This window comes from Oryza brachyantha, chromosome 11 (assembly GCF_000231095.2).
Source record: "Oryza brachyantha chromosome 11, ObraRS2, whole genome shotgun sequence".
In the NCBI taxonomy this organism is placed as follows: domain Eukaryota; kingdom Viridiplantae; phylum Streptophyta; class Magnoliopsida; order Poales; family Poaceae; genus Oryza; species Oryza brachyantha.
Genome location: NC_023173.2, coordinates 9,474,287 through 9,546,375, shown reverse-complemented (window position 1 = coordinate 9,546,375; position 72,089 = coordinate 9,474,287). Strand labels below are relative to the sequence as shown.

Here is a 72,089-nt window from a genome sequence, read left to right as displayed (position 1 = left end):
AGGTACCCAGAAGTCGAAAGGATATGCCTATGCCTATACTTCTCATGCACTAAGTTGAGGCATTACCTGCTGGCGGCCGAATGCAAAGTAGTGTGCAAAGCCGATGTAATCAAGTACATGCTATCAGCGCCAGTTCTGAAGGAAAGAATGGGTAAATGGATTCTGGCGCTCACGGAATATGACCTGAAATCTGAATCGACCAAAGTAGTAAAAGGACAAGTTATGGCCAATTTCATAGTTGAACACCACAAAGAGGCCGATTACGTCAAGATCGTGGCATGGACTGTCTTCTTTGACGAAACCATCTACAGGCACAGGTGCGGCATCGGCCTAATGATAATCTCGCCTCGGGGGACATGTTTTCAGTTCGCATACACAATCAAGCCGTATCGGACCAAAAACCAGGCCGAGTACGAAGCACTGATCAAGGGGCTAGAGCTGCTAAGAGAAATAGGTGCCGAGTTAATCGAAGACATGGGGGACTCCCAGTTTGTAATCAAGCAACTCTCTGGAGAGTACTAGTGCAGAGATGATGTCCTCGGGACCTACTACGAAGCAGCCAAGGAGTTAACAGAAGATTTCAAGCAGGTCACACTGACCCACTATCACGCCCAGAAATTTCTCACACGAATTTCTAAACTTAATTGTGTATTAAAATCCCTGTCCACGACCAGCCAGGGTACATAAAAAAGACAATGTTGATTACATAACCATCGTTCTTAGAAACAACTGAAAATAACATATATTCTAACGAAAAAGCAGCGAAAGATAACGTAGACTAGCTCCAGCGGATACGGCTCCAGTCCACAGGCAATGCTTCGACGGCAGACCAGCTCACTCCTGAGAGTCATCTCCATCGGACTCAACTACTAACTCTGGAGGGGGAATTGAGCAAGGCTGAATATAAACCACCGTACTCGACAAGCAGCACAGAAAAGAGGGTAATAAATGATGCATAAGGATTACCAAGGACAGGCTAGGGTTAGTTGCAATAAAGCAGTATTTAAATTAATAAAAGAGATTAAATTAAATAAAAGTAATTAAACAAATAAAAGATTGAATAAATAACACTTGTAAAATACCACAACACTGTCCAACGTTACACCACGTTGTGACAGACCCAACCACTACTCAACGTAACACCATGTTGCAGTAGTCACAAGTGAAAGCCAGTTTACCCAAGTCATTAAAGGTTCACTAATCACGGTGAAGCTTGGAGTCCGCCCGTAACCGTGGGCACGGTAATTCAAATAGATTATACTCTGATCAGAGGTGTACTACTGTACCCACAAGACATTGCCCCACTACACTTGAACATGCGCCAACATACCACCACGGCATATCGAAAAGGGAACTATGATAGGACCTATCGCATAACCCTCCCTATTCAATCGCACCACACTTCAGGTTTCGCCCCCTCCTTTAAACCAAGTCGGGCAGCCCCCTCTTGTGCCTAGGTGTATCCGGAAGCAGCATAGGCCATCGTTACACCATGACTCCCATCCATACTCCATCATGCTCACCCTTGCCTGGGTACGTCGAATAGTTCACAATTACACTCCAAATCCCACCGTTGCCCACTCTGGCTTGTGGTTAGTACGGAAATAACTTCCAAGGTTTCCTGCAAACCGGTCCTTAATTGCCATGGGTGCGAATCTCAAAACCAAGCACCCATAACCCACCATAAGCAATATTTTAGTTGGCATTAACCCGAACCGGGTAATGAATCATTATTAACAAATATTCAGAACTAATCATGATTTAATGAGTGATCCCATGAGCTACTTGATCTAAGCACGGCTAAGCATTAACCCAGGCCTAACTCTAACCAAGTTACCCCTGGTCTAGCATGAATAAAGTTGGATAAACAACGGCATAATAATAATAGGTCACCCCTAAAACAAATACAATAAATACTTTAATGAAAACTTGCGTATTTGAATAAATAAAACGGGGAATTTGCAATAATAGGTTCAATATGACCAAAGATGAGTGCCACTAGCCTTGCTCTGGTTCTTGGGGAACTTCAGCGACGATCTCGAAATAAACCGGCGCTTTGGTGAGGTCCGAATCTAAGCGACAAAGCACAAAAATAAATAAAACAGGCACAAACTCTACTGAAAAAGTGAAAGAAACTATTTTTAATTGATTCTTGAAAATTTTATGAATTTAATGAAATTTAAATGGACTAAAACAGAGACTAGATGAATTAGTTATGAATTTAGAAGTTTTCTGGGTTTTTAACTAAACAGAAAAGTCCTAAATCAATTATTGCACAATTAATAGGGCTTGCTGACATCAGTGCAGGGGTGAGGTGGCACCACCTGTTGATGGGTGAGAGGGGAGGCGGCGGCTGACAGATGGGCCCGGAGAGAGAGGAGGGGGGAGGTGGCCGTCGGGCGCCTGACAGGACGGGCCCACCCGGCGGTGAGAGAGGGGAGAGAGAGGAGACCCGGCCGGTGGGGACCACCGGTCGATGACCCGGGGCAGAGTGGGGAGGGGGAAGATGGCGTCGGCCGAGTAGGGGAGGGTGGCGGCGTCCGGCGCGAAGGACGGCGGGGAGGCGGCGCAGGCCGGCGGGTGACGCAGACGGCGGCGAGAGCGGGGCAAGAGATGGGTGGCGAGGAGCGGGGTCCGAGGCGGCTCCGGCTCGGGGAGACGGCGGCGTGGCGCGACGACGACGCATGCACAGCGGTGGAGGCTGCGACCGGTGCGGAGGCAGCGGCGGCACGGCGCCCGCGTGGCGATAGCGGCGATGGGCGGAGGCGTGGTGATAGCGGCGATGGGCGGAGGCGCGGCGGGAGGGGAAAAAGAGGAGGGGTGAGAGATGTGGGCGCTCACCGGCGACGTCGAGGGCGGGAGCGTGCCGGCGACGGGAAGGGACGTACGGTGACGGCCGGTGGCGAGGATGGCGAGGCGCGGACGACGAGATATGGTCGGTGGCAGCGGAGGGAAAACGGGCGTGGCGACGCGCGGCGGTGGGGGCATTATAGTGTGGGGATGGCGTGGTTAGGGCGGGAAGGTAGTTCGGGACCGAGTCGGCCCCGCAGGCTGATCCGGCGGCTACCGTTGCCGGCGCGGTGGTTGCGGCGGCGGTGGTGTCCAGCTCGGACACAGCGGGGAGGCGGCGTGGACTTGTGTCGGGCAGGCGCGCTGGGCCGGCTAGCTGGGCCGACCGGCCAGCGGCCCAGGCGGGAGGAAAGGACGCGCGCGGGAGGGGTGGCTAGCTCGGCTGGGTCGGCCTGGAGGAGAAGAGCTGGGCTGGCTCGGCTGGACCGGCCCGGGAAGGAGGAGAGAGAAAAAAGGAAAAAGAAGAAGGGAAAAGGAAAGGAGGAAAATTGGATTTCGACCCAATTTGAGAAGGAAGGAAAAAAGAAAGAAAAAGGAGGGAAAAAAGGATAGCCCCACTTTTGCCGAATTTTATTTTAATTTTTAGGCAAAATTTTGTACTTCAGTAATTTAAGTTTAAATCCAGTTAATCAATTTGCGAACCTTGATTTAATTAAATTAATTCCTTTCAGAGGAATTTTCCTGAGTTAATTAAGCCAATTATTAATTACAATTTTTTTTACGAATTTAGGCTTAGGATTAAACTCCGGGTGTGACACCCACATCCCTAGGGAGCAAAATGTTGACGTGAAATTCCTCGCCCAAAGAGCATCCAGCAATAGGCCGATGAACTCAGAAACAGAAAAAACAAATACCATCATAGCTTGCATAGAAGCCGATTACTGGCACTAGGAGATCATTTATTATCTAAGGGATCCCTCGTCATCGGCTAACAGAAAGGTTAAGGACGATCCCGATTGATAGCGCTTGAGAAGATAAAGGAGAACAAAGCTAGAGTATCAAGACACTATAACAAGAAAGTCAAGCCCAAGACGTTTGAGGAAGGTGAATTGGTATAGAAGGTACTTTTGCCGATAGGGTCCAGAGGTAATGTTTTTGGTAAGTGGTCACCTAATTGGGAAGGACCTTATCGGATTCACAAGTGTGGTCCCGGGAATGCCTATATGCTGGAAGGTTTGGATGGGGAGGTATTCGGAAGAGCACTAAACGGAAAATATCTAAAGAGGTACTATCCGAGCGTAAGGATAAACTCGTAATCGGCTAAGCTGATTGACGCAAAAGCCGATACAGCTAAGTATCACCTTAGGATGGCCAATGTTGAAACATCGCCCTTAGACAAAAATCTCATCACACAACAAGATCATATCACTCAACAGTGGATCAATCATGGCTAAAAGCAAGGGTTATATTACTGCTGGCCAAGGTCGACAAAAGTACTAAGTGGCTTCACAAGTTGAGAGCAGAGATAAAGTCAAGCGATTACAAGCCCAAATGTTTCTTCAGGGCATTAATTGCGCACAGGCGAACATCATCGACGTCTTGAATGATCTTTAAGTCGTTGGCATCAGTACCGGGTATTGCCTTCAGGGATCAACGTCTATAGATGGCAGTTTGGACAACTGACTTCAAGGCTTGCTCTTGGGTAGCAATCGCTAATGGCAGGTTGGCTAACCTTTCTTCCTCGGTGGCGAGACTCGCCATGACTTTGGCTAGCTGCGCCTCCAAGTCAGCTTTCTACGTTTTCAAGTTAGCAATAACGACCGACATTCCAGGCACAACCGATTGAAGTTCATCTAGCTTGACTTTCTCAGCGACAGCCTTGTCCTGATCGGCTTGTACCTTCACGTGAGCTGACACTTGGGAGGCACGATCAGTGATCCGTTGGCCGGCTCGGAGCACAGGAAGCCTATGGGACTCAATGTAGCCCGCCGGGGCGATCACATCTATCAGGTCGTTAGGCAGCTTGTCTTGGATTTCTTCAATCCTTGACCTGATCAGACCAGCATCGTTGATCAGCATGTTGATCGGGTTGTCCAATCTGGCTAGGATCTTAGTGAGATGTTCCCAGAGGTCGGCAGTCAGGGCGGCAGGAGTGTTGATGTCGGCTTCAAGTGGACCAATGTATTGGCTGGCGTCGAAGGAGAAGAAGTCGCCTAGGTCCTAGGGTAAAGACAACAAGTGAGGAGAAACATGGAAAATACGGGATAGCATGTGGTGGATAAGGAGTTTACCTGCGCTGCGGGACTCGGGTCGGCTGGCTAGGCAAGTGCGGTCGTTGGCGCAACATCCGGGGTTGGATCGGTTGGTGGCGTAGGTATATTGGTGTGCGTAGGTATATTGGTGTGCGTAGGAAGCTGACACGATGCAAGGGACGAGTGTTAACAACAGACACAGATCCAAATACCAGAGAAGTCATCAGAAGATTACCTGCGCCGAAGATGTCGTTCGTTGGGAAGACCGACAGACTACCATCTTCCTTTTCGTACCAGCTCTTAGCGATGGGCCGACTACGGGCTTGCTAGAGTTGGCACCACCTCAGCGGTAGTAGCTGGGTAGGCAACATCAGTCAGCACGGGGGCATCATCGGTCGATGGTTTGGCAAGTGGCTGTTTAGAAAGGAAAGTCGATAAGGCAACTGGTAAGACGAAGTGATGAATCGGTTGAAGAAAATGATTAGTTGCTAGGAAGGAAAGAGAAGGGTGATCACCTAACGCCTGACTTCCCTATCAGAATCCTCGTCGGCTGCAGCATCGATTGTGACATCCATATCAGCCGATGTAGCTTCCATAGGGGTGGCTTCTGCAGTTATCTTTAGTTTTTTCTTTGGGGCCCTCTCGGATTTTTCTTGCTTCGCTTAGGCCTTCTCACCGGGCTTGGTGGCCCCGAAAAATTCTTGATATACTCGCTCGGGGAAGGCGCTCCACGACCCAACGATGGGAGAGCCGATGTCGAGTATTCAATTGGCTTGACACTTCTGCTGGTGGCAGGGACGACAAGGGTAGGCTGCAAAGCAAAAAGTTAGTAAATGAATGAAAGTAAAAGCACTCAAAGAATAGAGTGGTGAATTCAGATGTTACCTCAGAATCGGAGTACTCGTAGTCAGAGTCAATCCGATTGCAAAAAAAGCCTGATGCGGCTGAGAACATGTGTTGGTGTAGCTAATCCCACCAATCAGTGTAAGCGTCTAGGACAGTGATCCCAAAGTCAAAGGAAGTCATCGATCCAAATGGGATTACTTCGGCCATTTTGCTAATTCTGTTAAGTTCTATGGCCAAAGTCAGCTGGCCCCTCACCTCGATCTTGCCAAAGAAGAACATATTGGCAGGAAGCTGGCCGCACCCAAACTGACGAGCTGCGATGGCCGGATGATAGAACTCAGAGGATGGTCGAGCCGATCGTCCAGCGTGGAAACCAACCGGTAGCAGGCAGGGGGTGAGGGCAAAAGCAAAATTTTCAAGTGGGCATTTATTGGCCAGCACCTCTTCCATTCTGAAGATACTAGGGACCTCATAATCTCTGGAATCCGGGTATGCGAACCAGATGCAAGCGTTGGGTTCTGGTCCGAGGTAGCAGAGGTTGAAGATGTGAGCTAGGCGGACTGCTGACATCTGGTGACCGGGGAAAGAGGAGACCACTTCACCATATGACATGCATCTCCGGGTCTCAGTCGGCTCAGATTCCAAGAAGGATAAGGAAGGGTTGCTGTGTTGGTTGAATGCCGATAATTCTAAAACCCTAGCGAAGTATAACCGAAGCCGCAGTTGAAGGAACCACCACGATCCAGCGATATGGCCGACTGGCTCTTGCAAGACACCTGGTGCAGCATGTGGTAGACTGCCCCAAGGAGGTATTGCCCGAGGGGTATGGCCTTTCCATCGGCTAACCAAAGGAATCGTTCTAACCAAAGGTTGAGGAAGGCACTATGCTCCTTGTGATCGGCTATTCCAGAATCCTTGCGGTGGGCTTCGATGTATTTCGACCAGCCTCCAATGTTCTTGGTTTCAAGCCGATGCTGGAAATTTCCTCGCAAATTTAAGGGATTTACGGGAGACATAATGTTCAGGCCAGTTAGCATCAAGACATCCATCAGTGTTGGGGTAAATATCCCTTGGCCGAACACAAAAGCATTCAGAGCATCGGACCAGAACTATGAAGCAGCTGCGAGGAGCGGTTCATCCTTTTCCATCTCAGATAGACTGCAGTGGTCGATGTCTAGCGCTTCCCATTGGGTGCCATAAGTCTTATACATCCGATTGTACCAGTCTCTCCAACCAGTAAAACAGGCGTGGAAAGATCTGAAGGATTGGGTCCAATCGGAGGTGTTCAATCTGGCATTTTTGAAAGGAATTCTATTGGCTTCAGAGCAAATAATGTCCCATGGGGCCCAGAAAGTAAAACCTAGGGTTTGGGCTTGGAATCACGATCTGGTTTTTGAGTTGCTGGAAAAGGGAGGACATACCAGGGACAACAAGTCAATTACTAGGCCAATGAAATAACGTGACATATCGGGCCAATATAGAGCATAATAGAAATCGAGTGGAAAGGTACAACAGTAAACCCTAGGTTGAAAAAAGCAGTACATTCGACGGCAAGAAATGGAAATGTAGCCGGGGCAAAGGACTTACCTCGGGGATCTTGTATGGGGTGTCTGGTGATGAACTCATGAAGCCATTGCTACCAGCGAAGGCTTGATGTAGCGACGGGGTTGGCAGTGTCTTGAAACGACAGATTTGTCCGGTGGGCGGTGGCAATGTACCCGGTGATCTTGTGTGGGAAATTCGAGCCCAGATTGTGGAGTAAATGTGGCAGATGCAGGAATGCGGGTCGCAAAAGCTCAAGTGGGAGGAAGAAGGCAATAGCGACAAATGGCTAAGTCTGGAAAGGACGGAAGCTTATAGCGCAAGTGATGGGGAACATGACCGTTAGCACAGTGTGCTGAAACAGGGTGACCGTTAGACTGTACCATTGCAACAGGGGGAGCTGACAGCGAAAATCGGTTACAAAAGAAGAAATTTTGGAACAATGAATTATTCCGAAATTGCGCAGCATGTGTTAACGCTAGATTTTGGCAAATTACCGTTATGAATTGAAACACAACTAGAGACCGAATCTGGCAAGAAAGGGCGAATCGGCTGGAGGCAAGAGATTGAGAGCGGCATGAATGAACTCGATAGAGTCCGAATCGGATAGGAAGTGGAGTCCGATTGGGACTGGAGTTTAGAGATATATTCGTTGGTAGTTGTGAGTTTGTGTAATTTAATTAAGCTTTATCTTAGAATTTGTTTAGGATTTTTAGATTTAATTAAAGTCCGGATACTACAAGTTAGTTAGTAACGAATTCTTATCCGGTTAGGTTAGTTAACACCCGAGGGTATAAATATATGTGTCTGGGGTCATTGTAAAATCATCTTCAGATCAATCAACTCAAGTTCAACGCATCGCCAAAACCTTCGACTTGCTTGGGCTTTCTACGCGTGGTTTGTCATCTTTGCAATGTAAGTTCATGTTTGTCAAAACCCGTCGATCAAATAGAACAGGACTGTCTCGGTGAAGTCCGGCATCCTGCCTGGTTGATCGACGGGCTGAGTTATATGATTGCTTTAATCTGTTATGGCTTGAAGTAGTAGTGGTTCTCGATCAAATCCTCACGAGTTCTTCTTTTTGATCTATGAGCATGATTCCAATCAACTCGATTGCATACTGATTACATCAAATGCTCGTGAGGGTTTATCGCTGGCGTTCTAGCCAACATAATCCTAAGTAATGTGCCAATTCAATAAGTAGATCCATCGATCTTCATGTTTCTATGATTATATCATACTAGATCGCATACTATCTTGGTTAGGTCCGACCTATGTGTGTTTAGTGCGATCTGCTGGTAGAAATCTGTCCGATGGGCTGGGTTTAATGAATAAGTTGATATATTACGCTGGTTAGCTATCCTATTACTTGCATGCCGCAATGCTTGGTCGATTTCACACATGATTATGCCTAGGTTTGTACTGTCTCAGTTGAGTCCGATCATCTAGATCGGCTTATTAATCTTAGAACTGTCTCGGTTGAGTCCGATCTTTTAAGATTGATTGATTGGTTAGTCTGTTTGGCGTTTATCCTACTTCTGATTCGACCGATTGAGCATATTTACACTTATCATCCCGAAATTCCTAGAAAGTCGATTGTCTAGTTCATCGGCTAGGGTCCTGGGATGTTATCGGCTGTCCGGCCAGCGATTTCAGGGTTTACTGTTTTCCATGTTATATATTGTCAGTTACAGGATAAAACTGACTGGCACCCTAGTAATTCTAAGAATTAGGTCCTGCACTGAAGTGGCCCAAGATTAACTCACAGTCCTACGTGTGTGACCGTTGTTACTATTTCAACATCAACACAAGCCGACGTTGATGAGGAGCAGAATACTGTGCCGCAAGGCATGCCATGGCGGCATGGCCTCATCCTTGTCGCCGACGTTGATGGTGTGACGAACACCGTGCACAACCCTGTCATGGGCATTAGTACCAATTTCTCCTTTCAGTCGCGTCGCCCCTATCCTCCTAAGATACCGGAGGTCGACGACAGCCGCAACTGCGCCAGGCTAGGGTACGACGAGTCAAGGGAGGAGCATGTCTTTGTCCTTAACTTTTGGAAGCACTGACAAGTTGTATTTGTCTATTGGTGATCTTACATGAGCTATGCCTTTTGTTTTCTTAAAACGTGGCTTGGTCTCACATAATATCACAACCCAACTATTTCCTGTATTGACCTTGGCTACATGTTTGGTTATATGACGTTCTGCTTTATTTACAGGCGCAAGAGAAGAAAGTAAAACAAGAAGAGTGACGTCTACAGTTTCGGGGTGCTACTCTTAGAACCAGTGACCGGAAGAGATGAACTATTGTTTGAATTCTATTGTATTCTGATTGTATCTATTATTAGTTGAATATGATAGTTCGTCGATAAAATGGGACAGTTTTGAAATGGGCCTATTTTAAAATGGTTCAATTTAAAAAAAATAATGGGCCACTGTTTAATAATTAATGGGTCGTCAAAAAATAATGGTCCGTTAAAAAATAATGGGTTGTTTAAAAATAATTGCTGACGTTAGTTGCCACGTTATCAGTGACACGTTGTTGACGTCAAAAGTTGACCCAATGATGTGTCACACACAAAGCCCTAGGAGTTGCTTCTTAGAACGCTCTAGTGCAAGACCTAAATTCTTAGATTACGTAGACGTGCTAGTCAGTTTGATCCTGCATCTGACAAGATAAAGAGTAAAATAAGTCGATTGGCACTCAAGCCGATAGGTAACTAAGAAACCAACCGATAGGATGTTGATGTAGCAGTGTTTAGCCCATGGGCTGAATAATCAGCTGTGGAAAGCTTGGATCGGTTAGAAATTGTCACGCCCTGAGTTTTACTCTAGCTAAAACTCAATAAAATAATACATTAAAAAAATTATTAATTCAAGTTTAAGAGAAAACTCAGTATAAATTAATTAAATTAATTGGAAGGTTTTCTTATGTTCTAAAATGTCCTAAAAGCATTTTAAATTATTAACATGATTTAAATTTGAATTGCAATCAATAAAATTTTCTTAAATAAAACTAATAAAAATCGGCAAAATTAGGTGTAAATCTTTTTTTCCCTTTCCTCTTTTTTTCCCTTCCTCTTTACTTTTCCCTTACCTTTTCTCCTTTCCCTTCCTTTTTCCCTTTTTCCTTTCCTTTTCCCTTTCTTCTTTCTCCCTTTTTCTCTTTTTCCTTTCTCTCTTCTTCTCCTTTCCAGCCGGTTGGGGTAGCAGCCCATCTCCCCTCCTCTCCTCTCCTCTCCTCTCCTCTCCTCTCCTCTCCTCTCCCGCCGGCCCAACAGCCCCGGCCCACTCCTCCTCCTTCCTCCCCCTAGCCGGCCAACCTCTCCCTCTCACCCGCAGGCCTACCCCCTCCTCTTTCCCTTCCGGCCCGCTCACACCCCACCCCCCTTCTCTCTCGCGCCTGAGTCCAATTCTCCTCCCTTTCTCCCAGCCGCCGATAGGTGTGGCCCACCTATCAGAGTTGTCTCCCTCCTCCGTCCGACCGCTCGCGTGCACACCGCCACGCTGAGCGTCCGCCCCGCCACCGCCGTTATACCACGCCACGCTCCGGCCGCCTTAAGCTCAGCGCCACCTCACCGCCCCGCGTTCCCGGTCACGCCGCCACTCTGTCGCTCACCCATGCCAACGTCGCGCCGCGTCGACCGCCTTCCACCTCGTCGTGGCCGCCACGCACTGTTCTGCCTCGCCGCCGCGCCGTGATGCCGGGCCGCCACGTCGTCCCCTCGCCTCGTTGTTGCGCTCGTCGTTGTGTCCATGCCGCGCCCGCAACCACCACACGTCTTCCCCGCGTCCGCTAATTGTGCCGCCACGATTCCCGGCCGCAATCCACACGCCACCGTCGTGTTGCCACCCCTTTAAATCCCTCTCCCTAGCAGCCGCTGCTCCCCTTTCAGTCCCTAGAGCCGCTGCCACTAGAGCATCGACGCCGCCGTCCCGGAACATCAACGATCTCGCCGCCGCGCCCCTTCCTCCTCCCGTGACCGCGCTCCGTCACCGCCGCCGTGAGGTATCGCCCTTCCTCATCGCCCCTCCACGTCCTCGAAGATCACCGCCGTCATCTTCACGTCGGTGAGCGCCCGCTCCTCCTTCCTTCCTCCCTTCTCCCTCGCGCGGTACCGCCACGTAGCACCGGTCCATGCGCTGCGCACGCGAGTGTCGTCGGCCTCGTCGCCATCACGCCCGTGCCTCTGCTCCCTCCGTCCCCGTGCCGCTGCCTATCTCTCCCTTGACTATCGCCGCCACCCGATCCAGCAGCTCGCCGCTGCTCCGAGCCGCGCAACCCCGTCGCCACCTCCGCCTCCCCCACGCCGACTCGTCGCCGCCGTTCTCGTCGCCGGTGAGCCGCTGCAGTCCTTTCTCCCCCTCTTTCTTCCCCTCCAGGCGCCACTGCCAAGCCGACAACGCTGCCACGCGTGTGCATGCTCTGGTCGTCGTCGCCGCCCCTCTGCCCGCCACCTCCTTCGCCTCGTCACCGCCGACAAGGTAATGCCACCACCGTTGAACGCTCGTGCCCGCCGCGCCATCGTCGTCGCTTCCCCGAGCCGGCCTCCGACCGCCTCCCCATCGGCCACCACGCGTCGCCCCTCGGCCGGTCACCTCCACCGTCCGCCACCGACCACCGACCACCGCTCCACCGTCACGCCGGTCGCCGGCCAACGCCACCGTGCCGCCACCCGGCCAAGCACCATCGCTGCCCACCTCCGCTCTGTTTCGGCTGAAACTGAGATGCCCCTCCCCTCTCTGTTTTGTCTCCCTGGGCAGCGGGCCCAGCCCATCAGCCCCTCCCCTCCTCTCTCTGTCCCATGGGGCCCCCGTGTTAGTCACCCTCTCCCCTCTGTCATGTGGGGCTCGTCTATCATACCCCCCTCTCTCACCGGACATGCGGAGCCCGCATGTCAGTGACCCCGTTCCTCTTTGAGCCAGCCCGTGGACTTGGTCCACGGTGAACCGTTGACCCGGAGTCACTGCCGAGTGGGCCCATCCTGTCAGCGATTGCCTCTCTCCTCGCTGATGCCATTGCCTCCAATTAATTGTGCAATAAATCAATTAAGGTTTTCTGTTTAGTTTAAAAACACAGTTAAACTTCTATTTATAACTAATTCATCTAGTCTCCGTTTTGTTCCATTCAAATTTCATTAAATCCAGAAAAATGCCAAGAATCCATTAAAAATAGTTTCTTTCTCTGTTTCAGTAGTTTTATAGTCTGCTTTTGCTTGTTTTGTTTTGTTTGTCATAGGTTTTGACCCTGTCGCACCGCCGATCATCCCCGAAGTCATCGCCAAAGTTCCTCGTGGATCTAAGAAAGGCAAGTGGCACCCTATCCTTTAACATATTGATCCCATGATTATAAAATCCCCGTTTTACATTCAAATATGCATTGTATATAAATGTATTTACTTTATTAATCTATTAGACTATTACCTTTATACCCGTTGATTCCCATTTATTATTATTGTTTTCCTAGGGTTAACTTTACTAGAAGTACGCTTAGGTAATGCTTAGTCATGCTTAGTTCAACTAGCTCACATGTTATCATTTAATTACTATTAGTCTTGATAGACCTTTAATGATTGTGATAATGATTAATCTCCTGATGTGGATTAATACAACTAAAATATTGTTTATGGTGGGATTTGGGTGCATGGTTTCTAGAGTCGCGCCCATTGTAATTAAGAAGCGGTTCTCAGGAAACACTGGAAGTCTTACACGTACTAACCACAAGTAGAGTATGGGCAAGGTGGGATTTGAAGTGTAGCTTCGAACTATTCGACGTACCCAGGCTAGGGTGGGCGTGATGGAGTATGGATGGGAGTCGTGGTGTAACGATGGCCTATACTGCTTCCGGATTCACCAAGGCACAAGAGGAGACTGCTCGACTTGGTGTAAAGGAGGGGGTGAAACCTGAAGTGCATTGCGATTGAATAGAGAGGGTTATGCGACGGGTTCTATCATAGTTTCCTTTCCATGGTATCGCGGTGATACATCGGCCCACGTTCAAGTGTAGTGAAACTGTGTCTTGTCGATAAAGTTGTACACCTCTTCAGAGTAAAACTATTCAAATAGCTGTGCCCGTGGTTATATGGCGAACTGACAGATTCGTACACCTCTGCAGAGTAAAACTATTCGAATAGCTGTGCCCACGGTTATGGGGCGAATTGACAGATTCACTGGGATTAGTCGAACCTTTAATAACCTGATTAATTAGGAACGGGTTTGACCCTAACAACGTGGTGTAACGTTGGCAGAGGTTTGGATCTGTCGCAACGTGGTGTAACGTTGGGCAGAGGGTTGACCCTGTCGCTACGTGGTGTAACGTTCGACAGTGGTCGGGGCCTATTGCATCGTGGTGTAACGTTGAACAGTGGATGGTTATTTTAAATGCTTTACATTACTTTTTATTCAGTCTATTTTTATCTACTGCTTTGCTTTTAAAGCCTGCTTTGTGCAATTTAACATTAGCCTATTATTAATACCCTATTGCATCCAGTATTCTTCCTCTCTTGGCTGTTTCTTGCTTACTACCATGGTTTGTACTCAGCCTTGCGTAATTTTTCCCCATCAGAGCAAGTGTGGGTTCTAGTCAGAAGGTCGTCCGTAAGGTTGAAGTGAGGTTCAGTCCGCCGTCAAGAATGCATCTGGAGTGGAGCCGTCATCGCCGTCAAGAACGCATGTCAAGCTAAAGATTACATGGTTCTAGTCTTGTTTTTCTTTTTCGCTGCATTTCGATAGATAATTGTTTTTATTTATTTTTAAGTCGTGGAACTGTGCATTAATTTGTCATAGTGTATACTTGGGCTGATTCCTGGACTGAGTTTAATGCATGCTATTGTTCAGAAATTGGTATAAATTTCTGGACGTGACAGAAATTTGATAGAAATAGACTCAAAAAGTTGAATAAATAATAAATCATTAGCTATCATCGGCCAATATTAATTAACATGTAAATTTCATAAGCCGATGTAACACAAAATAATTACCGATGTAAGTAAATCTATTCGATTGGTGTAAAAATAATGTAGTAAGGCAATCGGCTACTCTATTGATGTAAATATAATGAGCATATAGATCGACAAATGTCATCGGCTATAAATAACTGACAAACAACCAAGATCTATAATTATCTAGCCTATATTACTAAGAACAATTGTTGAAGATCGGACCAAACCAAGACAGTTTACGATTACGCCTAGCAATGTCAGGAAAGATAATAAATAGATCTAGATTACTATCAAGCCGATGAACCGATGATTGATAACTTATCGGCTAGTACTCTCAATGAGCAAGATATGTCGACATGATATAAACTATTTGATAGATGCACTCTAATAGATCGGACCAAACCGAGATAGTACGTGATTAAAGATGTCCAATAGCAAATATCAAATCAACGTAAATCACCCAAAGTGGTCGAGCAGATCAACCCAAGATACAGGAGTAACTAAAGCTGAAACTGATGCGATAACTAGCAATCGCACAACCAAATCAAAAGATTGGACCAAACCATGATAGTTCTAATCTAACCGATACGATTACCTTGGTCAGCAGAACGTAGGACTTACCCCTTCGCCGAAGATCGAATCGATGCAACCCCACGTCGGGTGCCAAGTTCCACCGGTGTTGAAACCTCGGTGAGGAGGGTGGCGATGCACCGAAAGTAATTGATCTGTATTGAGATGCAGATGATTTACAATGACCTCTGGTACACATATTTATACCCACGGATGGATACGTGTCCATATCGGACACATCACACGACTCCTAATAGATAAAGGTAATAACAAACTCTATCTCTAATACGACACAAGTTTCCTAATACATAAAAAGAAATAAAGAGTCCCGGTCGGACTCTAACTCACTTAGTGATAAAGGAGAAATCCTAAACTAACTCTAACTAACAGATAAAATTATGCCACCATGCCTTGGTCTTTATGATTCCTTCTTGAATTTGAACTCTTCCATATAAGATTTTCATCTACTGATTACGTCTATCCTTAACCGAATCTAATAAGAAATTTTACCAAATTTTGGTGTTAACACACGTCAGCACACGCGTGTCAATGACCACGTCACCTGCCATGTTGGTTGCCACGTAGCAACCATATGTGACACTTAGTTTCGTCACAAAGGTAAAAAACATTTTATGACGGTTAAAAAACGTCATAGTTTCTGCTGATTCGTGACAATTTTGGAGAAAACATCGGCAGATTTAATCTATGACGCTCAATAGATGACGATAAGTAGAATCGTCAGAGACAAATTTCTGTGACGAATTTTCACGAATTTTGAATGATCCATGACGAATTGTTTTCGTCATAGATTAAAGAGATTCTTGTAGTTATATCAACTATTATAAAATCAATATATATATATATATATAAGTATTGAGATTTATTAAGTGGATAGTATTCTAATTTTTTGGTTGTCATTTTGAGACAGAAAGTAATTGGTAATGGGGTGCTTACTTGGGTTGTGGTAGCTTCTAATAAGGACAAGTTTACTAATAGAGTCGTTCGATTACTATTAGCAAGACCACATCATTTAATAGCCAACTTTGGAGACATGGGATACAACAATACAATACAAGTCATCTCTGCGTAGCACAAAACAACAATTTTTAATTCAAACAAGTGAATATGCATTGGCCAAAACATTTGCATGCACTTGGGAGCCTATGTGTACAGCTTACGCTTAAATAAGTATCGGCTTCATCCTCTCTCTTAGCTTCTCCCCATCCACGTAGATTTTAGGTGATATGGACGGGCTAATAGCAAGCACATCTGGCCTTATTGCATCTGCCCTAATGCAACAGTAGTAGTGTGGTACGTGTTCATTGCCTATGGACCAGAGTACCAGATCAGTAGCAATCATTGTCGCCCATGCTGCCTACCTATGTACGAAATAGTGTTAAGATCGTATCATTATTCAATTGATAAACAAGTTTAATGCTGTCCTAGTCATTCTAATCTTTATATCCTTCCCTTATTCCTAATAGCCATGTCCCATGTAGCTGATGTAGGGAAAACTATAGTTATTACGTAGTATCTGACAATCTTTATCCATATCATGGATTAAGATTTTGACTTGCACACAACAAAAAGTTTTAGAGGATGCTATCCCTGGTACCACTCCTCCTTGTTGCTCGCATGGATACCGGAGGAGCAAGGGACCAAAACAGCGGCGAGGTAGAGGTACAGTGTCATGCCCGAAAAATAGACCACTATATTTTGTTTGTGAGTGCATTATTCCTTGTTCCAAATAACAGTGTTGATACTTAACAATGTTTACAAACAGAAATATAAACAGACTTTTAATTTGTCACACCCAGAAAATTACACTAATTTCCGAACAATAGCATGCGTTAATCTCGGTCCAAGAATCAACCCGAGTACATGCTATGACAAATCGAATACACAGTTCCACGACTAAAAACAAATAAAGACAATTGTCTATCGAAATGCAGTGGAAAAGAAACAAACTAAAACTTCAACTAATCTTCAGTTGGCGAAGACGACTCCACTCCATAGGCATTCTCAACGATAGGACTGAACCTCACTTCACCCTTGCAAACAACCTTCTGAGTCAGGCTCTGCAACTTGCTCTGATGAGGGGAAAATTAAGCAGCGCTGAGTACAAACCACCATACTCAACAAGTAGCATGGAATAGGAGTAAATAAACATTTATAAAGTACCAACATCACTGTCCAACATTACACCACTTTGCAACAGGCCCAACCACTACTCAACGTTACACCATGTTGCAGTAGTCCCAAACCAGTACCAGATTAATCAAGTTATTAATGGTTCGAGTAATCACTGTGAATCAGGCAGTTCGCCCTTAACCGTGGGCATGGCTAGTCGAATAGGTTTACTCTAATCAGAGGTATACAATTGTACCCACAAGACATAGTTCCATTACACTTGAATGTGCACCGACATACCACCATGGCATACCGGAAAGGAACCTATGATAGGACCCATCGCAAAACCCTCCCCATTCAATCGCACGACACTGCAGGATTTGATCCCTCCTTTAAACCAAGCCTCGCAGCTCCCTCTTGTGCCTATGCGAATCCGGAAGTAGCATAGACCGTCGTAGGGTCCATCCATACTCCATCACGCTCACCCTAGCCTAGGTACGTCGAATATTTCGCAATTACACTTTAAATCCCACCGTTGCCCATACTGGCTTGTGGTTAGCATTAAAATAACTTATAGGGTTTTCTCCGAACCAGTCCTTAATTTTCATAGGCACAACTCTCTAAATCATGCAACCACAGCCCACCATTATCAATATTTTAGTTGGCATTAACCTACACCGGGTATTAAATCATCATCAACAGCTATTCATAACTAGTAATGATTAATGTCTGATCCCATGAGCTACTTGTTCTAAGCAAAGATAAGCATTACCAAGGCCTAACTCTACTCAAATTACCCCAGGTATACCATGAATAAAGATGGATAAACAACGGCATAATAATAGGTTACCCATAAAATAAATCCAATAAATATTTTCATTAAAACAATGTAGGTTTGAATAAATAAAGTGGGGATTTTACAATAATAGGGTCAATATGATCAAAGGTGAATGCCAGATGCCTTGTTCTGCTCCTTGGTGTTCTTTGGCGATGATTTTGAAGTAAATCGGCGTGTCGACGGGCTCCGGTTCTAAGTGACACGGCACAAGAATAAATAAAATAGGCACAAACTCTACTAAAACTACACAAGAATATTTTTAATGGATTGTTTGCATTTTTATGAATTTAATGAAATTTGAATGGATTAAAAAAGAGATTGGATGAATTAGTTATAAATTTGAGAAGTTTAACTGTGTTTTTAAACTAAACAGAAAACCTTAAATGAATTAATTGCGCAACTAAGTGAGGCGCTGACGTCTGTGGAGACGGAGGTGGCACTGACAGGTGGGGTCCACTTGTCGGTGGGAGGGGGAAGGAATGAGAGGATGACAGGCAAAGCCCATCTGCGCATGGGAGGAAGAGAGGAAGCCGGTCGGTTGGGCTGACCGTGGGCCCGGGGAGGGGGAAGAGAGAGGGGACGGTGGGAGCGGGGCCCACCAGGAGGGGAGGAGAGAAAGAGCGCGGAGGGAGGCCGACATGCAGGGCCCGCGTGTCGGCGAGGGAGAGCAGAGAAAGGGAGAGGGGAGCGGCAGACGGTGCTCGGCCTAGGGTGGAGGCGCACGGCGGCGGCGACGGGACGGTGAGACGATGTGGCAGCGGAGGCGGCATGATCGGCGAGCGATGAAAAAGACGATGACGCCGGTGACGACGGTGCGGAGTGCAGCGGCGCGGCAAAGGAGGGGTGTGGTGGCACTGGGGTTCGGGAAGTCGAGGCCGGCACGCGGCGACGGCCGGAGGAGGCGGGCATCGGTGGCGATGGGACAATGACGGCGGAGCGGCAGTGACGGCACCGATGAGGAGTGGCGGCGACGGCGAATGATGCTCGCGCGGGGCAACAGCGCGCGCGGCCTGGCGGTGGTGACCGAACAGGAGGAAGGGAGGAAGGAGGGCTATGGGGTGCTCAACGGTGAAGGTGGCAACCCGACGGCGAGAGGGTGGCACACGTGGTGCTGGTGTCCGGCGGGGGAGATCGACAGCGAGCTGCGAGATCTACGATAATGATGGAGGCGGCGGTCGGGTGACGAGGGAGAAAGTGGGCGGTGGCGGCAGCGGGGCACAGGGTATTTATGGGGGAGGGGCGGCCGGTTAGGGCAGCGATAGTGGTTAGGACTCCGCGGCGCAAATGCACGCATGGCAGGTGGTGGCGGTTGTGGTGGGGAAGACCGGGTCAGTCATGGTGGTGCGCCAGGCTCGGTCGGGCCGGAGTAAAGGAGGACTGACGGGTTGATCAGGACACAAGTAGCTCGGATATAACCATGAATATGTTATGTATTAATCAACCAAAGGTGCATATGTTTTATATTAGATTTACTTGTTATATATTTGAACAAACGTTGCTACACATTGAGTTTTGTGTGTTTTCGTTCGAAGAGGCACTTGCTTGGGCGAAAGAAAAGAGACCGAGCATAAGGAATGCATGAATGTTTGAAGAAGTTGATTCAAGGCCAAACTAACACCTTCTCCGAGTCCACTTCTATCTCACCACGTCACTTTTGGTCCATAGAAGATAAGAGATAAAGTTCTACATGTGTTGGATTCGGATTAGGGCCTCCTGACAGCATCAACTTTAAACGGACCTAGCCGCTGATCTAGAAAGAATTTTCAGGCCCATAAGTACTTGTTGAAAGGTTATGGAGTCTACTTCAGATGGTTTTGGTCCCACGTCAAAATTCCTACCGAGCTGCTGCGAATCTGCAAAATAAGCCATGTATCTCATCTAGTCTGAATCTGATTTGGGTTTTGGACCTTGTAATTGTGTTGTGGGCTTAGCCCAAGGGGGTGTGCGCCCTAGGGCAACCCTAGGATGTCCCTAATCCTATTTATTCAGTAGCCGTCTTTGTTTAGAGTCGGGTTTTGCTTAGATTATTTGTGTCACAAACAGTTTCACCGCTAGATTGGTTTGTAAGACCCCAACTCGTGAGTTTAATCATTCATCTGCAATTTTGGTTGCTTTCTTTCATGTTCTTGTTTGTGTTCTTCGATTCGCAAATAAGGATTAGTCTTCTCGGCGAGGCCATATGTGTTCCGGCACGGTGGTAACCAGTGGAGATGTGGTGTTGCGATTGTGGGCCTCAAGACACCGGATCGACATGTGCCGCGACTCTGCCAAATCGACTATTTATCAAAACCTTTCGGAAGATCGGGAACCCTAGTCCACATCACGGTTAGGACCCACCCGTCAGCGGTAGGGGAGGGGTGGCGGACTTACGGCGCGGGCGCAGAGCGAGCTGGGCTGAGGCGGCCCGGCAAGGAGGAGGGGAGGTGCATCGGCACAGGCGTGGGCGTGGGGGGAGGAGGAGGGGATGGGCATGGCGATTGGGCTGGCCTAGGGAGAGGAAAGGAAGGGGAGGGAAAAAGAAGAAAACAAAGAAAAAAAGGAGGGAAAAAGAGAGGAAAAAGAGGAAAACTTCAATTTTGCCGAATTTTAGATTAATTTTGGAGCTAAATTTTATACTCTGCAATTCAAATTTAAATCCATTTAATGATTTATCATGTCACCGAGATATTTTAAAATATTTCGGTGAACTTAAATTTAGTTAAATTAATTCTTTTCAGAGATTTTTCCTGAGTTAATTAAGCCAACTATTATTTAACAATTTCTTTAGTGATTTTGGCTTAGAATAGAAACTCAGGGTGTGACATAATTACAAGGGTGACCAAAGGCCCTGTACACAAAGACAAATGAAAAGACGAAGCAAAGGATCAACACATAGGCAACCACAGGCACTTGATGGCAAGCGCGAGCTAGAGACCGAAGCCACCATCTTCCAAGAACTCCTTTGATAGGGGGGAAAAGTGAGGGCAAGTATTTTTCGTACTCTGCAAACCACGTCGGGACAATGCAAAAGTAATGCAAGGAAGTACAAAGCAAGCATACATAGGGCTAGTTTGTAGTAAACGAGCAGTTAAATTTTAAAAAAGTTTTTAAAGCAATTTTAGTAAACCACGTTCTATTTTAAACTCCACTCGTGCAACGATGTGATTCTTGCTTCATCAAGTCAAGCACCAACGCGATCTTGCTTCAATAAGTCATGCACTAACGTGATCTTGCCACACCAAGTCGTGCATCAATGTGAACTTGTCCTACTGTTGTTTTATAAGTTTTCAACTGAAGTTCCAACCTATAGATGGAAATTCTCTAACTTTGGGTTGTTGCTCTGCTTGCCCATAATCGAGGGTGCGGCCATTCAAATAGATCATACTCTTTGGCGAAAGTTGTACTAGTTTATCCACCGGACACTCATTCCTCATGTGTCACCACGTGCCTTATATGCCACCATGGCACCCGAACAGAATTCGTGCCAAAACCCATCGACTAGTATAGCCCTAAACAAATAGGATCGGCAGAGACTTTCACCGCCAGTAACCTCTGGGACATGTGAATAGTCTATACCCCTAGGCTACCTGCCAAAGAATGTCCACCCGACACTTGGGTCTCATCCACCCCTATCCGTGTCCACCTTGTTCAAGACTACACTAACAACAAGTTAAGCCTTACCCATTTGTCACACCCAAAGTTTATCCTAAGCCTAAGTTGCAAAAGAAATTGTTAAATAACAAATGGCCTAATTAACTCAGGAAAAACCTCTCTAAAAAGGAATTAATTTAACTAAATCGAAGTTCACAAATTATTAACTGGATTTAAACTCAAATTGCAGAGTACAAAATTTCACTCAAAAAGTTAATCTAAAATTCGGCAAAATGTGAGGTCTCTTCTTTTTCTCCTTTTCCTCTCTTTTTCCCTCCTTTTTCTTTTTTCGGATTTGGGCCACGGCCCAAATCTCCTTCCCCTCCTCCATTCATCTCCTCTCTTTCCCTCCTCTCCTCCTCTTCTCGAGCCGGCCCGAAAGCTGCTCGGCCTAGCCTCCCCCTCTCCTCCCCGCACCCTCCTTCCTCCCCGCCTGGGCCGGCCACTCGCCTGGCCCGCAAGCAACCCGGCCCAGCTCGCCCCGCCCGCACGCGCCGAAGTCCACGTCGCCTCCTCACGTCGGTCGAGCCAGAGACACCGCCGCCTCCCTCGATGTGGTCATTTCGGCCTCTAACTGTTGTGCACCCTAGTCACTGCCCCTCCCCTTTAAATACCGCACACCCGCGCGGCGCCACCGCCTCTTTCCATACACCGCCGCGCCACCGCCGGATGCCGCACGTCGCCGCCTACCCGTGTCACCACCACCACCTCACCCTCACCGACCCGCCACCGTCCTCCGTGCCGCTGGTGAGCATTTCCCCTCTCTCTCCCTCCCTCTTTTCTCTTCGGTCATCGCCGTCGACTCCCCCACGCCGCCACCGTGCGCCGTACGCCGCCGGCGTTGCCCCTTCAGCCTCCGTCGCCATCACCTCGCTGATCTATCCTCATCACCGCCGACGCCTGCGCGCGCCGAGCTCGCCGCATCGCCGGTCGCTGCCACCCCGAACCGTGCATCACCGCGCGCCATCGCCTCTCCGCCGCCACTCCCACCTCGCCACCGATCGCCGTCGTGCACCCTTGCCGTTGTCGTCCCCGTCGGGCGTCGACACCGACGAGTCCGTGCCGTCATCGCCCTCGCCACGCCGCACGTCGCCGGCCGGCATCGCCCTTCCCCTCTGCTCGGCCGAGACTCCCCTCCTCTCCTCTGTTCCGGGTCGCTGACAAGCGGGCCCCACCCGTCAGCCAGCTGCCGCTCCTCCCCTCGGGCCCGCCAGTCAACCCCTTCCTCCCTCCCTAACCCACCGACAGGTGGCCCCTACCTGTCAGCCGCCTCATCTCTCCGCTGACGTAAGCGAGGCTCCTTTACTGCGCAATAAATGCTATTTACGATTTTCTGTTTAATTTAAAAAACCCAGAAAATTCTAAAATTCATAACTAATTCATCCGGTCTCTGTTTAAGTCCATTCAAATTTCATTAAATTCATAAAATTGTCAAGAATCCATTAAAAATACTTTCTTTTTCTTTTTCATTAGAGTTTGTGCATGTTTGTTTATTTTTGTGCCTTGTCGCTTAGATTCGGACCCGCCGAAGCGCCGGTTTACTTCGAAATCATCGCCGAAGAACCCCAATGACCTGAGCAAGGAAAGTGACACTCATCATGATCATATTGAACCCATTTTTACAAATTATCTACTTTATTAATTCGAACTTGCATTGTTTTAATTAAAGTATTTATCGTATTAATTTTATGGGTAACCTATTATTATGCCATCGTTATCCCTCTTTATTCATGTCATACCAGGGGTAAATTGAGTAGAGTTATGCTAGTTTAATGCTTAGCCGTGCTTAGAATAAGTAGCTCATGGGTTCACACATTAATCATTACTAGTTCTGAATAGCTGTTAATTATGATTCATTACCCGGTTCGGTTTAATGCCAACTAAAATATTGATAATGGTGGGATGTGGGTGCATGGTTTTGAGAGTCGCACCCATGACAATTAAGGACCGGTTCACGGGAAACCCTAGAAGTAATTTAGTGCTAACCACATGCTGAAATGGGTAAGGTGGGATTTGAAGCATGACTTCGAACTATTTGACGTACCAAGGCAAGGGAGGGCGTGATGGAGTATGGACGAGACATGGTGGTGTAATTATGGCATATGCTTCTTCTGGATCTACCAAGGCACAAGAGGGGACTGCCCGACTTGGTGTAAAGAAGGGGGTGAAACCTGAAGTGTGGTGCGATTAAGTAGGGAGGGTTATGTGATGGGTCCTACCACAGTTTTCTTTCCATGGTATCGTGGTCATACACCGGCACACATTGAAGTGTAGTGAGACTGTCTTGTGGGTACAGTAGTACACTTCTGATCAGAGTATAATCTATTCGAATAGCCGTGCCCACGGTTAAGGGTGGACTCCCAAATTCACTGTGATTAGTTGAACCCTTAATGACTTGACCAAACTGGCTTTCACTTGGGGCTACTGCAACGTGGTGTAGCATTGAGTAGTGGTTGGGCCTGTCACAGCATGGTGTAACGTTGGACAGTGATGTGGTACTTTACAACTGTTATTTATTCTTTTAATTATTCAATTACCCTTACTCATTTTAATCTATATTATTTATTTAATGTTTCTTTGTTGCAACTAACCTTAGCTTACCCTTGGTGATCCTTTGCATCATTTACTACCCTCTTTTCCATGCTAATTGTTAAGTACGGTGGTTTGTACTCAGCCCTGCATAATTTTCCCCTTCAGAGCTAGAGGTTGATTCCGATGGAGGTGACTCTCACTAGTGAGCTGTTCCGCCGTCGAAGGATTGCCTGTGGACTAGAGCCACGCCCGCTGGAGCTAGTCTACGTTATCTTTTCCACTGCATTTTTGTTATATTAAATGTTATTTTCAGTTGTTCCCAAGAACGAATGGTTATGTAATCACTATTGTCTTTTTGTGTACCCTGGCTAGTCCTGGACAGTGATTTTAATACACAATTAAGTTCAGAAATTCGTGTGAGAAATTTCTGGGTGTGACACCATTAGACCGGTGATTGGATGGAAAATGCTTTGCAATCGAGCCCTGAAAGGCCGGTCCTTATGATGGCCAAGGTGCGACTAGTGAAACCATGCACCTCGTGCCTAGCCAAAAACTTAGTTTTCGATGTTTTTTGAAGGGGAACTATTCTTTGCGGCTAACCAACCGCTAACTAGCAAGTTTTAAGTTACCAAAAGCTTTAATAAAGACTAGTATTATCAAAACCTCTAAAGTTTCTGGTTTAAGCAGGGTTAAGCATAATCCTAGTTTTCCTTCCTAGAAAGTATCAAATGTATATGGTCCTTACTAGTTTCTTTGCCTAGGTTTGACAAGAATTAAATAACAGTAGTTCAAGTATAAAGGCTATAACAAGGATATTTAAAGGCATGACTAAATTAAACATGATTAACGTGGAAATTTTAAATAAAGTGAAATCCAATAATTTAAAATGAAAATAATTTTGCAAACTAGGATAACAATATGATTAAAGGTGACATGGTTTGCCCTGCTCATTTCCTTCTTCTCGAACTGAGGAACAGCTCGACATGATTGTCAGCGTCTATGGGACAATGCAAACAAACGGGCCACCGTAAATACTCCAAATAACAAGCAATAACAAAACAAAAAGATAGGTTCTACGCTGCTTAAGGGGAAATTAGGATTTCGAATGGGTCAATTTTGAATTCAAATAATAATTCATGATCATTTGAAGTTCAAATGATGTTTGAGTGGCGATTTATAATTTTTATTGTTTTATTTTATTTTTATTTTGTCTTTTCGTTTCCTTCTTCCTTTCTTTCTTTTCCTTCTTTTCCTCGGCTCTGCATTTTGGAAAGCGTGCGGGTGCACGGTGATGAGCGGCAGAGGGAGAGTAGAGAGGATGGTCGGCACCGGGTCACGGAAGGAGGCGGTGAGGCGAACGACGGCCTCGGTGGCAGCAAGGACGACGGGGCTGGCGTCTAGGGGCGGCCGAAGGCGATGGAGCTCAACATCGGGCGACGAAGGGACGGTGAGGATGGCGGGTAGGCGGGGAACAACAAGGATGAGGACTAGGGCTCCTTTTATAGGTGGCCGGGAAGGTGAAGGGGCACCGGCGAGCTCACCATCGATGGCACTGGTGGGGTTAATACCCTTTAATGGGCACTCAAGGGGAGTGAAGGAGGGGGATGGGAAGGGTAAAGGGCATGTGGAGGAGTGGGGCTTTTTCCCTCTTTCGGTGGGGAGGTGAGAGGGCGGAGTAGGCGGAGGGACTACGGGAGGCAGGAGGCCGGCGCCTGTGGGAAGAGGAAAGGAGGGGGCGGCTGGGCCAAGGGGGAAAGGAAGAATAGAGTGGGCCGAAAATGGCCCAAGAAGGAAGGAAGCTTTTTAATTTTATTCTTCTTTTTAAATAACTTTTACAAGGGTTATTGTGACCTTATATATATTTAAGGTGCTCTGAAAGTTTAAGTAAAAATTAGTTGCGCATTTGGCGACAAGAGGGATTCAACAAAAATTCCCATCGACCTATTTGAATTGAATCCCAACGCTTTTTAATTCTCAAGAGCTACGTAGGCTTTTACGATTTCTCTGTAATCGATTAAAAAGGGTAGATAATTTTATGGTGCTTTAGGATGCGGCATATAGGATATTCACTAGGCACACGAGAGGAATATATGCCGTCATTGTGCTATGTTCTGGGCACATGCATGCCTTCTGTTCATTTATATAAGTTGGCTAGTATCTAAATTAAACTTTTGCCAAATCAATTCAAATTAAAATCCCTATATAATACAGTAAACTTGTGAAATTGTGCCCCTTCAACTTTTTTTATTTAATACCATTAACTTTTGGACTACGTTAACTATTTGTCCTATTAGCAGAAATTATATAACTAATAAATATTTTGTTATAATTTGATTTATTACAAAATACACTTTAAGCATGACTTATAACTTTACACGTTTGCACAAAAATTTTAAATAAGACGAACAATCAAACTACAAAAGTGAATGACATCAAATAAAAAAGCAAAAAGGGTACTTCTGCGAAGTTGTATAGAATACGCTTTAAGCGTGACTTATAATTTTGCAGAGTTTTTTTGAAAATGAATGATCAAATGTATATTAAAAAGTCAATGGCGTCGAAAAAATAGATAGGATACTTTTGCGAAGTTTCATGGTGTAGAAGTACTATTGGCAATGGAGATAAAAGGGAAGTTGAATCCACCTTTAATTACGGATGTCATCATCATCGTTTGCAGGTCAATCTGGATACTGTGCAATGACACAATCTTTGGCGAAGTACCTACCTTCCATGGCTGAACGAAACTAAGGGTCAATCATAAAATAATTTGAGAGGGTTTTATCAATCAAGCAAGAGATACATATTAAATCAAATTCAAATATGTCCAGATAAGTATACGGGAGATTGTTTTGCATTTTCAGGGGAAAAACGCTAAACTATATATTTACAAATAAAAATAATTTATGAATAAATCTTTTATATATGTGTTCCTAGCATTTAGCAAAACATTTGCCAGCATTAAATCGTTGATTACCTTTATAATATTGCATATTATCAACTATTATAAAACTAATATTTACTTTACAAATATGAGCACTGACATTTAATAAAGTGGATGGTATTCTAATTCTTTTATTACAGTGGTATAAGTATGATGACTGAAAATAGTTCCCTTAATTTGGGAGGGAGAAAGTAGTTGGTATTGGTGTTAATACTTGGGTATAGCGTGGTAGCTTCTAATGCAACAGTGGTAGTCTGGTAGTACGTGTTCATTACCCATGGACCAGAGTACCAGATCGATCAGTAGCCATCATCGTCGTCCCATGCTGCCAGTGTGCTGCCAAAGTGCCAGACTCCTAACGTCTCGCTCCCCACTGCCACAGTAGCCTCATGCATCCACCACCCACCACCTTTGCATTCACTGCCGCACAGCACCATTTACGACTCCCCATTAACTCGCCAAACCTACACTGCCCTTTTGCACAGCTATTTTAGAGCCTGTTGCCTGCAAACCTTTTTTTTTTTTCTAAGTTTATGTCACATGAAATATTTACAGACCTAATTAAAAGTATTAAATATAGACTATTAAGTAAAACTTATCTTATGCTCTGAACTATTTCACAAGACGAATTTATTGAACCTAATAGTTCATAATTAGCGAATGTGATGCTACAGTAAACATTAGCTAATCGTGGATTAATGAAATAGTTTTTATTTATGCAATTAGTTTTTTTATCAGTTTATATTTAATACTCTTAATTAACGTCCAAATATCCGATGTCATGAGGGACTTAAAAAAAGTCTCGGGATCCACTTAATCTCTCTCTGTTTATTTTTTCTGTTTGAGTGGAACACTGTCGTCGCACTTGGCTCCGCTGATGCGCTTAAAAGAACCGGTTGCTAACGTTGCAAATGGCCTGGATATAGCAAGCTGATCGGTCGCTGGAGCTGGTGACGAAGGTAATGGCGTCCGTGGCGGCGGGTGACCAGGCGCCGCTGTGGTTTATGGTGCTTGTGGCCGTCGGCCTACACGCGGCTGTCATGTGGGCGGGTACGTTCCTCGCGTGGCTCCGGCGCGCCTTCTTCCGGCCGGGAAAAGACCTGGGCCGGAGGTACGGCGAGTGGGCGATGGTCACGGGCGCCACCGACGGCATCGGCCGTGGGATGGCGCTGGAGCTGGCGCGCAGGGGGCTCCACGTCGTCCTGGTGGGGCGGAACCCCGGGAAGCTGTCCGCCGTCTCCAAGGAGGTCCGCGCCGCCGCGCCGGCATGCAAGGTGAGGACGGTGGTGTTCGACCTCGCCGCCGGGGACGACGCAGAGATGTCCCGCGGCGTGGCGAGGGTGGAGGCGGCCGTGGAGGGGCTCGACGTCGGGCTGCTCGTGAACAACGCCGGCGCGACGTACCCCTGCGCGGCGTACTTCCACGAGGTGCCCGACGCGGTCTGGGAGGCGGTGCTGCGGGTGAACGTGGACGCGGCGACGAGGATATCGCGCGCCGTCGTGCCGGCCATGGCGGCGAAGGGGAGGGGTGCCGTCGTCAACGTGGGCTCCGGCTCGTCGGTCGTGTTGCCGGCGTTCCCGCTCTACGCCGTCTACGCTGCAACCAAAGCGTAAGTACATCCATCCGTCCATGCATGCATACTCCTACCTGTGGGCGGTGGCAATTTGCTAATCTTAAATTAATTGATAAGACAAATTTATTGCTCAAACGGTCGCAAATTAACTTAAAAGTTACTCCATCAAAAATTCAATTAAACTCTTTGATACATGTACAAGTTGACTGTACATGTCTATCATCTTACGGGCTAGAGATTGTTTAGATGGGGCTAAACTTTTTAGCCCCATGCCACATCGGATGTTTAGATACTAATTTAAAGTGTTAGACATAGACTAATAAAAAAATTAATTTCATAAATAAGAGCTAATCCACAAGACGAATTTTTAAGCCTAATTAATCCATAATTAGCAAATATTTACTGTAACATCACATAGGCTAATCAAGGATTAATTAGACTCATTAGATTCGTCTCATGAATTAGTCCAAGATTATGGATGGTTTTTATTAATAGTGGGCGTTTACTATTTGTAATAACTGTCTAAACATCCGATGTGACTATGGACTAAAAATAAGTCCCTGGAAATAAACACCCCCTTAGAAAAGTGTCAAACTTAACTTCTTGATAACCAATATCTTCATTCTAAAATATAAATATTTATAGGTTATTTATTAAAGATTAGATTTGAGATGGAAAAACTACGATCCTGATTAGTAAATAAAGAATGAATGCGTAGTAGGGTGGTTGGATATAAAATATAAATAATTTTAAATAGAAAGTGATCATTGGACAATCAGAATTATAAATATTCGTTAGAAATATTTATATTTTCGTAGAAGATTAACGGGTGGTTGCTTGACTTTTGTAGAGAAAAAGTAAAATGATATATTTGTAAAAAAAATAATTTGTGAATAGAATTTATATATATATTTGTTTTTAGCGATCTAAAGCTAAAACTAAAAAATAAACTACAATTTAAAAACCCTCAAAACGAACTTCGTTGAAAATTTATATTTTAGCTTATAATCATAAGTATAAGCGTGCGAGGAGACAAATGTCTAAAATATCAGATATTTTTATATTTAGAAGTGTGAGTATAATCTAATCATAGAAACATGTTTCGTATTGTTGAGTAATACTACGTACATCAATATTCCGTCAAGTGGCGAAGATTCTCTAGTGAATTTCCCTGCACTGCAGCAGCTCCTGATACGTAGGACTAGACCCATCTACAGTGTGATTGGGGACAAGACCACAGAGGACGTGGGTCCTCGGCCATGTAGCATGATGGCATCGCACCATCGTCTTTTGCCCAGCACAACTGTGGGGCTGTTTAGTTCCTAAAAATTTTCACCCAAAAATATCACATCCAAATTTTGGATACCTAAATAGAGTATTAAATATAGATAAAATAAAAAATTAATTGTACAATTATGTGAGAAATCATAAGATAAATCTTTTGAGCTTAATTAGTACGTGATTAGTCATAAGTGCTACAGTAACCCACATGCGCTAATGCCGGACTAATTAGGCTCAAAAGATTCGTCTCACGGTTTTCACGCCAGCCGTAAAATTTGTTTTTTTATTTGTGTTCGAAAACTCCTTCCAACATCCGGTCAAATATCTGATATGACATGCAAAAATTTTCATTTCACCAACTAAACACCCCCCGTCATCCAGAGGTAGCACTGCAAAGCTGCAAAGGGCACATTGCAGTGCCATTACTGTTCTTCAAGTATGGAGAAGTACTTCTTCGTCCCAAAATATATCTTCCTTCGTTAATTTGTTCGGTATCAGTCGTTCCCAAGAAGTTTAGCGTGCCTCCTAAACAAAAGTGTTAAAATCTAAGATTTACTAAAACATGCTAAGTTACCAAGGACAGAACTATATATCTTCAATTATTCCAAGTTAAAGCTTCCTTTGGATACTAGAGAAGTCACTTCAATTGTGCCAATATTTTGATAGTGATATGTTTGACTTCCAATTTTTCTGCTAAGAAAAAAATGCGTGATATAAAGCATGCATGTGAGCAATCAATTAGTGATTTCGTTGTCAACAGTTAAAAAAAAAAGAGAATTTAACAGCACATATATATCAGACTCATTGATTTTTGTCAAAGTTTATATTTTTCTTCTCACTGAAAAATAAAAGTCTGAAGTAAATGTACGGAAATGGTGTTTAGTTGAGTGTCACAATTTACCAGTCTTTTAAAACAGTTATGTCATGCCAATCTTTTTTAGATGCGAACTACAGTGTCTCATCATAAGCTATGTGCGATACTCAGATAAGGGGTACCCGTGTACCATATTCATATAGGAAAGGAATTCCAAATTAAAAGGACAGTTACCAGGCTGTAACTGTATAGGGATATGGCGAGGATTGGTATTCTATGTCCGGGTTTCAATAATCAGTCAGGTACAAGTCGGTTAGGCTTAGTCATATTTGGTTAGATCTCTATCAGTTGTAACTCTGCCTCTTCATATATAAGACGAGACAAGGGTCCTTGCGGGATCACGGCATAACAGATTGTGCAACATCTTGATTGAACTCTGTTACATAAATAATACACATACCATGTCGATCTTTGCTTCTCATTTGCCACACCTGTATTTACCGCCGATCTAGATCATTGGCGAGCTGCTAGTGGTACAGTGAGAATTCCATCAAGTTCGATGTACCCAAACTCGAAGATCATAAAGACTTGATTTCTCCCTATACCAACTTTCAGGTTAGGTGGCATTCGAATTCAAGCCGATGAGTATGGTGTAGGAATCTAACCAGACGGTAGAGAGGGTGAGCCAGTTTGAGCCTAACACCTCATCACCACCCGAGGGCAAAATCCACGATCTTGGTCGCAGTCCACGGAAAAGCTTCCATCCAAGATACGATTTGAATCACTTGGATCTGAAGATGACGCTCAATGGACAATCCAACTTGATGCGTCAGACATTAGCAGTAGTGATGCGGGAAGCTTCATCCCTCCACGAGAAATCTTTGTAACTTCTCAATTAACCCCGGATGCGAAGATTGAGAGAAAATGACCCAAAGAAGAGGCGACATGACTGGTTGACGATAAGCATCAGGACGAAGAGCAAGCTCACCAAGAAGACGGAGAGCGAAGATATAGTAGGACCCAAGTTGAGGGTCAGTCGCACAAACCCTACCATGACATACTACAAACACAAGTTGAGGGTCATGACATCTTCGAGACCCGTTAGCAGAACATGGATACATCAGTCGCACTACTGCATTTTGGAGCAATGCCCTAATCACCCGATAGCGGGTACAGTCCACATGCCCAAGGCGATGGTCACTACGGTTGCAATCTAAGAATCCCAGCATCGTGTTGAATTCATCTTGGTTACTCCATCCAGTTGAAGGCCTACTCCTCAAGATTACCTAGATCGGGGAGGCGAGTCGGCAACAAGACCCCAAATCCAAACCGCGTAGCACAACCATCTCTCCACTCGGATCTCAAGCGAAAGCTCGAGGAGAAACAACACTTAGACGATGAACAACACTAACTACAGTAGCAGCGTCAACAACTTGAGGCCGAACAAGAGTTACCAGAACACAACGAAGGCTATGACCTTTGTGGCAAAATCGAATGGTGGAGCGAGAGGAGCAACACCGCAGGACTATCAAGATTACAGTAAGCACAACTGCAAGGGGTGTTAGCCAAGCAGATACTGTTCCCTAAGTCACCTATCATCTTTCGACTCAGATACTGACTTCAATGATGGCATTTCAACCACTGCCAGGAACCTATGTCAGATCAATTGGCCAAGTGATGTCAGGCCAACTAGAATCCAAAAATACAACGCCACCTCTGAGCCCCAATCATTACTTAAAGTTTATTCACTTGCCACAAGGACGGTTGGGATGACACAAAAGCTATGGCCAACTATCTACTAGTCGCTCTAGCTTAGTTAGCAAGATATTGGTTGTCAAGGATTCCGAAGCAATCTATTTGTTCTTGGAGTGAGATTCGACACTTTCCTTTTTCTTTTACCACAGCTTGTGACGAAATTATTGCCATAACCATGGTCTTGCAAGATGGTGTAGCATTGTTTGGCATAGAACCTTATAGGTGCGAGCCATGCGGTATCTATTTCCCGTACTCAGCATAGTAATAGTATGGAATTTCCCATATTCCATTATTCACGTGCAAGTAGTGTTTTTGCTTCAATTTCTTAGAACTGTAATAAGAAAAACATAAAGATAAACTTAGAACAACCTGAATAAATAACAAGGAAAAAAACAAAGATTGAAGAAAAGTAGAAGTATGAAAAAATATTTGATAAAAAAGCACATCGGTAGAAAATAAATGTGTAAGATCATGTTGAAAGAAAGAGCTCAAGGTCGACTCTTATCTGATGTATGTCAACAACCATAACCTATTTTAGAAGGATACTTTTAGATACATAAAAGTCAAATATAATTTCTGAATTAATATAACAAAATAATTTTTATGATCTCACTTTCTTTTTATCCATCCTCATATGATAAAATTTACTTAAATGTTATAATCGACTCTGAGGTATTATCATACGTAACAACTAATTTTCTCTCATCCTCTCTCTTTCCTCCGTATCAATAAATATACTTGGGTGACGATAAAGGGAGTTAATTAATAAACATCTGCGTATATCCTCTAATGATTCTAACAGGAAAAACCAAAAGTATATAGTACTCCCTAATCATCAAAATGCGCATGCTAGATCTACACCAAAACTCTCTACAACTACAACCGTACAGGTATTGATTTTGTATTAGTTGGGCCCCGTATATCCTTCCAATTAATAGAAGTTAACGCCAATACGATATTGCTAACTTGTACAGCCTTAAACTTTCTCATGAATCTCAACGTTGGATAAATTCTGAGAAAGGGCTACATTGTGAAAACTTGTGGAATATTTTTTCAGCATCAACCAACAAACACATGCACGGCGATGCATCATTACAGGCTGTTGCTCCCCTAGTCTTTAGCATGTCCAAATGCACATGGCACACGAATGCCCATTAATGACCGTACGTATATATGCGACGGAAATGTTCTTGCTTTGTTCCCTCTCCGAAGAACATGGAGGACCTGCTAATAATTAGTGCCAGACAATATAAATAATTCCTCCATCTCTTCTATATAATATAAATATTTTTTTACCATTCACATAATAGTGCTCCATCCCGTTAAAAATATTGCCGTTTATAACAAGATTTAGCTAAACTTATAAATTCAACAACCAATTTTTTGTTAGAATAAATCTATAGAATCAAATAAGTTTATGATATTATGATAGTATATTTCTAGAAAAATCTAAGTACATCGTTGCATTTTTACGAAGTAATTGATGGTTGGATCTGTAGTTGTATGATAATTTCATCTGTTAATGTATAGCAAGGTAAAATATCTCATTAATGCTCTGCAACAAGATCATAGCTTTCGATCACTTTCAAACTGCAGTTCTGTGAAATTTTCTGTTGAAAATTAGTTTCACAAAAAATGTGAAAAGAAAATTCTCAAAGTTTCTAATGAAGCAATTTGTTTGGATAAGTTTTTAAAGTTCACAAATCAACATTTTTTACTTATAGCTTTTGCTAGAGGGAAACTCAAAGTTTGTATAATTTGTGGGCACACATAGTAAAAAGATCCCATGGCTGAAGTCTGAAGGACAACTCAAAAATTGTTAATTTGCCAGAGGGCGCCACAAACATTATTTTATTACTTTAGGCTCGAGTGGAGAGAGAAATTCTTCAAAAAGATAAGAATGCCCCTTAGGTTACAAGCTTCTAACCTAATGCTAAAGTTAGGATGAAATATGATATATGACAGTAGCCTACTTGTCATGATTGATTGGGAATTACATAATGTCTAATTCAAAATATTGGATTTATTTTCAAATTTTGGAATTTTTGGAAAAAAAATCAAAAAATGAAATTTTGGTGAAGCTGCAAAAGATACTCTTGGCTACCACTATAGGGTTCTGAACAAGGTCGAGAGATATGTGACCTAGTTCAACCAAACCAAACCAAGTAACATCCGGTGACATATGGGGAAAATTCATCATTTTAATGTGGTTTTTCTCACCAATTGGATCATAATTAATTAAATAATAGAAGTGGTGTCCTGTAACAAATTAAAAAAATTTGGATGTGTTCTCCAACCATGGCACACTTTTTTTCGATGTCCTCTAGCAAATTACCCAAAATTTGAATTTCAGATACCAAATTTGACCAATTATTTTTCCTCTTCTCGAAAACCAAAATTTGTATTTGTTAAATGATACAGTAAAATTTGATGAAATTTCTTAGGGTAGAGAGGTAAAATACCCTTTAAAATTTCCACAAATTGGACTAAATTAATTTTAATATTTAATTTTTCTGAAGTTGGAAACAAATAATTACATTGCCTTTTGTCTTTCTCTGAAATTATTCCACAATTATCCCTTTTAAGTTATCATTTATGTACAAGTGAATGACATTATAGTAAACAATTCTAATGACAACTAACGAGATAGAAGCAATCGATGCTCATGGGATCTTCGGATCTAAATATTTTTGGCTTAACCCCTCTTCTTGTACCGTGGAAGATCTACAAGTGGTGAAGAGCTTAGGGCATTCACGGTGTAGGGGATACTCATACAATTGTTCTCAACATGCCACATAGGACCTGCATCAAAAGAAATACTCTCTCACCGTACAATTGGCTTATTTTTTGCAAGTCAGCCCCTAATATTATATTTAGTTTAGTCCTCGTATTTTTTTTCTTATGATTTATATAAAAGTACAAAATATTACAATGGACATCCTCCAATCCAGAAAATAATAAAAGCCAACTCCCCCAAACCCTCACTTCCGACCTATTTAAGGGAGCTTCTGACGGCTGCAGCTTCTCACAGAATCTTCAAAAGTCATAAACTCTCCCAAACAATAGACATCATCTAAGAATCTAGACAGAATCTCCAAAAATCATAAACTCTCCCAAACAATAGACATCATCTGAGAATCTAGAATTGTATAATTAAAAAATAAACTAAAAGCCAAAAGCTGAAAAACCCTCCCTTACGACCTGTTTAAGGGAGCTTCTGACAACAGCTTCTCACAAAATCTCCAAAAGTCATAAGCCCTCCCAAACAATAGACATCATCTGAGAATCTAGAATCGTATAATCTAGAAAATAAACTGAAAGCCAAAAGCTGAAAACCAATCTTTCCTAGATTATGAAAAGGTAGTTTCTCACCAGCTACTTCTTAAAATCTTGAGCTCCCCAAACAAGCACTTAGTCTCTATCTTCCCCTCTCCATCAATCCCGACTACATGGGCCACTATAGTGAGTCGACTCCTCTCCCTCCACTGACTACACACCACTACTCTCAAGTCCACCACCAACAGACACACCACCATCCTCCCCTGCCTACCCCCATCCTCTCCTCCCTTAGATAGAGTGGATCAAGAAGATGGTATGGATCAAGCAGCCCTTGAGGTAGACCAAGCAATGACAACATCCTCGAGCACACGCTATGAAGGCAGCAAACCCACCCACAAATAACATCTCCCTAAGCACACATGATGGTGATGACACTCTTTGGCCATCATTGACATCTCCACTCCCCACCTCGCACGGATGGGGGGACATGGAGCTTTCATAGGGTGCGTGGAGAAGTTCAATAGGGGTGACCATGGTGGGGAGCTCTCACCTCTCCCCGATGATTTCCCCTTCATGCCCCTCTCCACTGTTGTCGCCGCTTCGAGGGACCAACTGAGCCACGTGGATCGTCCAATGCATAGCTTGAGCTATGTCTATGTGGTTTCTCTGACAAGAAGACCACACCTTGTAGACGACGCAAAAATCCTCCTTAAGTCACACAACCCCACCCTTTTTCTTGTCTACATCAGAATGCTTCCTAGTGGGGTGTTAAAAACCACTCACCACATAGGAGAAAATGCTTTTAGATCTCTTGTGCTCTTAGATCCTCCTTTGGGCATCACATTGCCCTTTAGTCGAGAGTGGTGCCAGGCATCACATTGCTCTTTAGAGTTTGTTATGAACAACTGAATAGAAGAATATTTTTGTGATAACTATTAGTGTATACACAAATAAAATAACTATATACAGTTGAAATTTGAATTTTAAGCATTTAAAAAGTTGTATATGGAAAGTTGTAGCCAAAATCGCACTGTTCAAGAATTTAAAAACCGCTTGCATTAATCTATTAATCCATTCATTGAAAAGCATGTGCATTAATCTCACAAGAATCATTCTTATCAGAAAACAAATATTAGAAGGAAGTTAACTATCCTTAAATAAGCAATTGTACAACGCAAGTAAAATATTTGGGATTAGAACTTTTTCGTTTTTGTCGAGGAAGATTAGACAAATTGGATGCTAGTAAAAAATATATACCGGGGTAGAGAAGATAAATTTGGATGCACTTATATTTTAGGGTAATCTCTCTAGGTAATGCGACTATTCTAACTTAAATTTCTTATAATGTCATCCTTTCAGGTATGTTGACCAGTTGTCTCGAAGTCTACATGTTGAATACAAACGTCGTGGAGTGGATGTGCAGTGCCAGGTAACATTTGTTACCATTTGACAACCTTTTCCGTTAAGATCAATGGTTTGGCATTTATTCAGGTTCATAGTTTGCCTGAAAATAACAACTACTAGTTATGAGTACGTTATTCAGACATGAAAAGATTATATACCTCATTTGTTGATATATTTTAAAATTACTAACATTGCTACAATATTGTTTTAAAAAAAACTGCAACATTAATCTGCCAATGTTCTTATTTTCTTTCAACTCCTAAAAAGACATGTCATGTTTTTTTTTAAAAAAAAATATGTTGTATATACATGAAGACGTTCTACGGTTTTTCAAAATGTATCGAGTTGCACCACAAATTAACACATCAAAACCACTTACCTCTCATAACCTCATCAAGGACCATTAATCAGCCCAATATTTTCCTTATATTAAGCCTAAGCGAAACTGCTTATTAATATTTAAAAAACAACCTATGTGTAAAACTTTTATATAAATGTTCTTACCATTCTAAAACCAAGTGCTAAAAAATAAACTTCGAAGAAAAAAAAACTCCAAAGTCAACTTAAAATTTAACTTTTAAAATTTAAATTCTGACCAATAAGCATAAGCATAAGAAAAAAAAAAGAGCATCTCAAAGAGTTGGTGGCGTCCTAACAAAATTTGTGCGATGCAGATACCACTGTATGTAGCCACAAAGATGTCCCCGGTGAAGGGCTACTCGCCGTTCATACCGTCGCCGGAGGAGTACGCCGAGGCTGCAGTCCGGTGCGTCGGCTACGAGCCAAGATGCGTGCCCTATTGGCGCCACTCGGTCCAGTGGTTCCTCCTGTCTATGCTGCCAGACTCCGCTCTCAATCTGTGGCGTCTCCGGGTTGGGATCAGCAAGAGAAACGAGAGGAAGAAGGCTCTGCTTGGGGTTGGGGAGAGCGAGCGATGAGCTCAGTTAAACAGATGTACTATCCAAAGCTCCAAACAAGCACTTGTAGGTTTGTTCGTTCGTGAGGTTTGTGGGAAATTGTACTGTTTTAGAAAGTATTTAGATTGCTCGGTATATTTGTGTATGTTCCGGACAGACCTATGTTACAAATATTTTTAGTGAATATATGGAATCTATATATCTATATACCTATACTATTGAATTCCCACATTAATCAGAAAATTTGATTAGATTGATGGTGGTCTTATATTACACAATCTCATAGTACTCCTTCCCGTATCATAATTTTTATTGTTTTGGACAAGTGTATGGTCAAGCTTTTAAAACTTATGCATTGGTGAGTCATAAAAATATTTTAATAAAAATAAATATTTATTTATTTTATGTATGGTTTAATAAAAATTATAATCAAAGATAGATTAAGAAGGTTGTGTCACTGTCCAAAATGATAAAAAAAATCAAACAGGAGGGAATACATGTGCTACGTTATGGGCCAATTGTAAAACTCACTCAATCTATCGCATCCTCACCATACACGTAGATATCACCAATATCCTACCAATATTCTCAGCCGACTTTTTGCTTCACAACTTCACATACACAAAGGACTAGAAAGGTGGATGAGGTGTTTATAAGCCAAAATTTAAAATTTTAACCTTAAATTTAAGTTGATTTTATAGTTTTTTATTATGATTTATTTTTTGCTTTTAGATCGCTAAGAACATGTATATAAAAATTATATATATAAATTATTTGTTGGTTTTCCTGTACATTGGCAGGAGACCGTGGCCGCAGATCATAGCTCCAAGAGGGTGTTCAGCGGCATGTGGAGTGGAAGCGTGGAGATGGCTGCCCAGGTGGCAGCGCCGGCAATACTAGCCTTGGATTGGATGCTCTGTTTCGAATTAAGATCGACTGCAGATTGATATGTGGGCTCTACAACCTATGAGGCCTACTTGTTAGTAAGCAGTACAGATACAGTACTATGGAGATATGCATCCCTCTGTTTCAGGCTTTTAGCCGGTGGTGTTCCTGATGGCTGTTGTCCTTGTTTTTGATGTGATGAAGGTACGCAATCGTTTTTAGTATCCATGATTGTCATTGGTATCGATGGGGGTGGAGCAGGATTTTGGATCGATGGTGTGGTTATTGTTAGGGTTTTCATAAAAAAGTCAAAATGCATATTTATAAAAAAATTATTAATAAAAATTTTATATATGTATTTTTAGCAATCTAAAAGTCAATATTAAAAAATAAACTTCAATCCTCCGTTCTCATCCAGTGCAAGCTCGTCGAGCTCAAGGTCCCCTCGGTCAACGGCTATCTCACATGCAGGAATTTGGGTCATAGCCGATTCCATATATGGGTCAATAGACTACTAGCTGGCGATTTTTTTACAAGGGCGGCAAGAAACCTCTATGGACTTCATGGAGTGCGTTGAATCCTGTACAGAGATACATTTCTTGCGGCAAGTGGTGTGGTTATTTTTCAGTTTGGTGTTCTTGGATTAATTTTGTCCCCCTATTTTTTGCTCCTCGAATGAGTCTGGAGATTGCAAATTTTGGAGATGGTACAATCCAGAGATGAGCCCATTTGTTAGATAGATGTTCCTGGATTTGCTCAATGTTGTGGTAGATCTGAGGCAGAAGAACATGAAACCAAGATCTGAAATGAATGCCCCTAAAACAAGAGAAGAAATTTCTGCTCTGGTTGCATTTCTGAAAAAAAGATGTCTGAAATGATGCACTAATTAGTAGGGTGGGGAAATCAGAGAAACAAAGAAAGATTCTTGGTGTATCTGTTATGTTGTTTCTTGCTAATTTGTATATTAGCAGGATGGAAGGTGTATGTCATATTGCACTTTACTGATGTAAATTATGGTCTGATGCAGTGTTTGTATATATCTTTGAAAATTATGGTTTGATGCAGTGCAGCCAGCTATGAAAATTACGGTAACCATATGTATATAACCAATTCTGAAATGCTATGCAGTTATCCTTCTCTGGATTACCACTTAATATAGTCTAGCACATTACTTTGCACAATCTGGAAGCCAAAGTTCGGCATACAAAGTAAATACACTAGTTTGCCGTGTTGAACAGGAGATGTATAATAAGACAGCAGTGCACATATTACATAGATCAAGACCTAGATGCATACATAACAGATAATTTAACCCAATAAAATTACTGGGTATTTGGAGAGAGAATGTTGGGGAGGAAGAGATGGGCAGTTGGGAACAGTAGGGTAAGAGAAAGTGGTTGTGGTTAAGGATTAAATAAATAACTGAGTTTCCAGTTCTGACTTAGCAAAGCCAACATATCAATATTTTTCACTTAGGCAAAATCAGTCTCAACTAACATAAGGAAAGTGTCCGGTTTGAGTGATGGGGGACATATGATACCCAGTATTGGAGTAGAGATGGAAAATATACCATGTCATTAGTCAGAAACTATACTTTTTCCTTTTTAAAAGTAAATATTAAAAAGGTGCAAGAGATTAAAAAAAATCATACACTCCCATTTGGCATTCAGCGGCCCAACTGTAAGCTACCTCAAGATTCAGCTATATGCAATAGCAAGGTAAAGAAATGGAACCAAGAACTGCAACACATGCGGAGAAACATAAGACCACGAGATGGAAAATTTACTGTGCAGTATAATAATGAATAGTGCAAGAAATTCTACATTCGCCTGACCAATCAATACCAAGCAATTGGGAATAAAAAAAAGATCATACAATCAACTATAACAGATATATCTCGCACCAATATTAACACCACAGGTCATACCTGAACTATCGAACCTTGGATGTAGAGAAAGAGCAACCATAACCATGTACAGGCAGTACAGCAAAAGGTGAATTGGATGGAAAACCACAACCTCATTGCATCTACTACCTCCTGATGCTAGCAACCAATGGCCACGCCTTCTTTTGGAGTAGAACAAGTGACACCCACAGCTACACCCTACTGGTGACACGAAGGATTGCTTGTGCACTTAACGAGGAAAGCTTTGATTGGCAGAAAGATTCCCATGATTCAGAATCAGGAGAGGTAGCAGGTGTCGTGTCAACTTCACCAGAACTCAAGGTTTGAGACTTCTCATAGAATGCTTGTAGCTCCAGTGCCAGTTTGCGAGCAGCCTCCCTTGATTCAGGAAGCTGGTCACTAAGCTGAGTTGCTGCGATCTCAACAAGCTTGTCCATTCCAAATTCGTTAATTTCCACTACACCCTGGAAAGAATATAGGCCAACTTAAGCAAAACAACTAAAAGTCTTGAGCATGCAACCATGGATATCCACAGTTCCACACTACATAAAAATCAACAAAAAAAAAGCAGATATGTATGAGCTATTAAAAATGGCCAAGCAATGTTAGGGCATGAACAATGAATATCGATCTTATAATACAGAAAGCTCTAAATATGAATCTGCATATGAGCATATCTAAATAGTCTAAATGGCTCCAAAAAAGTGGAAAAGATATCTAACCCAATGAAGCCAAAAGTTGAGAAGAAAATGAATGCAAACTCTAAAATATGAGTACGTGTAGGTTGTAATATCAGAAAAGAGGGCTAAAACCTATATTGAGTTGTGTTTGGCCTCTCTTATGGTTCATTAGTGGATAATCATATAAAAATTAAGGGAAAAAAGAAGCTGTTATCTGAAAATAAATTATCAGTTGGGACGTTCACTTACAAAGCGTGGCACACTCTTGCTGAAACACATTGATGCTTTCGCTCGAATTCGTGGATTCCTGTTCTTAAGGTAGGGCTGCATTTTTGGTAACAGAACAGAAGGGGCAATCCAGCTTGTCATCGATACAAGAGCTGCCTCGGCAGCTTCACAGACAAAACGCTTATCTTGTGAAGATTTTAGAAATAGCTGCACCAACTGAACAAATTTGACAAAGAAGATGTTTTCAGGCATCCATTAATACAAGAAAGCCTAGTGCAATTGTGCTTGGAAGTTTGAGAACTGAAAACAAACCAGTGGATCAATCAAGTCAACCATTATGTCACCATATGCCTTGAAAATATCAGCACAGGTCATCAGTGCGGTCTTACAGACAGCACTCCTTGGATTCTTGACTGATTTCACAATAAGTGGAACTAGTGTTTCCCTGTAATTCAAATCCAACAATTATAGCTCAGGCATTTATAAGTAGTAACTAATGCTATAAACATATGTCCAAATACAAAGGACCATCTGGATTTAACAAGGTAAGGAACTTACAAAAGTTCCTGCAATCTATCCTTGTGATATATTGCCAACTGACGTACATTATTAAGAGCTTCACATGTCATAACCCAGTCTTTTGAATCCAACCTTCCAACCAAAGTCTATTGAATAATAAAAATGACAAATGTTAGGTACGGTAAAATCTAAGAAATGAGAAATGCACAAAAAAATCATGAACGTAAACATCAACAGGCATACACTAAGACTTGCACCAGCATCTGGGAGATCTGTCAGATTCTCAGAGTCAATATACTCAACATCTGCAATGGCAGGTTCACACCCATTTGTCAAAGCATCGGGGCATATAGGTGGGGCATTTTCCTCCGTACTCGCACATTTGTTGCCGTTCAAGGCAGGTTTAGTGATGCAAGACTTCGCAGAATTATCATTGGTTTTCCCCAGCTCTGCTGATTGAGCTAGATTTAGATCTTTCAATGCACTATCTGACATATTCGCACCTGCCCAGAGGATTGCAAAAAGGAAAATAAGAACATATACATGGGCCTATCCTAAAATTTCATGCACAGATAGTGAAGCATCTTCTATTAAAATATGGTTCAGCTGTAGCCTAGCACTCTATAATGAACAAGATAACAACAGCAATGTAGATATCATGAGCAACAAAAACTGAAACTCAAATACGTCCTCCAAATTTGACTCTCAAAATGTCTATTTGGCTAACTCTCCATTTTATTTGTCAAGTAAAATTTGTTTTTACTCCAACAGCCTCTCCATTCATTTTCTCTAATTTGAGTCTATGACGGCGGGACCCTCGTGTCAGCCTCTATACAATTCTTCTTCCTCTTTCTCTCTGTCCATCTAGCAGACCGGGGCGGCGGCAGCAGCACACGGAACACACCGTCGGCCAGGGCGGCGGCGGCGCGTGGAGGAGCCCTCGCCGGCGGCTGCGTCACGCGGAGCAGACCGGCCATCGTCGGCTGGGGCGACAGCGGCGTCGCGTGGAGGTCAGCATCGTCGGCAGAGGCAGGCGGCTCCTCGCTGGCGAGCGCAATGTAGAGCGACGCGTAGAGGTTGTCATCCTCGGGGCTCTTCCCGTCAGGGTAGAAGTATATCGGCCATTGGTGCGACCCGTTGACGGTCTTGGTCACCGATGTTGACGACGTCTCCACGGACGCCGCGGCCGAGAAGAGGCACGACACGACGATCGGCGGGAAGGGCCGCCCCGCGGCGGCTGCGGGGAAGGAGGGTGAGCGTCGCCGCGGCAGGCACGGCCAGCGCCCATCGACCCCAGGTTTACCCACCCACCCCTAAACCCACGGGGGCGACAGTGGGGCCGGCATCCGTCCGGATCGGGTGGATGCGGCGGAAGCCGGCGAGGGGGAGGGACGGATTCCGCGGCGGCTCTGGTGGGGATCCCGGCGGCGGAGACGGGTTTGGGGGAGAAAGGCACGAAGGGGAGAGATGGGTTGGGAGGGGGAGTGGTGGGGCCCACGAATAGCCAGCCAAAAGAGACTCTCCAAGTTTGGCAAGTGAGGGATGTGATTTTGCCATCCAAATAGCTTGGCCAACTGAATGGAGAGGCTGTTGGAGACCAGTTTTCTCCCATATTTGCTAAAATTTAGCTTGGCCAGCTATTTGGTCATTCTATTGGAGTTGCTCTAAACAACCCAACCACCACATTTTGGGCTTCGCTAAGCTTTACTTATATTAATCTAAATTACACTAGGTATATAACTCTGGAGCCCTTCCACTGTTGTGCATCACAGTAACTAAACTGGCATTAATAGCCATAATCCAAAGCAAATAAAGCAATTTATTGCTCAACTATAGCATGGAGGACAAGAAAAGAAATTTTCCAATAGTTTCACCTGATCTAATGAAGTCAATACCAATAATCCTATTCCTTACATTGTGTCAAATTGTATATAAGGACATGGAAACTTGCTCCTCAATAGAGACATGTACAGTGTAGCAGAGAAAAGCATCTCCTCTCAAAACCACACACAACTAAAAAGACAAAGCTCTTAAGCCATAGCATGTTTTATCACTCTTCCCATTTTTTTCATTCAAGTAATCAATCCTAGTCCTTTCCCTATCCTCAATTGGGCCATAGGCAATAGGGTATATCCAATCAGTTTATGCCACACATACCAAACCAGCATAGCAGCTGCGAGCCTGCGACATAAGCAGCAGAACAAAATAGTGGCATCCCTTTCCTCTTCCTCTTAGGCTTCTTCTTGTCCAGTTGTCCATCTATGTACAGAACTTGTATAGATTGTGAGCTAAAGGATAGAATCTTCTTATCTAGAAAGAACATGTCCATGGCACTCTCTCCCTCCCTTTCCCTCTCCCTCCCATCTCCCTCTCTCCTTACACATTGAATTTGGGAAAAGAATTCATGTATATCTTTCCATAACTGAGCAATAAAAATGATGGAGCAAAACCAAATACAGAATTACTTCTTTTCAACAAAAAAAAAATAGTGAACAGGGTATCTCCATGCCAAGAAAGCCAACTAGAAATCCAGTTCCTTCATGATTTGAGATGAACAGATAACTAACCAAACTAGCCAAGATCACAAAAAGAAACAGCATTACAAGCAACCTGAAGATAGTGACAATAGATTTTACTATGATTTAGGTATAGCAAATTGTTTGTTATGATTTTGCTACAGTTTGGATAGCCCAATTCCCAAATATAGTTAGGTGCAAAAATATGTGATATAACCTTCTATGTTTAGTATGCAAAAATATAAGGGTGATTAGCAAAGATACAGATATTACAGTTAGACTATGTTAAGGTTATGTACGACTGTATCATACTATCATATATAATGGCATTCCAACAATCAAATAAAAACTGTGTTGTGCTTTGGATGACAAAATATATTGCGAGTCATAACAAAATTCAACCCTTAGCCAATTTTTCCAACATAAAATGTATAGCAAATGTAGCACTCAAAACATTTTTTTGAGCATACAAATCAATAAACTGAACATGTTATGCATGATGGTATCAAGATCTGATGTGCATGATTAGGAACTAACCACTTTGGGCATAAAACAAAAATAAATAGCATCGACGCGGGCATTGCTAACGAACTACCTGGGAAGTGATAAGGTCCGATATCATGGACAAACATCCTGAACTGACATGCATATAAAAGGAAGCATGATATGTAATTTACCACTTCTTGTATTACTGAAGTTTACACAAAAAAAAATAATAATCACAAAGACTGTAGACAAGGGACAACGTGAATGTGTTTTTTCAGCCACAAAAATACCCAGTGATCCTACCACTGCTATCTGAAACGCATAACAAGGCATAAAAGGGGAAAAGGTTAACATCAAGGTCTGTGTGTCATACCAGGATGGCAGAAGTGGAGGATTCCTTTGCCGGCACCGAGCCTTCCCACGCCCGCCGCCCTTCTGTTCTGGCACCCTGCAGCATGGAATCTGCCCTCAGATCTGAGCGGAGAAATGCAGGGGGGGGAAGGGAGAAGGGAGAAGGGAATGAATGTACCAGCCCGCCGTCGTGGCTCCGCCCGTCGCCCTTCTACTCTCTCTTAACACCCTGCAGCCATGGAGACTGTGCGGTGAGATCTGAGCCCTCGGCAGCCATGGAAGCTTCGCTATCAGATCTGAGCTCTAGAGAATGGGGAAGGGAAGGGAGGGGGGAAGAAGCAGAGGACGTACCAGCCGAGCCGCCGGTGGCTGGCTGCGGCGAGGAGCGGATCGGATGACGCGACGGCGAGGCGAGGTGAGGAAGAGGACGACGGGATCGAACTGGAACTGGAACTGGAACAGCAGAGCAGCGAGTGTTCTTCTTCTGTAATTTTTTTTTTTTTAGCCTTTTTGCGATGGTAGCCAGATGCTGTGGGCCGTATTGTTTAGAGGAGCTGATGCAGTCTGCAGGTCACAACGGAGTACAATGTGTACTGGTCAAGCACTTGCTATCATTGGATGAACGAATATAAGGATCAGGGGTTGTTTAGAAGAGGCTAAACTTTTTAGTTCCATATTATATCGGATATTTGGATACTAATTTAAAGTATTAAACATAGACTAATAAAAAAACTAATTTCATAAATGAGTAGTAATCCGCGAGACGAATTTTTTAAGCCTAATTAATCCATAATTAGAGCATGTTCACTGTAGCATCACATAGGCTAATCATATTAATTAGGCTCAATAGATTCGTCTCGTGAATTAGTCCAAGATTATAGATGTGTTTTATTAATAGTCTATGTTTAATATTTATAATAAGCGTCCAAATATTCGATGGGACCAGGGACTAAAAATTAGTCCCTTGTCCCAAACACCACCTTAGTTTTTAAAAACTTTTTTCACAAACATCGCATCAAATCCTTAGACACTTAAATGAAGCATTAAATATACATTAATATTAAAATTAATTACACAATTATAAGAGAAATCATAAGACGAATCTTTTGAGCCTAATTAGTAGTACATGATTAATCATAAGTGCTACTATAACCGACATATGCTAATGGTGGATTAATTAGACTCAAAAGATTTGTCTCGCGGTTTCCAGGTGGAATCTCACATTTGCTTTGTAATTAGATTACGTTTAATACTTTAAATGTATGACCGTACACGTCGATGTGACCTCTCTTTCAAAATTTTTGGGAACTGAACGCGGCCTAAACCACTTAAAGCGAGTACAATAGGTGTTATAAGCGGACTCTAAAAATTACTATGTTATATTTATGTTTACGTGGAGTGAGGAAATGAGAGAGAAGAAAAACGGGCTACGGATTTACAGCAGCTAGAACATAAACTCCAAGCCTCCGAGTGTATATAAGAGGTGGAACATATATTATATATTATATATTTGTGTGTAACTATTATACAAGCTAATTCTACGTTATTTCTTAATAATATAAAAAGATTTTAGAGCTACTAGTTATCTCTTCTATTAATCTTTCTCTTAACATTAATAACATGATGACATATCATGTCAAATATTCTGCTCTACTTCTAATGCAGATGTGTGCTCCTACGTCGTCTACTATCACGGTCTTGCACTTGCCCAATAGGACATGAACGATATATGCTACTGATGACATTAATAATACAGTGAATATATCGGGATATTTAACTATTTGTCACTCTTAGATTTGACATTTAATCAATATATGTATGACATGTCATTGACACTGGGTGGCAAATATATAAACGTAGTACTATAGCAGTAATAAAAAAATTAAATGCCCTAAATATATCATCGAATATTCTACTCTAGGAGGGAGTCACGTGCTCCTACACCCTCTGGACCATGTGCACCCTCTGTCACCATATGTGTTTTAGCGATCTAAAAGTCACGGCTAAAAAATAAACTACTATGAGAAAACCTTAAAATTTACTCTAAATTTAATATTAAAAATTTAAATTTTAACTTATAAGCATAAGCGAAAAAGATGGGGTATTACATTTTGTCTCAATACATATGATTTTAATTTAAGCATAATTTTATACGTAAAAACTCTATACACAATTGACATTACACAGCTCTGTCTTTTGGTGTTCAGAAGCGTAAGCAAAACCACTTGTTAACAAGTATAAAATAATTTATGGACAAACTTTTATATATGTGTTTTTAGCGATCTAAAAACAAAATCTAAAACATAAACTATTATAAAAACAAATCAACTCTAAATTTAAGCTTTAAAATTAAAATTTTATCTTATAAACATAAGCATGAGCAAAAGGATTGCGTTCTTTAGCCCGATTTAATGGAAAAACCTTGTACATGTAAGTTTATACATAACTTAGGCACGTAGACTTTATATATATATATATATATATCAAAAGGTAAGGTATTTCATAATAACATGTTTCATTTGACAAAATAAAATAATTATAATCTCACATTGTTAATACATTGGGTACTAAATCACGTGAAATAGAGCTGGACATGTAAGATGAACTAATTTTGGCTAAGGCCCTGTTTTCTGAAAAACATCACATCGAATTTTTTGACACATAAATGTAGCATTAAATATACATGAACATTAAAACTAATTACACAGTTATGGGGGAAATCGTGACTTTTAGTACGTGATTAGCCATAAGTGTTATAATAACCTATGCGTACTAATCACGGATTAATTAGGCTCAAAATATTCGTCTCGCAGTTTCTTAACAGAATCTATAATTTATTTTGTAATTAGACTACATTTAATGCTTCAAATATGTATCCGTATATCCGATGTGATGTTTTTGAAAAAAAATTGCAAACTAAACGAGGCCTAAGATTGGTGATGATCACGTGGGCTATGACGGCTGACTGACAACTAACATATAAGCGTATGAAACGAAACTTGACTAGGAAAGGAAAAGGGGGCTGCTACCCATAGGATCCTGTTTTGAAAATGGGATGATACTGATGAGGTATCAAACACGATACTAAACAAGATACCAATGAGGTATCAAACACGATACCTCGTCGGTATCAGATCCGGTACTAGAAACAAAGTGATTTCGATGAGGTATCAAACATGGTAACTCATGGTACCAGATTTGATACTATAACGGAGTGATTCCGAGTAGGTATCAAACATGATATCTCACGTATCAGATTTGATACCACACCAGTACCAGGTGATACCAGTGCGGTAATATCTGATACTCGGTTAGTACCACCCAAAAATCAAAACCAAAACTAGTTTGGGTACCTAGGGGTACCTCTACTACGTCCGCGTCCGGCCGCTGTCGCCAAGCACATCGTGCCGCTATCACCGTCGTCGAGCTCGTCCAACCACCTTATATCCGACCACCTTGGATCCAGCTGCCTGTCGCCCCGTCGTTCCCGCCGAGCTCGCCGCGTCGTTGTCACTGGCCCGTCGCCGTCTCCGCAACCAACGGCCAGATCCGGTCACTCCTGATTCGGTCGCCCCGTCGCTCACCATTGAGCCGTCATCGGCGGGAAGGTCGGAAAGAAGAGGGGAGGGGTGGTGGCATGGGCGCAGGGGCGCGGGAGGCGCGGTGGTACGGGGTCGGGAGGTTCGTCGGAACAGGTGGTGTCGCTTGCACGGAGCGCGTGATTCCGTTCACATCGACGTAGCACACTCCACGGATGCATCCCGTCGCTCTCGCTTCGGACGGGCTACCGTTTGATAGCATTTCCCAGGAGGCTACTACGGTACGGTGTACCGTTAAGACAACGAGAGATGTTACCTTGTCTAAGTAACATGATACTTTTTAGGTAACATGGTACCTCAAATATATCAAGCATGGTACCATGTCTAGGTAACATGGTACCTCACATGTATCATGTATAATATTACAAGGTAACATGCTTAAGTAACATGGTACCTCACATGTAATATGTATAATACCTTAACAATATCATATCTAGTACCAGTGGTAGCATGAACAGTGTCATATCACCAATAGCGAATCCTCATCGTTGTCGCCACTGTGGTCATCGCTGTCACAGCCATCATAGTCGTCGCCGACGTCGCGGCTGTCATCGACTCCCACCAGCTGTTACCGTCGGCCGCCGATGTCGCCGTAGTCGTTGTCGCCTCCGTCGTGAGCTTGTAATTAAGGTCGCCACGGTCGTTGAACTCACGGTGGCGCGGCACGGCCACCTCGACGTCATCGTCAACAACATTGACGTCGTGGGCTCCCTGGCGCAGCGCACGCTAGGCTTGCTCGACCTCACCGACTTCGACATCATCATGGCGATCAACACGCGCGGCGTCCTCGCATGGGTCAAGCATGCCGCGAGCGTCATGGTGCCCTGCCGTAGCGGCGTACAACGTCTCTAAGTACGCCTTGGTCGGCATGGTGAGCATCGGCGACACTGGGCGTGTCCATGTGGGATTTTCATGTTCCTAGAACAGTACCCTCACTTGCTTGGTTTGGGTCGTGCTGGGCGGTGGACGAGGCGAGGTCTGCTCCTCTGCCAAATACCTATCTGGGCTGCAGATCGGTCTGCCGAATTAATTGGTGGTTGGTCTGTTCACTACGCCGTGGGCCCTTATGTGGGTCCCGCATGCCTTTCGGTTCGCTCTCCATCTGTTCGCCTTTCTCCCCGGTTTCTCCGTGGTTGAATGCTACTAGTCGCCGCGTATCCCGTTGTCTACGATATACCCTTGTATAGTATTTCTCAAAGGAAAAAGCTCATGGCCAAAACGAAGAAGGCACGTTCGCAAACATGCTCATGCAATAATCTTTTCATCTCCAATTGGTCAACCTCAACCCGACCTCATGGCCATCGACCCCCCAACCCCTATGGGCGTAACCTAACTTGTCACCATCGCACAACCTCCCTTACACAGAAAGGTCACTGTCGATAGATATTGTGTGACGTCACTGTCCTTCTCTCTAATCGTCTAACCCTAACCCGCCCCATGGCCATCGATCGACCCCCAACCCCTATGGTCGTAACCTAACTTGTTATCACCATTGCACGACCTCCCTTACACACAAAGGTTACTGTCGATAGATACTGTATGCAACCTCACTGTCCTCCTCTCTAGTCGTCTAAACCTTCTCCCCTTGTCTCCGGTCACCATCGGCGGGATGACACTTGAGGCTAGGGAGGCGTTAACCACTACCATCCCCTTGTCCATCGGTTGCCACCATGCTCCCTAGGAGTGTGGCATAGTGCAGTTCGAGGCGGTTCTAATAGCAAGTGGATCTAAGGAAATGTCTCTACCAGTTGGGTGTACTAAATGGCTACCGCTTAGTGGGTCCACACTACTCTCCGCCCCTACAATGCATCGAGCTCATTTTTTTATTCGGGTAGTCATATAGGTGTTGATTCCCTATGTTTTCTTCACATGAGTGCTGCTTGCATGTGCCTATTGGAAAGCCGCTGTCTATAAGGTTTTCTCAACTAGTACCTAAGTGCATTTATGTAGTAGTATGAAGTGATTTGAACTTGTTTAGTACGATGCGTCGAGATATTGCTTTAAGGCTAGTCATGGTTTTTCGAATGACTCCGTGTTGTTTTTATGGTATAAGGGTCGACACGAAGTAGATGCATCATTTGTTGGTTGTACGATTGTGACATCGAAAGTCTTAAAGCAGATGGGCGATATAGGTTGTTGCTCTACAAGGAAAAGGTATGTTTGAAGAACATAGAAAATGTTGAAGCTTGGGCCCTATCTAGTTCGCGAAAAGAAAATTTTTTGATCTCTATGAAAAAAACTAATTTTATAACTCGCCTAGAAACCGCGAGACGAATTTTTTGAACCTAATTATCGGTCGTTAGCACATGTGGGTTATTATAGTACTTATGGCTAATCATGGACTAATTAGGCTCAAAAGATTCGTCTCACAATTCCCCATAACAGTGCAATTTATCTATATTTAATGCTTCATTTAGGGAAAAAATTGGGAAACTAAAAACGGTCCCTCGGTACTTTACCTCCTTGGGTGTGTTCCTCAGTTTTTTTGGGGGGGAGGGCTCTATAGTGGGTGGATCTATAACTTTTGGGTGGAGGTCGGATTTCTATCTATGAAATGGAGTGGAAACTGTTCCGCAGAAAAATGAATACAAATATAATTCAATGCGTGTAATCTTTGGATATGAATATGAATAAGGATAGTTTTTTTTTGTCAATATGAATATGGTATAGGATGCAGATATCTGGATGCTGCTGCTATAAGTATATCCATCAAGCACATAATAAGCACAGTATCTTTTTTACACTTATGCTTATATCTAAATTTAAATTTTAAAGCTTATATGTGGGTTGATTATGGGGTTTTTTTTTCATCGTACTTTGTTTTCCATCGTTTGCTTTTATATCACCAAGAAGACACATATAAAGTTTTGACCATAAATTATTTTTAATCATTAATAAGGTGTTTAACTTGTGCTTATAAAAATCGTCTACCAATTTTATTAGTTCTTTGATGGTATTTTAGGGTGCAACATTAGTGGATGATGTTAGTATTATTTAAACATGAAATGGCTATTTATGTTAGACGTGTATGTATGTCAATCTGTCAACTAGCCGTGTATTACACTGGTTGTCTCGTATATGTTGAACTCAATCAACATTATTAAGTCCACGTTCAAAATATTTATTTGTACTTAGCTAATTATGTATGGATATTTTTATCTATATGCATTTTGCGTGGTTTTGATGTTCCAATAAATATTTGTTTTCATATCAGTGTTCAATTTTCTCCAATCCTTATTATCATTTGGAATAATTCATATCTATTTTTGCATCTGAGTTATCCATAGCTGTTTCCGTATTTACTGAAGGAATGAAAATGGATATATAAGCATTATTTGTCCATATCCGCTCCGTTTTCGTTGCTACATCCCTCCGCGTCGCCCACATGACCATCGCTGCTTAGACCATCGGAGGGCTCATGGCTGAAATCTCCAGGGCAGACTAGACCAAAAAAGATCTGCAAGATAAATAAATGGCAAGGTGCAGCGTTTCCTGCTAGAATTAAGTTTGTGATGACAATATATTTCAAGAATTGACGACATATGTGTACTACTTTATAAACTTGAAACGTGTCTAGTGGTGGTCATGCTGAATCTCCACCCCACTGCTTTCTACAACTTTTAGCCTTGATATTTCTTAGATATTATGAAATAATTCATATTTGATTCAAACAAATGATATTTGCATAGTTGATAATAAATTTCTGTGATATTTTGTAATGTATTTCCATATCAAAGTATGGTTATTTTGCTAGGTGGTTTAAAAAATATCAAGAGGACATAGTTCAAATTTATACCAGTGTCATATGATATGATTCAAATTTATACCACAGAGAGACATAGTTCAAATTTATACCAGTGTCATGATCTGATTCAAATTTATACCACAGAGAGAGATGATCTAAGGTTCATTTTGAACCCTCATATTCACTCTAGTACCATACAGAACTTGTTCTGGTCCCCTCTGGCATGTACATGTGCCCTGCTAACTCAGTGCCCGATGAACATGACAGAGGATTACACCCTTCATTAGATACACAATCATATATCAAAGTGGTTTCTCTGAAATCCAATGCCCAAACATTGCAAGACATCTCTCTGGCTATGAACCCTCTCATATTCACTCTAGTACCATACAGAACTTGTTCTGGTCCTCTCTGGCATGTACATATTGTGCCCTGCTAACTCATTGCCCGATGAACATGACAGAGGATTGTACCCTTCATTAGATACACAATCATATATCAAAGTGGTTTCTCTGAAATCCAATGCCCAAACATAGCAAGACATCTCTCTGGCTGGTACTCTGGTGCAGTGTGTCCACCACCCTGGATGGGTTCAGTTGAGCAACATATTATACATACATGTTAATTTGCAATTGCATAATGCACAATCATGTATTCTTGCATTTGGGTTGTCCAGTAACAATGGCATAATTCAGTGTGGCAATTCAGTTTTTCACAAGGAGATCTGAGATATCTGCAAATTGACTGGTTTTCCCTGCCACCTCAAGATACCAAAAAATTCAGTACAAATTATTAGTACCTCAAGGTACAATGTATCTCAGGTACTAAACTTTTACACTAAAAAGTGTGGTATCTTGAGATACTTTTTCAAAGATGGTGAAAAAACTTAGTTTAAGTTTTTGAGTTGAACTGATTGGTTTTCTTTCAACAATCACATTGTTTTCTTTCTTATTTTTGATAGAGAGAGAGAGAGAGAGTAGCTTGCAGTACGCTGTTACCTTTATAGTAGCGAAGGTCAAGCCATTTGCATATGTTGCAGTGAATCTGTAAATCAAGTTACAAAATGAAAATGTAATTAGGTAACAAAAGGATTGCATATATAATTTCTGCCTATGCCTTCTGTAAATCAAGTTACAAATTCTCACCCTGCGGACTGACCATCCATATGCCAGGCTCTCCAGTCATCCACAATTGGATAGTTGAGTGATCTCACCCAGGCCTGTGTGCCGGGAAAAGGAACGATGGAATCGTGGTCGCCACTGTACATGAAAGAAAAATAATAATTAAGAGGTTGAATGAAAAGCCTATTGTCTAGGAAAAAAAGTTGAAAAACCAAAAGAAACTACCATCTTTGTGGTTCTAACTTGTAAAAGTCGCCATACTACATAAAGTCCAACCCCTATTCTCAAACAATGATAAACATCAACCATGTGAGATCAACTAATCTCTAATGGTCATTGTTTGGCTTTTTAAGAGAAAAGGCAAAACAATATATTTGCAAATAAAAAATATTGTGTGAATAGAACTTTCATATACATGTTCTTAATAATCTATAAGCAAAAGCTGAAAAATAAACTATAACGAAAAACCCCAAAATCAACTCTAAATTTAAGATTAAGATTGAAATTCAAATTTTATCTTATGAGCACAGACAGAAACGAAAATATGAGACTGAAGTTTTACACCTCCAACTATCAAAACCATTGAAATATCACTGAATTAACCATAATCATATGAGATTTGGCATATCCCATGAACCACCAATGGTAATGTGCACATATCTAACGGTGCAAGACGAGAACGCTAGAAAAAACAAATTTCCCTTTGTAAATGACGCATGCATTTCATCGAGAGCTAAATAAATAGATGTCACAAATATTATAATCAATAAATAGCTACAGAAATGTCTCCGTCTAAAATATAAGCATTTTTAGAATATAAATGTTGTACCAAAATATAATTATTTCAAGTATAATTCACACACCTGTTTGTCTCATCAATCACTTCTCATTCAAGATTCGTTTACCCCCATCTACCCTTACACCTTCATTCATTCATTCATTCATTCATTCATCATTTATTAAATAAAATCATTTTTTATATTTTTTTTATTAACCTTGGTATCAGCTAATTAACATAGCTTATTTTATAAGTGCACACGCATGTAGTTACACACCGTGCCTACACATCAGCCGTTTCGTGACTTCAAAACGTACAAATTAATTAAGGACCTTAGTTACCTGTATACCAAGACTCGATAGCCTCTAGATGTAAGATTATGATGGTACTTAATAATGCTCCCAAGGTCCGAAGAATAAGGTAGTAGTCCATCGTCATTGCACCTCACCCACTCATCCACAGTTCCCTATGTTATCAACATCGGGAGAAATTAATTAGAACGGTGTGATGCCATAATTAAACTGCAAAAGAATTTGAAAAATTACTAGTTTAATTACCTTCTTGGTACGAAGGGTTTCTCGTGTGATGTTGCTGTTAGCCCAGAAATAGGACAAATAGTTGGGATAGGTCTGTGGATAGAAGAAATGAATTAAGTGTGTCATTTTGAAATACAAGCTATATATACCATTTTCATTTAGCAGTGCTCTCTCTGTTTCTATCTGTATTAACTTTCCATATTCTATTAGTAGCGTAACATCTTAACTTTTTTTACGTTTGTCTGAAGCTATTTCAATTGTCTCAAAAATTAATTATATGGTTGCTAAGAAATTGAACTGCTATTCATGCATTTGGTTATCTAGAAATTAAAATTTCTCCATTTTGAAATGCACTTAAAGCGCACTCCTCCCGTAAAATGCCTTGGTTCTACCTTAATTTGTTTATAAATCAAGAATATGATATATATACATATATACCTAGATTCATTATGATCCATATAAATCTAAAGAGAAATATAACATTTTATAATTATGAAACGGGTAATAATATATATGAGTTCACAAATATGCTTACATACAAACAAATTTATATTTTTGAGATTGAACCACTAGTTAGTACTAGTAGTAACCTGTAACCAGAAAGAAACAGGATAGATGAAACTTAGAACTAGGAAAGAATTCTAAAAAGGGAAACAGAATAGACGAGATAACAGGAGTAAACTTTGAATTGGTATTCTGGTAAATAACATACTTGAGAAAGCAGGTGCCATCAGACAGCACAAAGCAACTATATGTGAATTAGCGAAGTAGAATCCAAGAATTGGTGAGTAAAGATTGTCTTCTGCAAAGATCTTGAATGTCACTCGATGAATAGAATAGCCCATGTCCATATCCAACAAGGAATGCAAATAAAGGATTGGGCTGTGCTAGTAAAGGTGTCAAGGTACCACTGTCCCCATCTGTCCAAACTCCTCTACAGTCTACGCTAATTCTTGTACTGGAATATCAATTAGACATGCCTCATTATTTAAATCCCTACTAGCTCCTCATCAATAAGCATATGTTCTCTGGGAACAGTACCAGACACTCTCATAATGTGATGAATATCTTGCAGCAAGTCATTTATCAAGACATATTCACCGTGGGATTTATCACGGGAAACAAATACATGAATCTTATTTGTCACCTCGATCCAACTACACCCTGGCTGTTTCTTTAGTCCTCGAACATTCATCTCTGACCTAATTTCTGCTGCTTCTTTCCATTTACCAGCAGAAGCATAAATGTTAAACAAGAGAGCATAAGTTCCAGCATTATCCGGTTCTGCTTCTAAGAGATTTTTAGCTGCTAAATTACCCATACTCTCATTTCCATGTGCATTACATCCACCTAGAAGGGCACGCCAAACACTACTTGATGTAGGTTTGATCTTAAACCAGCTAATTAGTCTTCTAGCATCATCAAGCCGTCCACCTCGGCTACAAAGATCAATCAAGCAAGTGTAATGTTCATCACGCACTACAATGGAGCTATCCTTTACCATCGATTCAAAGATCTTAAGCCCTTTATCAACTAAACCAGAGTGGCTACACGCTGAAAGCAATCCCACATAGGTAACATCATTGGGTTTATAACCATTTTCTTGCATCTTTTTGTACAAATGCATAGCTTCTATGCCAAAGCCATGATGTGCATATGCTGCGATTATCCCATTCCATGAGATTAAGTCCTTTTCCGTTGCGAAATCAAACACATTTCTTGCAAGCGTAATTTCACCACACTTGGCATATAAGTTCATTAGAGTGGATTCCACAAAAGTATCAAACTGAAATGATGTCTTGTATATCATCTGATGGATTTGCTGCCCTTCACAGAGTGCAGCAAGGTTGCTGCATGCATCAAGAGAACCTAGAAATGTCACTTGATTTGGTCGGATTCCTTCAACAAGCATACAGTTAAATAGTTTTAGTGCCATTTCACTCTGCATGCATTGCAAGTAACCATTCATCATGGTTGTCCAAGTGATCACATTCCTTTTAGGCATCTCATCAAAAAGTTCCCGTGCACTCTTCAAATCTTTGTTCTGGATAAAGCCAGTGATCATAATGTTCCAAGAAGCAACATCCCTAACAGGCATCTTCGTGAACAAGTCAAGCGCTTCCTCAATCCTGTGGTTCCGAGCATACCCAGAGATCATGGCATTCCAAGAAACAACATTCCTCTTAGGCATGGCATCAAACAACACCCGAGCCTCATCAACGCTTCCATTCCGTGCAAGACCAGAAACCATTGTTGTCCATGACATGACATCCCTTGCTGGCATTCTCTCAAACACCTGACATGCCTTCTCCAGGTTCCCTGATCGCACAAGTGCAGCCAAAAGAATGTTCCAGGAGCCACAATCCCTCACTGGCATGCTATTGAAAAGTGCATACGCATCCTGCACGCGGCCAACTGTGGTATACGCCTCAAGCATCGTGTTCCAAGAGACGATGTTCCTCTCTGGCATGCGCTCGAAGAGTGCCTCAGCCTCATCAACACAGTGCGCACGTGCATAGCCAGACATCAGAGCAGTCCAGGTGACGACGTTCCGGCGTGCATCGGGGCGGTCGAATAGCGCTCGCGCCTCCCTGAGCATGCCCTGGCGCACGTACGCCGCGACCATCGCCGTCCAGGACACCACGTCCCGGTCGGGTGTTCCATCGAACAGCCTGCGTGCATCCAAAATGCGCCCGGCGGCAGCCAGCTCCGCGATGCAGCAGTTGGGATCCTGCAAATTGTTGGCCCCGGTGGTGGCGGTGGCAATTGCTGTATAGACCTTGGCATTGGTGTTGATGCCGTCTGTTGGTTAATTTTTCGGTTAGAACCAGATAAAAGAATTAGAGATAGAGACAGATATAAGAAATTCGAAATCCACCATAACATAACTGTTTTAACTGTGTCCTACTCTAACAAGAAAAGAAGAGATATAATAGGAGTTTGTTTCGGTGATCGATAGAATCAGACTCAATACTAAATACGAGAGCAAAAAGATCGATTCAATCGCAATGGCTTCTCAACAAGGCCAGTAAAATCGATTTAATTCCGCCTTAGCAGAGGTGATCAATATTAGGCTAAGATTAAATTAACGTTGGATGAAATAACCCAACATTGTGGTATCAGAGCAAACTTAGCCTTATTGGATCCCATCATGCCTGGGAGAAGCTATCTAATCTTCGAATTGATCCACTTTTGGTGCAAAGAAATTTATTTCAGATCGTATTTTATTTTTAGGGTTCATCTTTACTGTTCTTTACTGTTCACGCACTGTTACATTCGGTTTCTATTCGGCAAATTTGTTTTTTCAATCAGTACTATTATCAGTGGAGTTTTGCAAAAAAAAAAATTGGGCCCAAGTTTGTTGAATCAATCACCAACCCCTAAGCTGACAAACCTTAGATCGAAGAAATTCCCCGAAATCCCATAAGAATTGGAAACCCTAATTTCGAGAAAAAAATCCCCAATCGGGGATTAGTTCTTACAGATTTGTTCTTACAGATCGGATTAGTTCTTACAGATTTGAAGTAGTGGCCGGTGTATGCCGCACAGCCTCATCGTCGCTGTGCGAACTCACCGGGCAGCCGCTTCCGCATCGGCGCAATCGGCGCACCGCCCTCGCCGTCGCCGCCGGCCACCGCCGCCGCGGGCTAGGGGCCACCGCGTCGACGTCTCCTCTCCGCCACTGCCGCCGGCAGGCCTCCCTCGCCGCCGCTTCCTCTCGACGCTGGCGGCGCTGGCCGCCGCTGCATCCACTTCCGCTCGGTCCGCGCCGTCCACGCGAGCGCGCCGCTCGCCTCCGCTCCCTACCGCCGCCGGCACGCCGGAGGAGAAAGAGAGAGTAGAAGAGAAAGGGGATAGGGGAGAACGGCTAGGGTTAGGGTTTACCCTCCACCGGCGGCGACTTCATTGGTGCGAAGGTGATCTTGACCGTTCATCCATCGGACGGCTGCATCGCCCCGATTGGCACGACGACTCCGATGACATGAATCGGAAAAATCAAAGCGAAAGCCAAGGAGCTCGTCTACAACATCAAGCTGAAATAGATGTTTCATATGTTGGGTTTTCATGATTATTGCACCAAGTCTTTTTTCTTCCTCCCATTTCAATTTCTTTTAGATTTGTTTGCTCAATTATAGTATTAAAGATAAAGCTTCATTTATTGTAACTTCAACTTTATTCTTATCCTTTTTATTTTCTTATAATATTGAAATCTCCAATAATCATTAGAGTTTTTTTATCCTACATATTTGAGCAATTTCGGTTAGAAAAACACTTTTGTATTCTTGTTGTGCTGCCCCATAAACAATTACCATATCCCAAACCATCTTTCCCTCCTTGTTTTGTGCAACAATTATAATATAGAAATTGATGTTTCCAATTTCAACTATATTGAAATTTTTTTGTCCCAACCCACTAATATTCATCCTGATTTTCCTTTCAGGGAGTCCAAGTGCATTGTTATCATTCCCTTAACTTTCTAGCTGCTTCATAGTGAAATCTTGTTTTATTAGCTCTCAAATACCCGCAAAATCTATCTTCTCATATAACATCTTTAAGTTGCTTTAGTTATCTTCTGGATTACCCATTCCTCTAATATTCCATATAATCCCTTTTATCATTTGTCTTTTTTTTTGTTTTCTTTTGATTTTTTTTTGTTTTTGTGTAACCTTGCAAATCACAAGGTCCCCATTTCACTCTTCTCATTTTACTAGTCCCTCGTTCCACATTATAAGACTATCTAGTATTGCCTAAATTCATTTATATATATAGATAACTATGCATAGAAAATCTTATAATATGAAACGGTGTGAGTACCAAATTTGGAATAGATTTTTACCATTAATCTATCAACTTTATCTAATTCATCGTCACTCCCATCTTCAGAAGGAACCTTGGGTCACATGAAGATCGGTGAGTTATACCAATTAAGATGAAGACATTTTCATATAGAGTACTATATATTGCGTCAGATCACTCTAGATGAAGTACGTAATAGATGACAATGTGGGTAATTATTTTAAAATAACTAAGGATAGTAGGTTCTTTAGCTACCTAATAATAGAAAAAAGAGTGCCCTCGGAAGACCTCATCACATTATAATAATCTAACTCTAGATTATAATAAGCTATTATTTCTATAATATGAGCTCTAGATTATTGAAATCTAGATTATTAAATTAACTCTATTGTGCAATAGTCTAAGCTCTATATTATTGTAATATACTCCTCCACTCCATATTATAAAACTTTTTTAGTTTTATCTATATTCATCTATGTATCAAATGTATATGTTTTGTATATATGTCTAGATTCATTATCCCACATATGAATCTAAGAAAGACCAGAAGAACAGAGAAAATAGTTTATTAGATGAGCTCTAGATTATTAGAATAACTCATCACAATACAATAATCTAATAATTTATTACAAATTATTTTTATAATTCAGATTACATCAATACTCAGAAAAACAAACGGAGCTAATTATCTTTAGTGGGTATCATGGTTTCATTTATCGTGGAGGCACTCCAAACCGCTCCTGGGCGGAGGCATGATAATCGACGATTATCACGATAATCGCTGGAAAACCACACGAATTCAAATTTGAAAATTCAAACAAAATCGTGACGGTTTCGGCCACCATATCGCGTTGTTTATCACATTATCGCGAGGGCTTGCAAATTGCGGTTTGGGACAATAATCGCACGGTTTCAACTGAAAACCATGACAACATGAGCGATAATCACACGATTTTAGCTAAAATGTAAAGAGGGGGAAATTAGGGAAAAAGAAGGCGAGGCTTATGGTAAAAAAAAGAAATTAAACCTAAGGAGTCGTAGAGTAAAAACATAAAAATTTGGACTGACCTTTGCTAATAGTACAAGAATTTAGCAATTAAGAACAAACATAACAATCACACATTCACATAATAATCTAGTACAGTCCACAGCGCCAAAGGCTCAACTCCACAACCATAACATAAAGTTCGTCATACAAACATAATCAAGTCCATAACCATAATAGAAACATAGTGTGCATCACATACACAACATATAGTCTGTGATACAAATGTTTAGTAAAGAGTCTAAGTGCTCCATTGATTATATGCTATGTTGTACTCTTCTGTAGACATAAACATAATGCCCTGCGAGGCGAGCAAACTTGCCTTGAAATCTTGCCAACTCTGGCCGGTCCATGATGTTGTAGTTTGCCACTGCTCGTACAACTAGGCATACAAATCTGGCTATTGCCACTCATAGACCCATCGAACCACAGGAAATTGAGAAGCTTCTGGGCAGTTGTAGGTATACTGGAAAACAAACAGCCAAGTACACCGGCATAAAGAAATGGTTTATGTACAAAGGAAATCTCGTCGCGCACAACTTTTATGTCTCGCTGTGTCGCTGCTGTGTGGAGTCGGTATACATGGGTCCCGTTTGTAAGCCGTTGGTGCTTTTGGGTCCGTGTTCCAAGCAACGTCGGCTCGTTGCGGTCTTGCCATGCCGCTCATTGGCTGGGTTTTTTTGCTTCATGTGCTTTTGTTGCTTCTTTGGCTTGCGTGTGGGACGCTGTGGTAGGGGGCCCCTGTGCAGCCTCTTTGCTATCCATGCGGTCCGTGACTGGCACTGTCGTTGATGTGACGGTGGTGTCATCTGCTACGCTTTGTAGTGGCGCACTCACGCGATATACTCGATGGTCTGTACGTCGTGGTGCGCCGGTACGGCTTGGGTGCAGTCGCTGGGTGGTGGGCCTTCGTCTCAGTTAGGCCCTGCCGACGGTGGCACGGGTGTGCTCCTCTCGTCTCCTTTCCTACGCTTCTTCTTTCAGCTACAAATTGCGGATCAATCGCACGCCTCTCTCTCTCGGTTATTTGTTCTGTACGCTTCACGTTGCCTTTCGCTACGGGTGCTAGTGTTTGCTCGTAGCCTTTTGATTTTGCATCGCTTCGTTGTTTTTTCCATTCGTTCGGTACGTTCCTCATCCGTCTGCTTCATCGTTCTTGCTTTTGAGTTTTGAAACTTTTTTGATCATACATCCTTTTTCTGTTTTCTTGATGTTCATCGGTCTTTTTCCTTTGCATGATGGGTTGATTGGCTGCTGCTGCCGATCGTCTCGCTGGTACACGGTGGTCTGTGCCTGGTGCATCCCTTTTGTCTCGCGCGGTTGTTTGCCTTGCTCTGCTCGGTCGGTGCCCGCTTACATTCTCTGCTCTGACTCCTTTCTTTCACCCTGCATTCTTTTTATGCATTCGTTTTGCTTTCGCGCTTTTGCTACCACGTTCAGGTACCCTGCCGACCCATTCGATGTCTTGCTGGTGCTGCTATCGTCTGCTTTCAGCGTGCTGGTTGGGTGGGTGCTCCTTCCCTTTTTTCTATTCTCCTTGATCCTGTTTGTGTTTTTGTCTATGTCTGCCTCATTGTGGGTTTTCCCATGTTTTTCATGCAGGTCTTGCCCTAGTGCTCTTGTCGTTGCCGCAGCCGCGGGAAAGGTTTGTCCTTTTTCGGTCTTGTTACTGTTCGGTTCATGTGCTTTTCTTTGCCGTTTGTGGTTATTGTTCCCGCTTCTTTTGTGCATGTTCATGCGTGCTGATTGGTTAGCTTTGCTGCGCACGTAGTCATTTTCGCTTCCTTATGGAGGACAGTTCTTTTGTTCCTGCTGGTGAACGGCGCGCGGGACCTATGGTTGACGATTCGGTCGCACCTGTTGCATGTATGTTTTGTTTCCATTGTGTCTTTACTCTCTGGGTTCTTCTGTGACCCTTCTTTTGCATGCTAAGTTTGTCCCTCCCCTGCTGCGCAGCGTTTTCTTCCGTCTCATCTCCTGTTGGTGTAGTACGGGACGCCTCTGCTTTCAGACGGCGGGGTGCGTACAATGTTACGTTCTTCGTGTTTCTTGGTTTGTTTGCCATCTGTTCACGTGTTTTTCCCCTCCGTTCATTTGTGTAGATGATGGGTTTTTCCCTCTGTATCCTGCGTTGTATTGTGCTAGACGGCGTAGAATTCGATCACAGAAGATGGATATAAGGCGTATGGCCTTGGCAGGTTCCCTCTCTTCTTTCTTGTTCGTTCTTTCCGTGCTCTCTATATGGTCTGTTTTAGGGTTTTTGTCCCCGTGCAGGGCGTCGTCCTATATCCGTGCCTTCCACGTCGCGGACTAGATTCTCTTCTGCGTACGTTGCCTTTCTAAAAGGTTATTTCCTCTTTTCTTTTTTTAGCTTGGTTCATCTCCTGGCTTCTATTTGCTTCATTCACGTCCTGTTCTATTTCTCTTGATAGAGACTTCTAAAGAAAGGTCTTGTTACGATGGCCCTGAGTACTGTTGTCGCTTTTGCGGTGCCCTGTTCTGGTACCAGGAACGGTCCAAGAGAGAGTCCGTTGTCACTCAACGTCGTATGGTGTACACGCTTTGCTGCAAGGGCGGTAGAGTGTTTGTTCCTGTGTTTAGAGCCTCGCGCCATTGAAAACATTGCTTAGGTTTGATGGTGGTCCTCAGAGCATGCATTTCTTGCGGCATATACATCAGTACAATTCGCTGTTCGCATTTACGTCTATGGGGGCTAATATTGATACTTCCATTAACCAGGGCGGTGGTCCCTGCATTTTTAAAATAAATGGTCAGGTTCATCATCGGATAGGCTCGCTTCTTCCAAATGAAAACAGTCACCCCAAGTTTGCCCAACTCTACATTTATGATACACGCAACGAGGTGCACAATAGGATTCGTGCTATCATTCCTGAAGGAGACAGTGATGGTGGTTTAGATCCTACTGTGGTTGATAGCCTTGTGCGTATGTTGGATGAGTGCAATCCTCTTGTGAAGAAATCCATGGTTGCTAGGGATCGGTTAGCTGAGCATGGGGATGAGCAACTTGCGATTAGAATTGTTGGTGCTGATGGAAATGATCATGTTCAGTATGAATTACCATCGACCGATGAATTGACTGGCCTCATTGTTGGTGATTTTTCTCTTGAGAATCATAAGCGTGATATAATCGTTCAGAGCACGCCTGGCACGCTCCACCATGTTTCTTGCTTGCACCCTGCTTATATGGCATTGCAGTACCCGCTTTTGTTTCCTTATGCTGAGCGCGGTTTTTAGCTTGGCATATCCTATGAGGAAAGTGATATGTACCATGCAGGTGTCTGCACAAAAGTGTCTATGTTGGAACATTATTGTTTTTGTTGTCATTATCGACCTGATCAGTTCAATCCTTTTCTATGTTGTGCCTTGCTTTCCTCTCAAGGTCAGGTCGATGCTTTTTCCTATACTGAGAAGTGCAGGCTTACATTTATAGCTGAGCATAAGGATGATTTTAGGTGTGAGAGTTTACAGGGGATTGCATGTGCGGTTGGGAAGGGGTGCTTAGATGGAAATAGTATTGGGACAAAACGAATTCTTCCCGCAAGTTTTACGGGTTGTCGAAGATACATTCATCAGAACTATCAGGATGCGGTTGCTGTTTGCCGTGTCTATGGTGCTCCTGATTTTTTGTTACTTTCACGTGTAACCCGAAATGGAGTGAGATTAGAGAGGCTCTTGTGTTTGAGCCGGGCTAGCGCCCGGCCGATCGATCTGATGTTGTTTGTAGAGTTTTCAAGATGAAGCTTGATGAAGAGATATCTGATATCATGGCTGGTGTTCCTTTTGGCCGTGTCCGTGCTGGTTAGTGTTGCACTGTCTCTATTGTCCTTTCTTCTTATGGTTCCTTCTATTTGCGTCTCCATCTTAGTTGCTTGCATTGTGTTCGCAGTGCTGTATAGTGTCGAGTTTCAGAAAAGGGGCCTTCCGCATGTGCATATATTGGTTTGGCATGATGGGCCAAGCGCCGATTCTTCCGCTTTTGTTGTCGACTCATTCGTTAGTGCAGAGATTCCTGATCCTTCTGTTGATGAGCTTGGCTATGTGCTGGTCGAGGAGTTCATGATGCATGGCCCATGTGGCAATGCGAACAAGCGGTGCCCTTGCATGAAGGATGACCTTTGTTCAAAAAATACCCTAGGCCTTTTTGCTCAGAGACAACTATCGTGATGATGGCCGGTGTGTCTGGAAGAATAGGGTTAGACTTGACAATATTTGCTGCGAAAATTTGAGGCTCATATAAATGTTGAATAGTGCAATAAGTCTAAGATTATAAAGTATCTCTTCAAGTATGTCACAAAAGGGCCTGATCATGCAAATGTTAAGTTTGCTATGATACAGAAACGAAAGCAGTCTGCATCTGTTCATGTAAACACACTTTCTTCTGTTCCTAGGAAAAACGTCGGTGTTCTGTTTCTGCTGAGGGACCGCTGCAGGATGAGATTGCTGATTTTATTGAGTGCCGTTATTTATGTGATAAGGAATCTATTTCGTGAATATTTGGATTTGATATACATTTTAGAATCCCTGTTGTAGAGCGGCTGGCCTGCCATCTTCCAAATATGAATACAGTTTGTTTCTCAGCAGATAGGAATTTAGCTTCTGTTGTGTCAACTTCTTTTTTCCAAAAAACAGCGTTGACCGAGTGGTTTGCTGCAAATAGGTGGTTCCCAGAAGGTCGGGATCTTACGTATTGTGATTATCCAACACAGTTCACATGGGACGACAGTGGTAGGTATTGGAAAAAGCGCTCACACGGTTACAAGCTTGGCCGTATGTATTGTGTGCATCCTTCTGCTGGTGAGGTTTATTATTTGCATTTGCTTCTTCGGTATGCCAAGGGTGCAACGAGCTATCATGACGTCAGAACCTATGAGGGTGTTGAGTATAATACATTCAAGGATGCGTGTGCTGCTAGAGGTCTGCTCGGTGATGACAAGGAGTGGTCAACTGCGTTTGATGAGGCTTCAGGGTGGGCCACCGCTAGCCATCTTCGGTCCTTGTTTGTACTTATGCTTATCCATTGTGGTGTCCGTGATGAGGCTGGGTTTTTTGAGCGCTGTTGGCGTCCTATGGCTGATGATCTTTCATATAGGTTGCCGCACACCTTGCAGGATCAGTCATGCAGGCTAACTGATACCATCCTTAAAGAAATGGTGCTAGAGGAGTTGAGCACATTGTTTGTTCGGAACGGCACTCGCATTTCGACCTATAGTTTGCCTTTTGCTTCTTCACGTGATGCATGTTCCTTGTTTAATAGATTAATTGACGATGAGTTAGCCTACGATGTTGATAGTTTAGCTTCAGGTGCGCCTTTGTTGCATGCGAGGCTAAATATTGATCAGCAAAAAGCTTACAATTCTATTGTTGAGGCTGTTATGATGAAGAGACCTAGTTTCTTCTTTGTCTCTGGTTATGGTGGGACTGGGAAAAATCTTTCTGTGGAATTGCATTGTTACCCATCTTAGAGCTAATAAAAAAATTGTTCTCGCTGTTGCGTAATCGGGTGTTGCCTCGCACTTATTGCCTGGTGGTCGCACTGCTCACTCACGCTTTAAGATACCTATTGATCTTGATGACCTAACAATTTGCAACATAAAATGTGGTACGATGTTGGCTGACTTAGTGAAATCAACTTCTCTGATTACATGGGATAAGGCTTTAATGACCCATACGCGTTATTTTGAGGCGTTGGATAGGACCTTGCGTGATATCCTAGCTGAGAATGATCCTTCGTTAGCAGCGGTTCCTTTTGGTGGGATTGTTGTTGTCCTTGGTGGTGATTTCCGACAGATCTTGCCTGTTGTTGATAGTGTTGTTAGATCGAGGACTGTCGATGCAGCCATATCAAATTCTCCCCTTTGGTCCCATGCCCGAATGCTAAATTTATCGATTAATATGCAGCTGCAATCCAGTGCGACTAGATCCGATCCTTCTGGTGAGATCGATAGGTTTAATGCATGGGTCCTTTCTATCGGTGATGGTACAGCGCCTTCGTATGTTTGTGGGGATGAGTCTGAGCCAACATGGATCGACATTCCTCATGATCTGTTGGTGATGAGCAATGATGACAAGATTGCGGCCATTGTCCAAGTTGTCTATGTTCATTTTGCTGAGCGCTATGATGATCCTTCCTATCTGCAGGAGTGCTCTATTATTTCACCGACTAATGATGTGTGTGATCTTGTTAACTCATATATGTTGCAGCATGTCCATGGTGATGCTAGAGACTATACAAGTTTTGATTCTATAGCGAAAGTACAGGGCTCGTGTGCTGACCTAGATACCCTCTATCCGATTGAGTTTTTAAATTCCATTAGAGTCAATGTCACACGCCGAGTTTTACCCTAAGCCTAAAATCCTAAAAGAAATTGTTAAATAATAATCGACTTAATTAACTCAGGAAAAACCCCTCTAAAAATGAATCAATTTAATTAAATTGAAGTTAGCAAATCATTAATTGGACTTAAACTCAAATTATAGAGTACAAAATTTTGCTCCAAAAAGTAATTTAAAACCCGGCAAAAAGTGAGGCTTTTCTTTTTCCCTCTCCCTCTCCCTTTTTCTATTTTTTTCCTTTTTCCGAATTGGGCCACAGCCCAATTGTCCCCTCTCCTTTTTCCCTCCTCCTCCTCAATCGGGCCGCCCGCAGCCGCTCGGCCCATCCCCCTTCCTTCCTCCCTAGCACCCTCCTCTCTCCCCGCCTGGACCGGCAGCCCGCTTGGCCCCCGCCAGCTGGCCTGCTCGACCCTTGCGCGTCCCCGCCGAAGTCCACCTCCCCTCCCTGCGCCGACTGAGTCCGAGCTGCCGCCGAGCCGAACTCTCCTACCGTCGCGCAACTACCACCGCCTCCCTCGTCGTGGCCATTTCGGCCACTAACCGCCGTCTGCCCTAGCCGATGCACCCCTCCCTTTAAATGCCGCACCCCCGTGCGCCGCCGCCTCTTTCCCCATCATCCGAGCCGCCGGCGCGCCCGACCCCCTCGCCGCCGCCGATCGATCCCCACCGTCACCGCTGCCCTTCCTCGCCGCTGGCCGTCATCTCGCGTCCCACTATCATGCCGGCGCGTCCACGCCTTCGCTGTCATGGTGAGCGCCCCCAACTCCTCCTCCTCCTCTCCCTTCCTACCGTCGCCGCCGCCGGGCCACGCACGTCGTCGCCGGACACCAAGCGCTGCCTCCCGCCACCGCCACGCCTTTGCACGTCTCCGCCATCGCCACGCGGTCGTCGAGCCGTCGCCACCGGCGTATGTCCCCACCTCCCTTTGTCGCGCCGGCCGACGCCTTTTCCCGAGCCGCTGCCTCCCCTCCTCTGTTCGACAACCGCCGCCGCTCTTGCCTCGCCGCCGGTCACCGCGGTGCGCCACTGCTGTCGGGCCCGCGCCATCTCCGCCCTCGCCGCCCGCTCGCTGCCGGCCGACGCTGCCCTCCCCTTGGTTTGGCCAGAGCCATCGCCCTCTCTGTTATGTCTCACTGCCGGGTGGACGCCACCCATCAGCCATCATCTCCCCCTCTCTCTCCTCCCGTGGCCCACGTGTCATTTCCTCATCCTCCCCTTCCCTCACCGATAGGTGACCTCCACCTGTCAGCCGCTCCTCCTCTCTCCTCGCTGACGTCAGCAGCCTTCTTTAGTGCGCAATAGATTTATGTAGGAATATTTGTTTAGTCTAAAAACCTAGAAAACTTCTAAAATTCATAACTAATTTATATAGTCTCCGTTTTAGTCCATTCAAGTTCCAGTAAATCCAAAAAAATGCCAAGAATCCACTAAAATACTTTCTTGTGTTGTTTCAATAGAGTTTGTGTTTGTTTTATTTATTTTTGTGCTTTGTTGCTTAGATTCGGAGCCCGTCGACGCGCCGATTTACTTCGAAATCGTTGCTGAGGTACCCCAAGGACCAGAGCAAGGCAAGTTGCATTCATCTTTGATCATATTGAACCCATTATTGCAAAATCTCTGCTTTATTTATTCAAACATGCATTGTTTCGATTAAAGTATTTATTGTATTTATTTTATGAGTTACCTATTATTATGCCGTTGTTTATACTTCTTTACTCATGTTATACCTGTGGTAATTTGAATAGATATTAAGCCTAGGTTAATGCTTAGCCGTGCTTAGAACAAGTAGCTCATGGGATCACACATTAACCATTGCTAGTTCTAGATAGTTGATGATGATCATTTAATACCCGGTGAGGGTTAATGCCAACTAAAATATTTATAATGGTGGGTCGTGGGTGCAAGATTTTGAGAGTCGCACCCATGACAATTAAGGACCAGTTCGTAGGAAACCCTGAAAGTTATTTCCGTGCTAACCACAAGCCAGAATGGGCAACGGTGGGATTTGAAGTGTAATTGCGAACTATTCGACGTACCCAGGCAAGGGTGAGTGTGATGGAGTATGGATGGGAGTCGTGGTGTAACGATGACCTATGGTGCTTCCGGATTCGCCTAGACAAAGAGGGGGCTGCCCAACTTGCTGTAAAGTAGGGGGTGAAACCTGAAGTGTGGTGTGATTGAATAGGGAGGGTTATGTGTGAGGGCTCGATCCTGGACTGAATCCAAGCGTCCCTCGATTCACGTAACCGCCCAGGAAGTTCAGTTACGCACAGAATGATATGGAAACATTAGTTCGACTAATTATACAAATCGACGAGGTTTTAATACAACTCCAGCTAAACTAAAACACACGCAACGGCCCTACAGCCTTACACTACAAACAAAAGACGCAACTCTGCACCACAGGAACAGCCTGAGCGTAGAGTCGACCTAAAAATCGAAGCCTTCATCTTCGTCCCACTCCTGTGGGTTCTGTAACTCTTCAACTCCACCTGCAACTTCACCCCGACCAACTGAAGCCAAAAGTATGCAAGACTGAGTACACAAGTACTCCACAAGCCAAGCAGGGAAGGTAGTAAAATAGTAATGCATAGTTAACAAAGGAAGAAAACTGGTTCAACTCTCTAACCTTAACAGTAGTTTACAAATATACCCAAAAATAACCCAGTATAATAATTGAGTATAACCATCATTTTATGTTATTCATCTACCATGTTATACAATAACTCCAAATCTACCTTTTTGCCAACACACTGGATTCACCCATAGACATATCTCCATTAACCGGGAGCACGACGTATTCGAATACCAAACGACTCTGCAGCGTCTACCCAGCTTTACCCACACGATACCCATAGCTAGCCAGGCTATGAATAACATAACACAATACTGCCCCAAGTTCATCTAAGATCCACCTAGCGGGTTATAGGATTTTGTGGCTATTGGCCCCGTCTCGAACGCGGAGGGGGTGTGTTCCAACCCCGCCACAACTTCCACCCGCTATTGAGCGTCTCAGAGGCACACCAGCTCCTCCTGACCTCTTTTGGGCATACACAACGCCTTGGGTACACGCAGCACCCTCACTCATACAATTCTCACAACAATCAATGGCCAGTACACACCTAAGGCTGATATTGCCATATACACAGATAGGCTGTAGATCATCAATTCACTAGAGCAGTATATGCTATGGCCGAATATCTCGATCGTGTGGATGGGTGTAAACTATGTCACATATACTGGCATAAGGTGGTTAAGTCCTTATAGCTTTTCAAATAAACTAGATAATATCTATGCTTTCACATAAAATAATGATAGCCATATAATAATCATCTATTCTAAACCAGGGCTATCAAGGCATAACAAGCACAATATCAACGTATGGCAATATTTAAAGCAATATAATAAATGGGTAACTGCTAATTAAGGTGATAATTTAATAAATTAACACATGCAAGCTAAATATGTACTTCAAGGTAAGTACAACTACCCAAAATATGACCTAGCTCTAGATTAGGTTCAAATATGATCAAAGGATGCTTGACTTGCCTTCAGGGTCGACATACTCGTCCCAGGCCTCACTCCTGCAACTGTGGTGTCGTAGATGTCGGCGACGAACTCCGATCCGACTCCTTCTGGATCAACGGCGTCGCAGTCTATCGATACACAAATAAAATAAAATAGATAAGCGATTAACTCCAAATAAACACCAGAACTTTAGAAAGTGCATAAAAAGGTGGAAAGAATGCTAGGAATGAATTTTGGAATTTTTGGAATTTTTAACAGTCGCAAACCCCAGAAGCCAAAATTAGGGTCGCATCTACGGATGCTCGGATGGCGATGAAAGTGGTTTCATTGGACTCAGAATAATTCAAGAAGTCTAGAATAGGTCTCAGATTTGGAATCGGAAGTCAAATGGATGGGTAAATGGGTTTAACGTGAAAATAGGAATTTTCGAATTATTTTCGAATAGGAAAATCTCTATTTTCTCTCTCCTCCCTTTCTTCTTCGTTCCTTTCTTTCTCTCTGCTTCGTTCTTTTCTCTCTCTCGTGCACAGGGAGCAGCCATGGAGGAGCGCCGGTGATGGGAGGCCAGCTCCGGCCGGGGAGAGGCGAGATCGGGTGGCAGGAGGCCGAGGGGGACCGGTTCCCCTCGGTAGCGGCGGCTGGGAGGCAGCAGGCAAGGGTGGCAGCGGCGGCCATGAACAGGCGGCGGAGACAGCCGCTCCGGCGGTGCTCCGGCGAAGTTCCGGCGAGGGTGCGGTGGTGGGGAGGTTCCAGGATGGGTGGTGGTACTAGAAGGGCTAGTAGCTGGGTGCAGAACGGCGCGAGGCGACATGGCGCCGTGCAGCCGGCAGCGGTGAACAGAGGATAGCAGGGGCAGTCCGCCGGTGGTGACTCCGGTGTGATTCCAGCGACGATTTCGCCGGGAAAGAGAGGGGAATGGTGAAATGGAAGGTCTATGTTCCATTTTTACCACTAATTTTAGAGGTGGAGCAGTGA

At 43.3% G+C, this 72,089-nt stretch overlaps 3 protein-coding genes across 6 annotated transcripts; 1 reads left to right on the top strand and 2 right to left on the bottom strand.

Annotated features, from left to right (window-relative positions):
- Positions 1–27,875: 27,875 nt before the first annotated feature.
- LOC102718691 (very-long-chain 3-oxoacyl-CoA reductase-like protein At1g24470) lies at positions 27,876–38,264 on the top strand. Its single transcript, XM_006663345.3, has 3 exons — positions 27,876–28,626; positions 37,079–37,148; positions 37,798–38,264. Exons 1-3 carry the CDS (start codon positions 27,980–27,982, stop codon positions 38,059–38,061), a joined length of 981 nt encoding a protein of 326 aa, XP_006663408.2. The 5' UTR covers positions 27,876–27,979; the 3' UTR covers positions 38,062–38,264.
- Positions 38,265–40,680: 2,416 nt separating this feature from the next.
- On the bottom strand, positions 40,681–46,172 carry LOC102712941. 2 transcript variants are annotated; one of them, XM_015842664.2, is made up of 8 exons: positions 45,963–46,172; positions 45,790–45,869; positions 45,634–45,708; positions 42,502–42,761; positions 42,298–42,404; positions 42,052–42,184; positions 41,761–41,955; positions 40,681–41,295 (listed from the first exon to the last, which is right to left on the bottom strand). In XM_015842664.2, exons 4-8 carry the CDS (start codon positions 42,751–42,753, stop codon positions 41,023–41,025), a joined length of 960 nt encoding a protein of 319 aa, XP_015698150.1. In that variant the 5' UTR covers positions 42,754–42,761; positions 45,634–45,708; positions 45,790–45,869; positions 45,963–46,172; the 3' UTR covers positions 40,681–41,022. The 2 variants fall into 2 exon arrangements, with proteins under 2 accessions (XP_015698150.1, XP_015698149.1); XM_015842663.2 differs by having other exon boundaries at positions 45,790–45,840.
- A 6,838-nt stretch (positions 46,173–53,010) lies between these two features.
- Positions 53,011–59,377, bottom strand: LOC102718406 (pentatricopeptide repeat-containing protein At2g35030, mitochondrial). Of its 3 annotated transcripts, none has more exons than XM_015842648.2 (7): positions 58,906–59,377; positions 56,103–58,192; positions 55,412–55,483; positions 55,196–55,320; positions 54,101–54,214; positions 53,954–53,999; positions 53,011–53,709 (listed from the first exon to the last, which is right to left on the bottom strand). In XM_015842648.2, exons 1-2 carry the CDS (start codon positions 58,943–58,945, stop codon positions 56,379–56,381), a joined length of 1,854 nt encoding a protein of 617 aa, XP_015698134.1. In that variant the 5' UTR covers positions 58,946–59,377; the 3' UTR covers positions 53,011–53,709; positions 53,954–53,999; positions 54,101–54,214; positions 55,196–55,320; positions 55,412–55,483; positions 56,103–56,378. The 3 variants fall into 3 exon arrangements, with proteins under 3 accessions (XP_015698134.1, XP_015698133.1, XP_040384804.1); XM_015842647.2 differs by having other exon boundaries at positions 53,011–53,537; XM_040528870.1 differs by having other exon boundaries at positions 53,011–53,537; positions 58,965–59,377.
- Between the last annotated feature and the right edge of the window lie 12,712 nt (positions 59,378–72,089).

Excerpts from the sequence above, each read along its gene's own strand:
- LOC102712941 (XM_015842664.2), bottom strand. The coding sequence starts at position 42,753 with ATGTCAGATAGTGCATTGAAAGATCTAAATCTAGCTCAATCAGCAGAG. Across the intron at positions 41,956-42,051 it reads TTGACTTGATTGATCCACTG|TTGGTGCAGCTATTTCTAAA; the intron begins GTTTGTTTTCAG and ends AAATTTGTTCAG. Across the intron at positions 41,296-41,760 it reads GCAAGAGTGTGCCACGCTTT|GGTGTAGTGGAAATTAACGA; the intron begins GTAAGTGAACGT and ends TATTCTTTCCAG.
- LOC102718691 (XM_006663345.3), top strand. The coding sequence starts at position 27,980 with ATGGCGTCCGTGGCGGCGGGTGACCAGGCGCCGCTGTGGTTTATGGTG. Across the intron at positions 28,627-37,078 it reads GTCTACGCTGCAACCAAAGC|GTATGTTGACCAGTTGTCTC; the intron begins GTAAGTACATCC and ends TCATCCTTTCAG. Across the intron at positions 37,149-37,797 it reads GAGTGGATGTGCAGTGCCAG|ATACCACTGTATGTAGCCAC; the intron begins GTAACATTTGTT and ends TGTGCGATGCAG.
- LOC102718406 (XM_015842648.2), bottom strand. The coding sequence starts at position 58,945 with ATGAGGCTGTGCGGCATACACCGGCCACTACTTCAAATCT. Across the intron at positions 58,193-58,905 it reads CCGGCCACTACTTCAAATCT|ACGGCATCAACACCAATGCC; the intron begins GTAAGAACTAAT and ends ATTAACCAACAG.